This window comes from Agelaius tricolor, unplaced genomic scaffold, assembly GCF_023055355.1.
Source record: "Agelaius tricolor isolate 1412-34295 unplaced genomic scaffold, bAgeTri1.0.p SCAF_27, whole genome shotgun sequence".
Classification (NCBI taxonomy): domain Eukaryota; kingdom Metazoa; phylum Chordata; class Aves; order Passeriformes; family Icteridae; genus Agelaius; species Agelaius tricolor.
This window is the reverse complement of record NW_027269287.1, coordinates 9,747,706-9,812,799: the sequence shown is the minus strand read 5'-3', so window position 1 is coordinate 9,812,799 and position 65,094 is coordinate 9,747,706. Positions and strand designations below refer to the sequence as shown.

The window sequence follows — 65,094 nt, the reverse complement described above, 5'->3', positions numbered from 1 at the left end:
GCGTTGAAAACAAAGTACAGAGGAATTGCCTGATACCACCTTGGGGAAGCATACTGAAGACAAGCAATCTTCTCAGTCCAAGTCAATGCAAACCAGTGTCTGTTTTGTAATCATTACTGACTTTTCCAATATTCCCAGCAGAAAGGTCAGGGATAGGGAGATTAAACACACCTTTTTGAGATCTCTCCATTCTGGTCCTTAAGCCATTGACATGACCAGTCAATAGCACTGATGGACTCTTACAAGGAAACATATAAAGTCAGAAACCTCGCCTCTGATGCCAAAATCCAATTACATATTTGAAATATAAGTGTAAGTTTGACTAAAGAGGTTAATATAATTTGCCAGGTTTTGTGCTGGCATAAGTTCCTACATTTCTAGAGCATTTAAACCCAGCCTTTTGACTGAACTGCAGACTGCATTAGATAATCTGCTGGCAACAAAGATTTATTAGGCTAGGATGTTAATCGTAATGTTTGGTAATTCAAGTCTATGTCAGCATAGGGCACAAAGAAGGTCAGAAAGCATTCAAATATAAACTAGCCTGAAAATACCTATAAACAATCCATAGTTTTATCATAGTTTTATTTCACTATCAGTGTTTGCCTTTTGTTACTGCTTCAAATTGCTGCTTCTAGACATAAGAAAATGAATTACACAAACATTAAGTATAACTGTTGTTAAACAAATATAAAGAAATATTCTTTAAATACAAGCCTATGCTTATATTCTTACAGCTCTTACCTTCCCAAAACCTTTGTTATATGAATTTCCACAGGAAAGCACATGGGAAAACAGCAAAACAAAGGCTTTTTTGGGGCTTACCCTTTGCAAGAAAGCCCAGTATAATTTATTATTGAAGTTTTGAATGTCACACTAATTTCAAATGTGTTCTGTCAAACATATTTGAAAACCAAGAGTCAACATATATAAATCAAGTTATGCTTGAAAAAGTGGGTCTAATCTTCTCTGTGCAACTGAAAGCATGATTGCAGGTCTAATTAAAAGGATGTCCACAACTCAATTTCCTGATCCTACTTTGAGAAGAAACTTAGGAAAATATAAAAGACTAAATTGAATTCTTAATGTCTTTATCAAATAGCTGTAGGTCTACTTTGGCTGTAACTGGACTAGAATCTTCTAAAGTCATGGACACTGCTTTCAGTAAGTTGTGCTTTTGTTTTTGGAAACCATAATTTTTTTCATTGTAGCTGGTAAATGTAAGACAATACAACATAGAAAATTCAGGTGCCATCAGGCTGAATGACTATTTTTGTCAATGATTTTGACTGGTCCTAACCAGCTATTTCTAAATCCATTTCTGTGCAGTACTGTAAAACACTTATGAAGAGTTGAGGCAGCTCTGTGTCTTGTGATAAGGAGGCCACATCCTCACCTTCCTCACCAAGGCCATCAGAAATGTAAGCAATAGCTTTGGAGAGAGCTCATCACAAGGCTTTAGACATTGCATTAGTGTCTAGTCTAGTGCTCTCCAAATTATGTGTGTGGCAGGGAAATGTACAACCCAGGATGTATGCCAGACAATACAGTGCAATGAAGAAATATGGGTTCTAGCATTAATAAATAAAATAAAAAATAAAATAAAATAAAATAAAATAAAATAAAATAAAATAAAATGCAAATTTTCAAAATACTGTTTGTTTTTTTCATCTTTATCTCACATTATCTTAGTTCCTGTTTTGGTAAATGTTTTTAGATGTACATAATACATTAATGGAATAGTTCATGTGTACAATTTATAAATAAATATATATGCCTCTATTATGGGTACATGCTTAAAAAGGTCTTACTGATAGAGGTGCATGATCAAAAACTTTTGGAGGTCACTGGTCTAGCCCTAGCACAGTAACAGTATCAGTGCGTAAACACAGAGGAGATGCCATTGTTAGACATAAATTCTTTTATCACAATAAACTGATTTCCCAAGGACATATGACAAAACAAAGGAATTGGAAAATGGAAGTAATGTAGGGTGTTCCCCCTCCCCTTTTCCACTTCCTTTCATTTTTACATTTTCCTTCTTCCTCTCTATTTTTCATTATATTTGGCACTTCTCCATCTACTAATTGCTCCAGTCCCATTCAGATTAGTTACACTTTTCTTTCAAAAAAGTTTTATTTTGAAAAGACAAAAGCTTTAAGCTCCTTTTGCATTTTTCTTTTCATTTTTTCCTTTTCCTTATTTTGCCTAGTTCTGCCAAAATCTCTCACTTCTCCCAGCATCTCCCTTTTTCTGTCTCATTCTGCTGGTTCTGCTTTCCACTACCTAACCACAAACTCCTTGCATCTAATCTGCAGATCCTTCTTTAGGCCTTCACCAGGCCATAAATTTACCTTAAATCTTTTTCTTTTTCCCCAGTGGAACATCCTATTTTTCATATCCTCCCTTTCCTGTTATTTTCTTTTCCCACACCAAGATGGAAGAGAAATACTTAGGAGCAGATAAGAGGAGGAGGAGGTTTGTTTCCTCTGGCCTTTGGGCTACTTGGCAACCAATGTCTCCTTATGAAAGCAGGAATAGCTGAACATTTGTTGCAGCAAGTCCCTTCTTGTCTGTGCTTCTCTGTGCCACTGAAATGCAGAATGGATTTGTAGAGTCCTTGGAGCCTCATCCACTTCTGGCTGCTGCTTGGAAGCTTTCTGAGACGGGCTTGGGCCGCACTGAGATTAAGACAGGGGCAGCGAGACAAGAGGTGCAAGGGACAACAAAGAGCCTGCAGGAAGAAATGGAACTTTGTGTGAAGCTAAGGAACAATCTAAACTCAAGGGAAGACTGGCCAGATCAGCAGTGGCAGTTGCTGTGATTCGAGTATTGTCACAGCAGAAAACGTCACAATAAACAATCTGGCAACCTGTGACTTAATGATCAAGAGCCTTTGAAGTCTGACATTATTAATTTAGCTGCTTCTCTGCTGCTGCCCTATTCAAAAAAATCATTAACCTAGGTGTTTCAAGACACACAATGGCATAAGAAAGTATCAGTCGCAGTGAAGTGCAATCCAAAAAACGCACTGTAGATACTTATGTCACTTAATGGGTTTTTTCCTCTCTAGAAATTTACTAGAGTTAAAATAAAGGATTAGTACAGGAATCATCAATGTATATGCACTGTTTTTTTGTCAAAAATATCACATCAAAGTATTATCGTACATATCAAAAAACTTTTTTAACATATTGCAGATGACCTCTTAAATTAGTTCTCAAAGTATTTTCTAGTACTTAGTTTCACTGCTTTAACAATGCTAAAAAAATCTAAGCTTGGAGATATGGTTTCTTCTAATAATATGTTTTTTAAAATATTCTATGACAGAAACAGTATCTGCACCTACATCCTATAGATATCATATCCTATTCCACACTAATTCTCTCAAAACGTCAATAGAAATATCTATAGAAATACTGCTCCATAAAATACAGCAATGACTAGATTATATATTTATACACTGTCTTTTTCTATAGATAATACATGTAGTATCTCTTTTTATCAGATTATTTGAAAGCATGAGCACATATTGTCAATAATACTGTTTCTTAGTGTACCCTAAGTGTGTATTATATTTCAAACAAGGACAACTAAATGACTAATGAGAGGAAGCACTTCCTTTACCTTCACAAGAAAAACTGTGATATCTACTATAGTTGGGTAAGGTGGCAGCAGAACTGTTCACCAAACCCTGAAAAAACAAAAGGGAGGACATTTATTATGAGTGAAAATTTAATGAGATGGATTTGAAAACAGGGAAAAGGAAGTACTTCTTTTAGAGTGATGAAATTGTTGGATTTGTAGCCATGAAATAACAGTATCAAGAAATTCAAAAAGGCAATAAATACAATCATACACTAAAGATTTTAAAGGGCATAGGTTTGGATGTAGTCTTTTAACATTTCTAGTTCTCCAATAAGGATGTCAGCAGAGCATGAGAAGATCTGACAACAGAAAACACACAGTCGAAAAGCTCCTACTGAATCACACCTCTGACTAGCAATGCTGCAGACAGAGCAGTGGGACAGATGGACAACTTGACATATTACAGCACTTTTCAAGATAATTTGCTACAAGAACAGCATTTTCTGTGCATTAGTTGCTAATCTTTTTGCAGGTTCTAAGCCATGTGAAAATGTGATACAACTAAAGGAAAGCATAAGTAATCATGCGTTTATAGTGAGTCACATGGTTATTGCAGAAAAATTGGCATATAAGAAATTCATAAGTTTACCTAAATAGAAACTTTATTGCAGACCCTATCCATGCTCCACATGCACTCTACACAGTGCAGAAAGCTGCAACAATGTAAAACTTAGATGTGGAAACAGATGTCCCCATGTTTCCTAAGCTCAATGCAGTGGTCAGCTCCCACCAACATTGCCAAATTGGTTCTTTAATTCCTTTGTAACAGGAAAAAACTCATATGAACCATGAAGGGGATGCATGGAAAAGCACTGCAGCCAGCTGAATGATTCACTAATAAAAAGAATACACTTTTTGACTATCATAAATGATCACATGATTGACTACAATAAAACGATACAATTATTCAATAGCTGTATGTGTATCAGTGTCCTGGTTTAGGGCAAATTTGGTAGAGAATTTCCAAAGGAGGACCCCTCCAGTAAGCAAACCCACACGGCCCCTCCGCCCAACCGGTTCAAGAAGGATTCCTCAGAGAGAAGTGGAAAGAACCTGTTTATTTAATAGGCATAAACAGCACCCCCCAGCACACAAAATGAACAATACCGGATGGCACCACTCTGAAAAAGATGACAAATTCAGAAAGTCTCTCTTGGGGGGTGGTCACTCAGTTCTCAGTCCCTTCGGCGCTGGGCCAGCTGCTGCAGGCTGCAAGGTGCAAACTCTCGGTGTTCCCAGGTCCCAGTCTGGAGCAGGTTTGAAATGGGTGGAAAAAGGAAAGGAGAAACAGTCCAGAATGAAATTTGGACAGTTTAGCTAAACTAGCTAATGAGCAAAAGCAAGCAGAAGCGAAGCAAGCAAGAGCGAGAGAGAGCAAAGCGAAAAGCAAAAGCAGCAAAAGCAAAAGCTGCAGTCTCTGTGTCCAGGCTGATAAGAAAACCAAAACAAAACTTTCCCTCTTCAGAGCCAGTCTTAAAGGTACAGAACATAATATCCAACATTAACAGAACACATGAATGGGGATACAAGCATCATAACGTCACCCTAGGACAATCAGTCATGAGACATGGAAATGTGAATATTTCAAAACATTAATTCTTAAACAAACACACTGTACATCAGTTACTGGTATTCCTGGTTACTTAGAAAATCCAATTGTTTACTGAAGTCATACAGTACTAATTACAATTCAGAACAAGTGATAGAATAAATAAATAAAAGGACAAATTACCATTAAACATGCACATTCTTATGGCTCTGTCCTCACATATCACAGAGACAATTTGACTCAGAACAGCTGCTGAACACTGACAAAGCAATAATCAGAAGTAATAATGCTTTGTTCACATATGAACGCTATTGTTCACATATGATCGTTTTTTAAATAGCTACTCCCCATAGAATTCATCAAATTGTTAAAGATGCAAAAGACCTTTAAGATCAGCAAGTCCAATCACTAACACAGCACCACTAGGTTTCCTACTAACCCATGTCCCAAGTGCTATGTGTCTACTTGTCTTTTAAATACCCCCAGGAAGGTGACTCAACCACTTTCCTGAGCAGCCTCTTCCAATCCCTGTCAGTGTCTTGGTGACAATATTTTTGCTAATATCCAATCCATACCAACCCTGGTGTAATATGAGGCCATCTTCTCTTTTCCTATCACTTGCTGCCTGGAAGGAGAGACTGAACCATGTAAAAAAACCCGTTGTGCCAACTTCTGTGGAAAGCAAGCCTAAGTGTCACAAATCAGACACATATGGGAAAACACAATGTGATTTTATAAGGCATAAACAGTGCCTTACATAAAATCCATTTCCTTACATTAGAAAGAGGAAATATGGCAGGACAATAATGCATTGTACCAGCAGTCTGAAAGATTTAAATTTAATGTTTACCTTATTTGTATTAAAATTAATGGTTATCTTATCTGCATTTTTCTGGAGTTGCCTCCAGGACTGCATATTCAGATTTGCCAGTCCTTGTGGTTTTATCATGCCTTGTGATGTCATATGCCTCTGAAGAACTCTAGTTACTGACAAGTGAATCTCAACTTCTCCTTGAAACAGAACCCTCAAGATTTTGTGACTACAAAGAAACATATAAAATACAGCCTACATATCATCCTAACTTCTAGATTACACAAATTGTCATCTGTAACCCAAAATGTTGTCATATTCCAGATCTATTTGTGCCCAAAATTGTTCCTGTCTCTTTCTGACCTGCAGCCAGGAAGCTGTGGTGTGAGGTGCTATCGGGCACTTTTGAAGTCGGCTGTCACAAGCAACTCATCCCTTCTTGCCGTGGGGGTTTTGGCTCGCTCACTTCCTGGTCTTTGCCCAGGTAGAGCTGTTTCCTTTTGGGATTCTTGTTTGGTTTTTTCCCCTTGTGTTGGAGAGTCTCCAGTTGGCAGTTTTGAGCTCCATGGAAGAGAATTCCACACATGTCGCCTGTACTGCCGCATCGAGTAGGGTGGCTGCGCTCCAGCAATCTGGTCCAGATCCATCGGTCCCTGCTCCAGGAGAGAAGACTACAGAGTCATCCCAGTCCAGACACCTTGCCTTTACTGCTCCTGCCGAGAGAAAGGGGGAGTCCTTCCGCAAGTTTCCAGCCCTTGATCCGTGTAGCACCAGCCAAAGCTCCAGCTGGAGATGAGCAGAGCGCAGGGGGATGGTGGGGGAAGACTGGCACCACCTCTCCATTTGTCCCTTGAACTGTGCACTCGGCTGTGGAGCGTCATCCTGCGGGGCTGTCCCTGGCATTTTGGGTCTCTCTGTTCTATGGAGTCTGCGAGGTTTAGCAGTTTTGTATCTGATGGGTATTTGCTGTTATTTCCTGACTGTTGCTGCACTCGTTGTTGGTAAACTTACCTTTTCACTTCTACTTGTAGTCATCATTTATGGGTGGAAAGGGATTGGTTCAACCTATAAAGGGAGGCAGCTCATTCCAGAGTGTGCTCCTTCAAGTTGCTTTAAACCAAGACACAAATTCTTTTTGTTTTGGAACCCTAATTAACATAATGACAGGGTATCTATTACACACCTGCTACGATGGGCAAACTGGGACAGTGCTGGGCTCTACAAATACAGCAGAACAGGAACTCATATATTTTTTCAAGTGTGCATTTTTTGTCTATCTTCCTGTTCTGGCTCCAAGCATGTGGTTTGCGTTCCAGCACTTCAGAGGACACAAAATCTCTGACAGGAAGAAACTTACATTAAATCTTGTTGCCAACTAGAAATGATACTACAACACAAACAGAATTCTGGTAAGTAAGGTATACATCCCTTTGCTTTTATCTATGCAACGCACTATAGTACACTTGGCCAAATACATGAAAAAGAAGTAAAGTATATATTTAACTAGTACCATCTTGAGAAGCAGAGACATCAAAAAACTGAAATGCCTCATCAGCACTTAGATTTTATCAAAAATTTACCAAATCTTTTGTGAACATTTTTCTAATGGATTAAAATGTTGCCATGAATGTAACAAAACAGCACTATCCTGGGAGGTTGTTTTAAACCAGAGACCAGATATTTCTGTTCCTGTTTTGAAGAGTGTGCAGCATCTACCAAATGGACCTAGCAAACTTTTATTAGGAAATATTTGGGGCAAAATCAGAATGCATCATATGTGTCTCCAAATCAGTAATGCTCTCGCAAAGCTGCTGCTGATTTTTATACACACACTCCTTGCTCTCCTTAGAATGACTTACATAAATGCACATTTATGTTGAAAGTGTACTTATACCTTTAAAAGCAGACAAGTTGGCCAATCAAGTGCCTTTGCAATACTTCAGGTGCTGGATAAAGAGCTGCAGTGCCGTTATGTGCCCTTGAGCTACTAGATGATTTACTGATTAAATGACTTAAAATGCTGTTCTAGCTTACGACTTATTCGGATCTTTGGCACAGTTCAGTTTTAGAATTTTAGTCAATCTACCATTTACCTGACTCCAGAAAAACACATCTGGCAAAAACTTTTGTGGTTTTGGAAAATTAAAAATGTCCCAGTATGACAGCCTGATTATGTCCATATTACATTCACCCAAAGCTCTAGGAGAGAAGGCACAGTTACCTCTTGAGGTGCACACAGCTTCTAGCCTAATATGAAGCTATATTGACTGTCTCATCAACATCTCTCCCATGTCTTCTCTGCAGTGCCCAATGAAAGTTAGAAAACTATTTGCCCACTTTAAGCCAAAAATTTTGAAAATTAAACATTAAAATGACAACCATTTGTATGATGCCTCCTTGATGAAACCTCAAAACCTCTTCTAAGCAACAAGACCATTTCAAGGTTTCCTCATTATTTAGAAAGATGTTATTAGACTAAGACAACCTACTAATGCCCCTGGGAAAAAGTTAATGCTGAGATAATTTTTTATGGCTGGCCCTTCCTCACTGGAAGAGTAATCTATTGTTAAGATCATGTCTTTTACAAAGTTGTCTTTCTTGAAACATTTTCCTTGGCATTTTAGCAGAAGTTTGCAAAGATTTTACTCCCTTTCACAGAAAGAAGACCCCTTAACTGAGAAATAAATAAAAAAGGTAAGCAGATACAGGATAGAAATTATTATCATACAATAGAATTTATTGGGGAATCATTGTTTCTTTTTATGGCTATTTTAAAATTAATATGAAGTTCAATATGTCAAGAGCTCTAAGATAATGTCATGATGACATTTCAATCTGGTGGTACTCAAGCTGAATGGGTTTTCACACTAACATAACAATCAGAGTTATCTGAACTGTATCAGTGATGGTGAGCAAGTTACTAGCTCATGACAAACTTGTCCACAAACAATTTTTCATTTCATTAATCATTGGTGAAGTAAAACCAACTTTATTACCCAATTTTATTGAAACAACCCAAAACAACTGTATCTCATAACTTAATAGTAGCTTTGAATGCAACATTTCCATCTTTGACAGTGTTTAAGATATCTTTCAAGGACTTTTTTCAGGATAGCACACTTATGCTTCTCTTCTAGCTTTTCAACCTTCCATTTGTAGTACACTGTAGCAATCTGTGATCTTTGATGACACTGTCTGTGCTATAAAAGGTGGTATTAGTCTGACTCAGCAGTAGTGCATCAAACAATGATGGTCTCAGGACCAAGAGAAAAAGGGCTTTCTGTTACTTTAAAATAAAGCGTCAAAAGTAGGGAATACCAAATGAAGATAATTCTTTTAAATAAACACACTGCACTTCTGAGCTGGTGTACACACAATGAAAGATGCTGAAAGGAGCCCCTTGAGAACATCTACTTGTGTGCTCAGAGCAGGCTCAGCTGCAGCAGGTCACCTAAAGTTGTGTTCAGCTGAATTCTGACTATGTGTAAAGATGAGAACTACACAGTCAGTCCCAGTGTTCAATCTGCCTCACAAAAAAAAACCCAAAAAACCCCAAAAAAACCACAAACAAACAAACAAACAAAACCCCAACCAAACCAAACCAAAAAAAAAAAAAAAAAACACCTAAAAAACCCCAGTTTGCTTTCTAATTTCAGATTACATCTTCTGTTTTTTAGTGTGTCGTCATAGGCTCTTGCCCTCTCAGAAGGCGTTACAGGGAAATGTTCAGCTCTCTCCACTCCCTCCCTCAGATATTCACGCATAATAGTTAATATCCTGCCAATCTTCAAACTTTTTCTTCCCCAAGATGAACAGCCCCAGCTCTCTCAGCATCTCTTCCTATGCTGGATGCTCCAGTCTTTCAGTCATAGCTGTGGCCCTGCACTGGACTTCTTTCAGTACATCCCTACCCTATCTTCCTCATGCAAAAGCCCAGAGTTAGATTCAGCTTTTTGCACATATCTGCATTCACAGAGCAGAGAGGAGAGGTAGGATCACTTCCCATGATTTGCTGGCAAACCTCTGCCTATCAGGCCTGGAATGGTCTCGTTCACCTTTGGCATAAGGGTGCAATGCTGGTTCATGTGCAGCCTGTTGCAGCAGGGTCCCCAACTCCTTTTCTGCAAAGTTTTCAACCAATCAGCCTCCTACTTACATACTATTTTCCTTATTTGTGACTTTAAGATATTAACAATGCCTACAGAGTAGTGAGAAAAATTAGGACCTGTAGGACCTGGCATATTCCATATGTGCAGTACCTTGTTGTCCAATGTCACCCAATTAAAGGAGCCCAAAAATAAACATGCAATATTTTTCCCCAGAAAAAAAATCTTGAAAAGGAAAGTAAGTTTAGAATCAATCAATAAGAGTATCTAACTGAATATACACTAGAATTCTTTGGTGCCAGAAGTAGACAGTAAAGAGAGGGGAGTTTTATGGAGTTGTGAATGTAAAAGCAAAACATGTCCCAAATAGACCCCACCTTTAGAAGGTAATCACATATTTTACATATATGAAGTTGTTTTGAAAGCTGATTTGCCAAGGTTTCCAGAACTGAAAACGACAGCTTACTGTCAGATACATCTCTTAAAAAAAAAAAAAACAAACAGGAATGACACCATGAAGCTTACAAAATGCTCTTTTCTTTTTCCCTAAAATACAGGCATTGTCTTTTCAATGAATGCTGAATCAACTTTGTTTATCAGGAGACAATTGCATCTGTAATATTAAACAACAGCCCATTGTTAATTTGACCAAAATGATGGTATAAGGATAAGACAATCAGGATGTCAAATGTTTTCCTCATCGTTGCAACAGCTCAGAGTTGCTTTCTGTCACTAACAAGTTTGATGCCATAGTACGATCTGCACCACAGGCTAAGCTATTTAAATTCCTTCACATATACAACTCATCTGAAAAAATATAAGTATAAAACATAAATCAGCACAAAATGGCAATAATTAACCATGCATAAATGGTGCAAGAGACCAGAATCTCTACTCACCAGTGCACTCCAGCACAGCTGCACATACTGAAGTCAAAACACTGTTAGTCAGGTCCTTTGTTCTGCTTCAACAAAATACAGAAACAAAAGCAGCAAAACTACTGTGACACCTTTTCTGTCTTTTTCAATTACAGGGTGCCACAGTATCTCCTGGCACAATCAGATAGTTCTTGTGGTGACAGTTGATCATTTGCCTGCAAGGGGCAGGCAACCAAACTGCAGCCAATATATATCACTTAACATTGCACTACTACACTCTTTATTTCTGAATTCCTGAAGGTGAATCTCAAAACAGGCTCCATTCATCACAAAGAAAGTACTTAAACATTTAATGGCAAGGACTTCCATTGGAGATAGTGGCTAGTGGCTACCTCCTTACTAAGGTACTAAGAAAAGGAAATCAAACTATGTATTAAATACAATGTTAATAAAGCTGAGTTACACACCTGTATCCAAAAGCCTTGAACCAGGATGAAAATCCTTAAGTCTAATGTTGCTGTTTCTGAATATACTCTGAATTTCAGAACTCACTGAAACATCCTTGATCAAAAAGTCATGCAGAAACCTAGTTCCTTGTGAACAAATTTCTTTCTACTCAATTAACTCAACAAAGTGCACAAGACAATAATTAATTTTAATTTCAAAGAAGGAGATACTAGAATTCGTTACAGAAAAAGAAGTTTACAAGCAGCTTTACAGCAGAAAGCCTGTGTCCTGAATGGCAAATTGTAGTAGGGTGAGGCATGGGGATAGAAGGGTGATCCAGAACAGTAGCTGCTCATAAAGAAATGTGCTGACAATTCTGAACAATGAGTTATTGCTTTTGATGTCAGATTTCCTGAATAAATGGGGAGTTGCTAAGTATTTTGATACTGCAAGCAACTGCTGCTATTACTTTGAATAAAAAGAAAAACTGCAAGTTTGTGGAATATTGTTTACTGTTAATCAACACATCTTAACCAAAGTCTTCACAATACTCAAAGCTACATTTAAGTATACAATAGTCTCAATCACAAAAAAACGAGCACAACAATTAAACTATGTAAGGCCTTAAAAGCACAGTGTGTATTGTTGGAATATTATTTTGTTCACAATTAGGCTACATATAATTAAGTTTATTTTTCATAGTTTTATTCACATAAAATGCATTCAAGGGAAAGGCAACTTAAGTTTATTTTATGATGAGTTAATAGAAAAATGTCAATATTCTCTTCTTGTCACTCCTCCCACCCCACACAGGCCCAATTAGTAAAATTTCCATACAATACTCAAAAACAATAAGCTTTTACACTAAACACCCAAAATTAGCCTGATCAGACAACTGCTAAGTTGCAAATTCTTTATTACAATGTTGGATAAACTTCAAGGTTCTTCTAAATGACACATTGTGGCTCTAGAAAATCAGTGTTTAAAACTACATGGTTCAAGAAGTCTTCTAGATTTTAAGTCTGGTTTCAAAGAGGTATTTTGTGGCCTCAGTAGCAATCATGTGAATGATACTTGCATAACAACAACGATAATTTGTGGAATTATTCTGGCAAGATTAGGACTCCTGAGAACATGAGTGGATACATTTTATTATCCTGAAAGCTAAGAGACAATATGAGTACAAAATAACTAAAGGAAAACTAAACACAAAAGAAATAAAAAAATATGGGAAAAGATATCTATTTTCCCCCCCTCTCCCTGCAAGAGGGCATGAGTAATTTCCAGTGACTGTTTATTCTCATTACATACATTAGTATTTGTTCAAATTTCATGGCTATTACATTTTTACAGAACAACAGTTTAGAAGTCAGTTTTTTAATTACACCTGTGCAACAGAGTAAGTCACAGTACACTTTGAGATGTTTAAAAAATATTTATAAACTTGGTTTTGATATGCTAAAGCACTTGGCAACACTTTTACAGCATTGGGTTTTATATAATTAAATTTTCTTACAGTACTCCTTGTGATTTTTTTCTTTACATCTAAGAAGAAAAAACCTCACACAAAGAAATACGAACTGCCAGTCTGACTTCATGATCATGTAATTCCAGTTTATAATGCTGACATTAAAACCTTCATTAATTGTGTTGACAAATCATTACCTGTAGATTTAATGAAGGCAACCAAGATGATTTGAAAACAACATTCAGGTTTTAAGTTATATATTTATCAAAGTGTGCAGTTCTGCAGTGAAATGAAAAAAACATGTAAATACACAATGAAAGTTACAAGTTCACCAGTTCCTGTGACACAAAATGTTTTAATCTTTCAAGGTACTGTCCATAGAGTTCCACATCATTATGGCCTGCTCCTTCTACCCACAGTGGTTCTACAGGTCTCTGGCAACGCTCAAATAATGCCAGGCCATGTGAAAAGTCAATTACTTCATCTTCAGTTCCATGGATTATTAAGACAGGAGATGTTATTTTAGAAATTTTGTCAATGCTGTAAAGAAAAAGATTATATCTGTGAAAACAATGGCATAGTTCTGAAATACAACAGAAATTTTCTTCAGTTAAGATTTACTTAGTTTTTCAGTCTTACAGAAACATATTGCAAATGACTTTGTTCACAGTTACCCAGACTAACAATTCACTGGACAGAACTACTTGTTAAAACTAGGGATTTACATGTTATATACAGGAAAATGAATTACTTCTTTACAGATATCCACTAAAATGATTAGAGATGCAAGGTGCCTAAAAGGTTTACAAAGTTTTGTAAACATCTTCAAATCAAGTGCTCCTCTTCAATGTTATTCACTGATTTTTCTCCAATTCTTTTAATAAACTTTTGAAAAGAATTTCAGACAATATGCTAGACTACTTGTTTCTCTATTTGAGAACTTCTGTTACAGAGAAAATGCATGCTGAAGAAAAAAAATATCCTACAACTTACTTTGGGAATGCATCAAAGCAGTAAGTCTTCTTTGTATCAGGAAAAGCTACTCGCATTCCTGAGGTCAGTGGAGAATGAAGAATTACAGCAGCACTTTCATATCTAGCAGCAAGATCCACAGATGGTACCGTTCCTATACTCTGGCCATATATAATCACATTTTCAGGGCGAATTCCATACCTAGAAAATTAGAAATGTTTGAAAACTGGCATATAAAGTGAAACAGACGCAACCTACAGAGCAAGGCAAAAAAAGCATTTCTGAAGATGAAAATTTTCACAATGCTATCAACTATGAAACAGGAGCTGGTAGAAGAACAAGCAATTTTGTTCTATGACATTCCCGACTCAAACACACAATTATTTATTTACTCTCTATTTGCAGTAATTTTTTTCCCTATGCCTGAATTGGGAAATGATATTGGAATAATGATTTAAATTTTTTAATATGGATTTGTGAATGCAGTGTGGCTTGTTAAAGTCTTCACTTTAACTCCAGTGGACTTACAACAGACAACTGATTAGAGCCTTAATAGATCTTTGGTTATCATCACATGAAGCATAATCAAGCCTGCAAAAATTTGGTCAGCTTTACTCTTCTGCTATCTGATAAAACCTGCAAGCTGGTACATTGTTTATAAATTTAGTGAGACTTAAAGCTTGCCCATACTGACAATGAGCAGTATAATGATATTGATCATTCCACATAATAGCCAAGAAGCTTGTTCTTATCAAACTAATCCACAAGCAAGACAGCCCAGCAGGGAATACAGAATCGAAACCAAAGCCTTCCTCCTAGTAAGATGCAATTAACAGGGGCAAACAAAAGAAACATCTAGTTAACACTCATACAAGTAATTTTAAAATATTTTTCAGCATTAGTGTGAATGCAAAAAGCAACTTGCTACCCAAGTTACACGGGAAAAGCCTCTGAAGAGAACGATAATGTGGCCAAGAAGAGTGCCTGCAAAAAAAGTGAGCTGATCCACTGCCCTGTACCCCTAACCAGGGACTCTTAGCACAGGTCAGACTGCAGCAGTGTATCTAAACTTGGGAAAGGAAGTACCTTGAATAAGAAGGGATACCACACTGCACCCAAGAAAACCCCATACACAAAAAACCCCAAAACCAACAACTACACTTCCCAAAACCCCACAAAACACACCAAACAAACAAATTCCTCCCCATCATCTCTAAAAAAAGTCCAAAGCCCCCAAACTAAACCAAAAAACCCAAACCCAAATCACTGTTCTCATGCATTATTAAAAACTTGTTCAACTTTTTAAGTAAGAGCAGTCTATCAGGAAGTAGGTTTGACATTTGCCACTTTAAAAGGAATGAAAATCAAGTGTAGGAAAGTGCACCTGTTACCTTGTCTACAATAAAGGCATGCATATTTTCTGTCAGCATTATATAACAACACACATAGCCACAAAGAAGTTATCAAATTTCTATATTTTGCATATCTCCAGTAAAGTCAGGGGAGCAGAAGTATGAAAGAAATTCACAAGTATCTTATAAACACGGGTAAATAACTGTAGGGGTAACCAAACACTAAAATCAATAAAGTCTAAGAGACTAAAGATCAGGAACATTAGGAAAAAAAGTGTTTCATGTGTATCAAGACATTCAAATTACCAACCAACAAAACAGCTCCCTCCAAATCCACAAGTACTTCTTAATAAGCCAGAATAAGTATCTTCTACTTTGCATTCACATATAATCAACAGTTAATAAAAAAATATGTATCTAGGGAGATTTCAAGATTGTGGTATTACCTACATGTTACCAGCAGCAGAACTCATTAGACATGCCATTAACTTGCTAAATTTGGTATAAAACCCACTATTCACATCTAAAATTGTCAATTTAATATTTGTGTGTTTATTTAAATTGAGTTCTGATAAAGTGAAATGTAAAAGGTTTGAAAGTATTAGCACAGAGGCAGACTCTGCCTGACACAGGAATCTTGCTGCATCATGACTACTAAATCACTATCAGTGTTTCCTAGAAAGAGTTTCTAGTCATAATCAGATCATGATCAAATTAAGACTTCTAAAACTCTAAGTCTTCATCATCAGCCTGGAACTACTAAGAGGCCCTTCACAACAGTTCTCAAAGAAGAAACAATTTCAAGCATTAACAAGATTTTCTGAAAATTCCAACACACATAAATAAAATAAATGAAAGCTTTGAAACAAAAGACAAATCTAAGGTCGTCATTATTTCTGCATCTCTTCTGAAACACCTGAGAACATAGCACATATCCTTTTACAATTCATCTCTCAATTCACATCACATTTGTCCACTATGAAAGTACAGGACAGGCTTCCCTCCTTCCAACATAATCTGAACAAAACTTGCATTAATACATTGCATCACTAGTATGGCATGCAGTTTGCACAGCACATTATGATAAAACAGTTTTCGAATAATAAACCTTGCCAATTACCACACTTGCATTTCCTGTTGAGTTTTACAAGATACAGGCCATTACACAGGAAATCAAAGCACAACTTAAAAACTATATTGCAGAACATATATTCTCTTCTTTCTCATTATTTTTTCCCCTATTTTTTGATCAAATTCCTTCAGCCTGAAGACAGATAAATGAGGCTACAAAAAATAAGCCAAGAGAAGTATTTACAGTATCTGGATTAAAGTAATCCTTACTCCATCACAGTCAAATAGATTGCCTCACAGTGCCCACCAGAAAATACATGCTTTGCAATCAGTAAACTAAAGAAGTCAATAACCCAAAGTGGTAGTTCAAAGTACACTTCTGAATATTCTGGCTTGAATAGGATGGAAACCTAAACAATCAACCCCTCCCTCCCAAATAAAAAACTCCAAGCAGCTTGGAAAACAGATTACATCTGCTCATTCCAGTCTTCCCTTTTCTCTTGAAAAGGTTTAGTGGGCTGATCGTGGCTGGGTGCCAGGCACCCACCAAAGCAGCTCTCTCTCTCATTCCACTTCACAGCTGGACAGGGGAGAGAAAATTTGACAAAGGGATCATGGGCTGAGGTAAGGACTGGGAGAGATGGTGCATCAAATACCATCTCTAGATGTAGAGATATTAATTGAATTTATTACTAACAAAATCAGAGCAGGATTATGAGATGTAAAACACACCCTAAAAACACCTTTCCCCCACCCTCCCTCCTTCCCAGCTCCCCCAGCAGCGCAGGGACACAGGGAATGGGAGTTATGCTCAGTTCATCCCATGTTGTTTCTCTCCCTGTTCGGGGTGAGGAGTCCTTCCCCAGCTCACCATGGCATCCCCCTCATAGGAAGCCGTTCTCCATGAACTTCTCTGATGTCTGTCCCACAGGCAACAGTCCCCCTCACACTGCCGCAGGGTGTGTCGCTCTTCCATGGGGTGCAGTCCCCTCAAGGACAGGCTGCTCCAGCGTGCGCTCCTCTCTCCACAGGTCTCCCATGGGGTCACAACCTCCCTTCAGGCATCCCCCTGCTCTGGTGTGGGGCTCCTCTGGTGCCTGGAGCGCCTCCTGCCCGTCCTTCCCACTGACCCTGGTGTCTGCAGGGCTGTTCCCATCACATGTTCTCCTTTCACTCTTTTCTGGCTGAAATTACAACTGTGCAAGGATTTCTTTTTCCCCTCTTCTTCTTAAATATGCTATCCCAGAGGCACTACCGTAATTTCTAATCGGCCCAGCCTTGGCCAGCGGCACAGCCATCTTTGGAGCCAACAGAGATTGGCTCTGCCAGAAATGGAGGAAGCCTCTGGCAGCTTCCCAGAGAAGGCACCCCTGTAGGCCCCTGCTACCAAAGCTTGGACATGCAAACCCAATGTAATAGGCTTCTGAAATATTTAGAAAAAAGAAAGAGAAGAACTGTCCCTCTGTTGCTATTTCTCAAAAGTATCACTTTACAATCTACAACAGAAAAAATATGGAAAAGGTAACTGTTTCTAAGTTTCCTACTCATAAAATTTACTTCTTTTGACAGACTCATAGTCTGTTAAACTCCAAGAAGTTTTGTGTCAAATTATCAGATGACCATACCTGGTCTCCCAAAGAAGGAGTGTCAGATCAAGAGAAAAAGTCGCAGTAACACTGTTCTCCTCTCAAAATCAGTGCCTTGTAAGTACAGGCCATCCTGAGGAAGGGGAACATGACATTTACAGAGCCATATGCTTCAACTGGTTCCTCTGGTTACAAGAGGTCAAAGACATGCCGTAAAGACTGTTGCTATCTTTGAAAGCTCATTATGTTGATAATAGGACTAATGTAAACACTGTTGTCAACTCAAGTAATCTTAGAGAACCTGTGTCAGCATAGACAGACCTTCAGTGTGGGGGTGAAGGTAATGAAGGGTGTTTTTAGGTTTGGGAATTTTTTTTTTAAAGCCATAATCACCAAAAAGAACCTTGGAAGAAAACCTTAAAAGTAGCTATGCACAGATGTACCAGTGTGCTGGTTTTGCATAGAAAGTACTATTCTTCATGGACAAGGTATTCTGGGCAGAACCTGGTACAAAACTTGATATTTTCTGTAGTTTCAGGGCTGACTAAAACATCTTTCTCTTTCCCAGAGCAGCTGAAATTTCAATTCCTTTCAACACCCAATTCATCCTTTATGCTCACACACTTAAAGGTTACCTGCCTGGAAAGCAGATGGAATCTAAAGAATCTAAAATTCTTTTGACACAGAACCTGTGTTCATGTAAGCTTCCTGACATCCTTACAGAGTGTCTGAGCACTCACGAATTTCTGCCTCATCACCACACTAAAGGCACAGGTTAATGTCACTACAAAGCTAAGCTATAGCTGAACAGAAAGAACCACTTTCCTATTTGCAGCTTCAGCAATGCATTCCCCCTCATTAGGCTTTAACAGTTAATGAAAGGAGCTAAATAAACCTTGTCTGGGAGTAGTGGAGCAATTGCTTTAGCGCTCCTTTGTGCTGGCTGTGTTCAGGGACAGGCAGGAAACAGCATGCCACTGTTGGGTGAGGAAGGAGCAAGCCAATAAGGAGTTGTAACTTCGCCAGAATGTTCCAGTGCCTGGAACCAGGGCCCAAGATAACACTAATGAAGGCAGTATTCTTTTCTGTGGCCCTATATATGCTGACTAGATGTAGATGGTCTCCTGTAAAAGAGGCAATCCTGAACACTCTTGGCCTGATCTTTTCAGCTTCTGGTAGGAAAAGAACTGCTAAACAACAATGAAATATTCTTTTTTCCCCTTGGTGATGAACTTCATGTGATTTAGCAGAAACTCTTTTCACCATTTCTTTGATATTTCTGTCTTTGTAGCAAAACCTTTCCTGCACTTTACTAAATCTTACTTATCTTACTGGTGGGTCCATCTTTTCTCTGCCCCTCCATTCTCTTTTTCTCTTCATGGAATCACAGAGCAGTTTAGGTTGGAATGTAATATAGTCCATGCCCTTGCCATAAGGAGGTAATATTTCACTGAATCAAGTTGCTCAAAGTTCTGTCTGACCCCTAAACACTTTAATTGGATGTACATCACTTACATTGGATATTAACCTTATTTCATATTTTCACTGGATATTTACCATATTACCATGATACGCAATAAGAAAACTACAAAATGCATGTCTGGCTGTGACAATGTAGGTAGAGTTTTTTTGTTTCTTTGGTTTTTTTCCTTTGTTTTTGGTTTTTAACTTCAGTTACCTTTAAGAAACAAATACTAGCAGAAATTACCATGCTACAGTGTCAGGCTCTTAAAAAATACCTGCCATTGTGATCTGGATATACATAAGGGAGACAAAGTAATTTATATTTACTTCTGAACTATTGCTCTTAATCTAGAAGACTTGATTGCTTTACAATAATGAAATAAAATATTGATAAGATCAAGCTTAGAAGAGTACATTTTCCATAATACCTCTAGGCTTACACTAGATGCTCTACAGAAGCTGCAGTTTGCAAAGCTATTGCAACACATAGTTAGAAACCTGACACAGCACTTGGCGCACATGGAACAAGGGGGAACATTCCTGAGGGAATTTTCAATGTACATTCAGAATTTTTTGTCATCATGGACATAACGCATGAAATTACAGCTGCAAGTTGCAGAACATGAACGGCATGAACCTCATCCACGCCTGTAACTCTCAACATTTTAGGCCATGAATAAAATTCAGGAGCATACAGCTCTTCCTCGAATGATGTAGGCATCCCCCTTCTTGTGCATACAGTGTTTTTTTACAAAGGAAGAAGAAAAAAGGACCTATGTTTTATGAGAGGCAAATCCATTGTCCACATTATATCAACAAACTGCACTTTCTCTGCTCCTCTCACAGTTTGGCCTTTCTAAACTTTAAAATGCTACCAATACACCTGTTCTATTGTCAAGATTTCTCTTCCACAATAATTGAGCTACTTTTCCCTATCAATTTAAAGAAAACCTCAATTTCCCTCCAAAGGTACAAAGCTAGAGTACCTCAACTTCAGCTGAACTCCCCCCCTTCTACTTCTGAATGAAAAAAACCAAAAAAAGTAGTTTATGAATTGTGAAATGAACACTTTCGGTCAACATCTGAAGAGACAGTATTATTCCTATACCTGGCTGTTCAATTTATGAACATTCTGTCCACTTTGACACATTGTCTGATGGTGAGATTTACCCTTTAATTTTTCAATTATTATGCAGTTCATGATAAGCCATAATGAAGGGGCTGTTTCGCTTCTTACAGGTAAATCTGGTCACGAGGCAACTCTGGCACATCTTCAGAGGTTTCTGAATGAGTGCCACTTGCCCTGCATTTGCCTGGGGCTGGTTAAACCTTTCCACCCTTGCTAGGGTGTCATCAAAGGCCTTCAGAGACCAGAACAGCAGAAAATAGGCGTATCCCAAAATGACTCCTGGCATTTCAACACTTGGTAGTTATGACAGCTGGAAAAAGAATGTCCTTACTTGCAGCTTTTATACAGTCCCATACACATGAATATGCAACAATGTACAACTTTTCCAAAACTGATGAAGCCAGTGAATCACACCACCTTCTTTCATGGCCATCATCCACATAGGTAGTGACTGCTTCCTATTAACATCTTCAAAGGAGGTAAAGGATAGGGACACAACTCAGTATCTACATCTGTTGTTTACCTGTTCTGATAGGCTGCCAAACTAGTTTTATGTATTCACTTTCATGAATATTAATATTCACAGCAAAATCTCATCATCACCCTCAGTATAAGTTCCAGACTATTTCACCCCAGGTGTCCAGTCCGCACTGGACAGCTGCACTGATTTACAGGTGAGTACGTGGATTGTCTTCCCAAGACACAAAACTTAAGATTTGTATCTTAAGTTTTCTCACTAGTATCTTAACTAAAGACTAGCAAGTCTTTACCACAAGTGGTTTTGTTGACTGTAGAATTAAGTCTGCATCAGCATTTCAATTACGCCAGAAACACCTTTTAGTGTTTTTCATTTTTCAGCACAGGGAGTGCAGGGAGCTATGGCTGTGATCAATCTCTGAAGGTAACTTCTCCATTCTTTTCTTCATCACATCACAAACTGGGAGGCAGAGTTTAAAACTTTCTGATCCTTTCTTATCTCATTTCATCAACAAGAATTTCCAAGGAGTTACAGCTATACTCACATTTATCCTGCAAACAAACTATTGAATTACTTTGTTTTTGCAGAATTAGTTATAAACGTTAAAGATTGTACCAATGTGAAACTGACAGAAGAAGCTACACTATGAAAGTGAATCAAGGCTGCAGCAAATGCTCAAAGGCTCTGTTCTGGTCCAGATATACATTGAGTATTTTAACACAGCTGAGCACTGTCTCAGGGCTCAAGAGAATACCATAGCTGGATAACCAAACTGTGAGCTAGAATATCCAGAGTCAAGTGCTGAACTTCCCCCTGTTACATCCAGCATTCAGATACAAGGATGAGACCAGATCAGCCAATTGGAAGGCTGTTTTAAGTACTACAGGTGTAACTGGTAATACCAACCTCTTTTTCAGCAGTAGACCAAATTCAGTTCATGTGTGTGAAAGTCACAAGTTGAGCAGACCAATTGAAACTTCATACACTCTATAGAATTACCTAATTGCTACAGGAGGAGAAATAATAATAAAAAAAAGGCAGACAAAAAAAGGGACCAAGGTGAGGTCATTCTTGAACATAAGAATATCTTATAAGATATATTTAGAGGTCTCCCCAACAATGTCTGCTGACAAATGAGCACACTTGTATGGGACGTTACAATCACAGAATAGTTTGGGTAAGGGACCTTTAAATACCCTGTAATTCCACCTTCTCTGCCATGGGCAGGGATGCTTTCCACTAGATCAATCTGCTCAAAGTTCCATTCAACCTGGCCTTGAGCACTTCCTGGGATGGGGAAGTTGACAACAATTTCTCTGGACAACTGGTTCTTCTCATGGCAACTGCTCTGGCAACTTGTTCCTGTGCTTTATCACCCTCACAGAAAAGAATTTATTTCTTATATCTAATCTCAATCTACCCTCTTTCAGTTTAAAGCCATTAGCCTGTGTCCTATCAATCATGAACAATCTTATTTGTTTAGAGAAAATACACTTCATTGCTTAAGAATAGTGGTGAGAATTCAAATTGTAATCACATTTCCTTGCAGATTGTATATTCACACATTCATTACAAAGAAGAAGAAACAATAATTACAAATTAGTTTCTAAAACAGAGCCTGTAAACTGACATAAAGTATTATGTTTCACCACCTAGTTCTCTTCCATTTTCTGTTTAAATAGTTCAAACCTTCTTCCAAATTGTTCACAAACAAATGTTAATAATGTAAATGTAACCGGGTATTTCACTGAGTAGCTAATCACCAACCAGCTACAAACCATAGTCAACAGTGCACCTGTTGCAGCTTTTGGCCTGTGGAACAGCCATATCTCAACTTTCCATTGTAATAAAAATAAACACCAAAAGCTAATCTAACAACCTAGTATGCATGTTTTTGAATAGATGAAGCTGAAAACCTGTCTCCTGCGGTTGAATGAGGTTTATGATAATAAGCTTTTCCCCTATTTAATACAGGGATAACACATGCTTCTTTGAAAAGAAGTATCATACTATTGTAATGTAAAATGAGTGCAAGACTAAATGTATATTTAAAGCACTGAAAAGGGGTAATCTGCTCATTAATACTACATTGATGAAGTTCTAAACTCACTGTGACAATTACCAGGATCCAGGATTTAAAGCCCACATGCCCTTGCACTAAGTCAAATCCCTGATACTATAATTATTAAACAGGATGCTCAAGTTGCAATGACTGAGCCATAACAACACACTTCAGGTTTTTATACCTTTTTGATATAAAATACACAGTGTGCTGGGATTTTCTGGTGGGCAGTTATTCTTATGATAGAATACTATTTTAAAAGTAGTATTTATAGTCTGGGTATTTGTAACCATGAGAAGACTATTGAGCTAAATGGAAAAAATTATGGTGAAAATTGCTCTCAAATTAGAGAAGCTGCACATATTTGGTGCAGGATTCTGTAGGATTCTCACTTATATCAGTGAATGTATTCACAGTCTTTCATCTTGCTATTTTATGTCCCACAAAACCAGAGGCTTAGAACACAGAAATTGCTGAAATAACATCTTTCCATTTGTATTTTTTTTCTTGTCCATTTTTATTCTGCTTGAGTTAACACCACTGCTCGAAATTCCACTTTTTTTGTTCCCACCATAAGGTATTTAAACAGATCCGTTACAAACTCTCCCACACATTATGTTTTGTGAAGCTAGCTTTCTATATAAAGCAAAAAGATGTTTTCTCTCTTTGGAAATACTGTAGCTGCTAGTCAGAATTCTGAGACAAAGGTGATCCCAACACCATACAGAAATAAGAGTCTCACCAAGTTCTCTTGTACCAGCTTTACTCTGCCCCTCCCTACAAAAAAAGTAGGTGATGGAAATTATCTGAAGAAACAACCTGCATTTTCTCACATCCACATCACAACGTGGGTTAATCACTGGGGTATCAATCATTATGGATTTTTCCCAATTTTTTAAATTTTGCAGCTGAGAAGATTCCAAACAATGACAATAAGGAAGATAGTCTAATTGTTCAAGACTAAACCACAGCTTATTAAATTTAATTACATTTCAATTTTTCCAGTCGGTAAGTAATATATACTGATCCTGCTTAATACTGACAATGCCTTCAACATCAGGCACCACCAGTCAGCTTGGATTTGAATCCACTAATTCTACATCACAGCATTGCTGTTTCAACTACCAATGCATGTGAAATAAAACCATTTGACAAGAATGCTGTAAAAGAAAAATGGCAACTAATGTCTTACCTTGTTCTAAGAGCCACCCAAGCAGCATCAATGTCAGCATATAGATTCTTCTCCGTAGGCTTCCCAGAACTTGCACCATATCCAGAATAATCATAGGAGAATATGTTGCAATTAATCCGTGAACCCAGTCCAATATAGAAGCTGCTCATCTGACCCAGGTCAACAGCATTTCCATGTGAGAAGAGCAAAGTGTACTTGGCGTTAGGTGAGCAACGCACGAACATACAGGCAATCCTGTTGCCTTTACATGTTCTAGTCATGAAGCACTCAATGGCATCTTTTTCTCTGGAAGAATATTGCCAGTCTGCTCGCTCTGAGAGATGTAAAGTCCAGCGACTGCCACTCTCATCACACATCAGTGTGTATGTGGGATCAGGAGGTAAGAATGCCAGCTTAGAGGCAATTTTCCCTGGGCATGGTGGACAACAGAACAGGCAACACAGCTCACTAAAGGAAAGATTATTCATCTTCTAGTCTGAAATGGGAAGAGAGAATAGTATCAGTTTCCAGGTACAATCTGACATTAAAAAAATCCAACTTAAAAAAAGTGAACACAATATCTCTAGGAAATAACACGTAACTTCTGAACATTTAACAAAACAAAGACTTAAATCCATATATATATATATTTCCATATAATATTCAATTTTATATTATTAGTTATTTCACAATGGGTATATTAGTAAAGGGGAGTGATAACACTAAAGCCCTGCCAGATATCAAAAGTAAAGCATGATTATCCAGAGAAAGAAAAAGCATGAGTTTTAAACTTTCTTTGGAGGAAATGAAGTTCCTCATCTTAAGACATTAAGAAAAATGTTCTTCCCACTGAAAAATAAATACATGATAAAAGAACAATTAAAGTATGTTGCAGAGTTACAGCATACTAAGGTTATGCAGATTTCTGCAGCTAAAAGTCACTACAGCATCTCCTAAATACAAAGAAAGTATATTGCAATCACGGGGTATGGGCTCCTGCACTATCAGAAGTAGGAAGGGTGCATGAAGGTCAAAATGTAGAAGACAAAACAAAATGATGCTTCTGGATTAGCAAACACTCTAGAGCTTTGGTACACAAAAATGTAGCCATAAACTTATCTTCACTCCTCATACTTGCCGACATAAATATTTTGAAAACCTTCAAAGAAGTTCTTAGCTGTATTGCTATTGTATTGTATTGAATTGGGATTGTATAAATGACACAACTGGGTTTTTTTTCCATGTTTCAAGAAACATCTCTTTAACTAAATCCTCTATCACAAATATTTGTTAAAGCAACATAATCTATAGTACCAATTCAAAGCATTGGTTTTAAGAGTGGTGAGGGGGGAGAAAAATAAATAAACACACCTATACCTAAAGCAAGATAGGTAAAGATACAGCTGCCCTTAAAATAGACATCGTGTTCTCTTAATTTAGAGCAGTAAGAAGGGAGTGGGGGGAAATCTTTTGTTGCGGCAATAATTTTTCTCAGAGATAAGAAGAGCAATGACATTTGACAAGTACTGTGCTGGAAACCAGCACACCAAAGATAAGCATTTACTCTACTTTCCTTGAGTTCAGGCATCTGACATTTCATCTTAACTTAAACAACTTTTTCATACCAAATCTACCTACAAGTCTCAAGTTCCTCTCCCGACAGTCCCCTGTGAACATAAACACGTACAGTTTCACATACTGACTTTGACTCAAACTACAAAACAAGCAGATTTCAGTTGTCTACAGTACCATGCTGTTCCAGAAGTATTTGGGTCATCCAACACTAAAATCTTACTGCTACCTATGACACCTAACAATATTTAGCTATTTCAAATTTTGACCTTAAATTTGTACAGAAGCATAGTTTTCATGCGTAAATTTCTTTTTAAAGAAGCTTCAAGGACAGTGCTGCAAAAACACTTTAACATGTATCACAGAACAACTATCTGCATTTTTGGATGCATGAATGGTTCCTTCCTGGTGGTACAGTAGGAAAGCATACTGCAAACAACGCTACATGGAGCATACTCTTAGAGCAGCAAAACCAGGCACAGTGAGACAGTCTGACAAACACACAAGCATTCGTGGAATACCACAAAAAAGGAGGCTGCCACAGCTAAGGTTTTTCACCCAGGTCTCTAGTTTTCTTCAAAACAGAGGGAAACCACAGAGGTTTAGACATGGGAGATCAACACTTCCAACTTAGAGGACATGGTGGAAAGTACTGATCAGCTCCCTTAAGAAGGTAGATAGACTCTTAAAGAAGATCCTGGATAAAGGACCATATTCCTGACAGCTGAAGTAACAATAATATTGTGTTTCAGCACAATTAGTCACTCAAATATGGAATAACTCACCTCTGTCAGATGAGATTATGTGAACATTAAGTTTCAGCTATACCCGCAAGTCAGGATAAGTGGAAGGAGTCTATGGAGGAAGTCAAACTATTAGCAAAAGGTTTAGATTGTCTTATGCAAAGTAAAAATCCTATTGTTTTGGGGGGTGGTGGTGGTGGTGTGTATTTGTTCCTTCTTCACTTCTCTTGTAATTATGAGCACCAATGAAGCAACTTCGTTCACCTCTACTTAATGAGTTCATCTTTGCAGTCCAGCCTCAACATGCTTTTTTTCCAAGTACTTAAAACACGATACTCAAAATCACTTCTATTTCTATCAGAAACTATTAAATGGATCTATTCTGAGTGAGTTTTCCCACCTGCACAGAGACGCTGAAGGTGAAATTAGATATTATACTTTATTCTAAGGGGATGATTATAATTTTTTGTGAAAAATTTAAAAGAATTTGTAGCTCCAAAAGTGAGATATAAATAGTTTGTTTTGCCCAGGTACCAGCATGTAACGAGAACTACAGAATTTCTTATTTCTTCCAAATCCCCTTGTCAGAAAGAATTAGAACAGGAGTTTACATTATTTGAAAGTGTAAACAGCCCAGAAACACTACAAATATGATCTCACTCATAAAATATTTTCTATTTACCCAAGTAATTTCAGAAGACTGGAAACTGGCCTGCAGGATTCACACACAGGGCAGTACAGCAGTAAACCACAGTGAATTAGCTGATGTGGTGGTAATGTCCCCCAAGATAGCGTAAATGTGCTAAAAATGGGTTGTCACCAGATACGGAAGATGACATGCTGAAGACAGCAGATGAAGTATTATTCCTCCCCTGTGCTAGACTAATGCAGGCTTTGTGTATTGATCTTTTAATCCAATGGAAAATATGCCTGCTGAAATAAAAGATTCTGATTCATTCTCCAACTAAATCATAGCTAATAACAACTCTCTTCTTTAAAACAAACACATGCTACTTTTTTCACTCAGAAGACCCAAGACAACCAGCAGGTCACTAACTGAACCAATTTGATGCAAAACACCTACTGAACTTTCACAGGAGAACAGCTCCAACTAAATACAAACAATGTTTCTATTATACTGGAACTGGCTTGTCTTTCACTGTGATGGATTGTATTCACATGAGAGTGTGAATAAGCTGGATGCATGCTTTATCTGGATTCTTAGTGAAGCTGAGGCAAAAACAACTCTGACTAGATTACTTTAAGCATATGGTTCCACAAGTACAGATGAGTAACTTTAATGGGACTCGTTTGACTAAGATATGCTGTGAATACCTAAGGTATAGTCTAACACCTTCTGAGCATGTATGATGTAAATCTCTGTGCTCATTACAGCATAATCAGATTCTGAGAGCAACACATCCCAACAACACAACTATCTCACCTTCTACTTGACATTTCAGTAGTAATAAAAATGCCAGTGCTGTTCTGCAAACACAGTTCCTACAGCTGGTAAAATATACTAACAACAAAAAGAATGCGATAAAGAAATATAGACCCCCCTTTAAAATTATACTGCATTTTTCATAGTAAATAAGTATGAAAATCCTGTAGAAGAAACTGCAAAAAACTTTTCTATTGCAAGAAATAAAACAGACCCAAGCTATACGACTTATCCCTTCTAGGATAGCTTTTAAAAGGAAAGCAAGAGCATTTTATCAATCTTATCTCTTTAACTGTCTTATGAATAAAGACTTAACATATAAAATTACAAATGTAAAATTGCCCAGAGGCAGTGATTTCAATTCATTCTGTGGCAATTAGCCTTTTCACAAAGGCTGACAGAAGTGGGAAAATGTCTATTTAATTTTAAATGCCTCAAGTATTTATCTTGTGCTTCCTAGGATAACACAAATGTAATTTTTCACATGAGTAATTATTCCTGTCCTCCTATCTCTCTGTACATAATAACAAGACAGTGGAACCTATTATTCACATCTTTGAATGCTTCACTATGTATTAGTCTCAAAACCAGCCCAACCTTGCAAACACTTATCTAGAAATCTTATATTTACATTAAATATAAATTATTCTAATTGTTTATTTAAATTAAATTGCCTATTTCATGGGAACTATTCACAAGAACAAAGTCAAACTCATATATATAGCTGCTGGTTTGGAACTTTAAGTGTTGTTCAAACCATAACGGGCAAGATATTAAAATTGTTGGGGTTTTTTTTGTTTGTTTGTTTTGTTTCGTTTTTTTTTTTGTTTGGTGGTTTGTTTTGTTTGGGTTTTTTTGTGTGTGTGTATTTTGGTCGTGGGTTTGTTATTTGATTAGAGTCTTTTTTCATCTTTATTGTTCATTATCTACTGCTGAAACAAGAAATTCTAAAGCATTTTTCCTCACACTTTCATTGAGAACAATACAATAAGAACTTGAGTTCAAGCCACTACTGAAATACTGATATTTATTTCAACACCTGTGTAATGTTAAAAATTGAACAGTACGATATGAACATCCTTTAACTAGTCCAACAGTTAAAGCAACAAAATGTTCAGAGAAAAAGAAATCATTAGTGTCTGATTCAGTACCATATAAAAGGATTAAGACAATATTAAGAAAGAATACACAGTAAGTCCAGAAAACAACACAAAGGAAGTATATTGAATTATGAAAAAGCTATATTAAGAAATACTGTGAAGTAAGTGTTTAAGATAGTTTTCAAAGGACAAAGTAGGCTACATGAAAACAGAGAAGCCTGATCAAATCAAAACTATACATTGTTAATTTGATTCTAAACAAATAAACACTCCTTCTAGTCTTTCAAATTCTATCTATTTTAACACGTATAATTTAATTATCCTCTGCTGGTTACTTTGTGTATATCAAAACCTAAGGGCACAGTTGAAAAAAGAAAGGGAATCCAGGAAACATTAACTGAAAAATCCAGACATTCTTTATCAACCGAAGAACAAACGAAACCTCTAAAGGCTCCAGATAGACAACTGGGATTAAGCCGATTACATAATGCCTTGCATGCTCTAAGCAAGCCTCTGCCCCCGGAGCTGCCCTGCTGAAGGCACCCGCCGGCTGCTGGCGCTGAAGCCCCGGCCCGGTGTCCCGGCGCAGGCTGGCCGGCCACCAGCACCGAGCTCCGCCCTCAACGCTGCTCTGCGCCCAGGTACTTCTTTCTGCTCTGATTTCCGCAGCCATGAACTTTCCGAGTTAATTACTGACCAAATACTTTAAATTTTTATATTAATAACACCTGAGAGCAATGTTGAGGCCAGCGTTACTCCCACCCTCTACAGTAGAAGCTGAAGGAATAAATTTAACCAGGCTGGCGGGAACTAAATTAACTCCTCAGGTGTCCGAATCTGAAAAGGGCTCCGCCGAAGTCCTCAGCAGTGACTCGAAGGCACTGTTCGGAGCCCGAAAAGCCAGACTTAAACACGCGTGTCACAAGTCAGTGCGCCCGTTTCCAACAAAGGAGTCCAGGGCAAGACCACGGAGACGGGAGCACCGGACAGATCTCCCACAGCACCCGGGCATTCCGAGGCAGGCGACACGCCAAGAGACCCCCGAGCCCAGCGACACTGGGACGCGGGCAGGAGGCAGGCGGAGTCGGCAGCTCCCCGCCCGGTTCGTGCCGCAGACCGAAGCCGCGCCGCCCGCCTCTCTGAGGAAACGCCGGTGGCTGCCGCGGGCCCTTCCGCTCGCCCCAGGGGCCGCCACACGCCTGCGCCAGGCGGCGCGGACGGGCCGCGGGTCCGAGCGGAGCAAGAGACCCGGACGGAGCCGCGAGGGGGAAACAACTCGCCCTCACGCCGCGGCCGCGGGTCACCCGCACACCGTCCATCCCCGCAACGCCGAGGGACGACAGCCCCTACCTGCACCTGGCGCTCCGCTCGGCGGCCCCGCGCTCTCCCGACTGCCGGGTCGGCGGGCCGTGGGGACGCCGGCTGTGCTGAGTAACGGCGCGGCGGGAGGCGGCCGTCAGCGCCCCGGCTCCGGCCGGAGAACGCGCGGCCCTGACAGTACTGAGCCCGCCCCGCGCAGCCTCCGGAGCGGCGCCAGCCTCGCCCCGCCTGCAGACTACACCGGCGCGGGGGCGGCCGGGGCGGGGCCCCGCGGGCCGCCGCGCCAATGGGGGCGCAGCCGCCGCGGCGCCGCCCAGCGCGGGTGGGCCGGGGAGCAGTTCCGGGGCACGCGGCGCCGGCCCGCGATGAGCTCGGAGCGGGGGAACGTGTCCCGCACGCGGCCCCAGCGCCACCAGAACGCGCGCGCCTTCAAGAACGACAAGTACGACACCAGCGCCCGGTGCAAGGTAGGCGGGGGTGCAAGGTAGGCGGGGGCGGGCCCGGGGCAAAGGAGGCGGGGGCGGGCCCGGGCGGGGACACGCGGGCCTGACCCGGCCTCAGAAGCCGCCCCTCTGCAGGCGCTGCAACGCTTGAGGCCGGAGCGCTGGGAACGACTTCTTACCGAAAGCGTGGGCAGGTCCCCCCACGGCCTCTGAAGCCATGCCTTATACCTGTGAGGTCTGGTGCCAGGTCCTGATAGGCTTCGGGATCGCAAAGGAAGTCACGCGGCGCTGGATGCCGAGGGACCGTTTCAGGGATGGAGATACCGCTGGCCCGGGTCCGCCCGCACCAGGCACAGTGCTGCTAAGAGAGAATCCTAACAAGACATTTCAGACAGTTGTCACTGTAGGCAAATGTGTAGTGTGAGACTTGAATCATACTCATGACATGAGAGGGCCTTGTTAAGCCAAAGAATTAGAAGACTGAAATAAAGCGCATACATTTGTGCAGTGAGTGCAGCAATTGAATGTTCAATGACTTGTTATCCATATGAGTTCTTGAAAGGCGTTATCCATATGACTTCTTTTCTTTGGTCTTCTCAAAGTGTGTGACTATGTGGTCATAACTGAGAAATCTTAATGTTTTGAGAGCTGCGTTTGAACAACTTTCCCCCATCCCACATAAATACCCAGCTTCAGTTGGCATACGTTTGAGATAACTTTCATGGGTGCTTTAATTTCTTTTTTAGAAAAGGGAGCTCTTTTGATTAGTTAGATAGAAAGGTGTGTTCAGCTTGTCTTGTCAGCACTTTTGCTACAACAGTTATCATCTTCACTCTGTTGTTCCAAAAGACTGTTTTGTCTTTTTTGGTACTAAGTAGGGAAGGGGAAACGGTCTACAATATATTCTTGAAATACGCTCTGTGCTTTTTAGTTTTGGTAACATAATATGTGGAAGGGGCTGAAGAACACGCGGTGTGTCTGAGCAGTAACACCACCAAAGTGGGATGTTTCATCTTGCAGGCTAAACCGAGAAAGTGATTAAATGGAGAATGAACAATCTAGGAGAGTTTATCTGGTGCTATTGCTGTCATATCAATATCCCTTTAACTGAACCTGCCTGGGTTGTCAAAAAGAGCTGGGAGGAGGGGAACAAAGTAGTAAGTTAAAACCTTGATGTCAAAGAGGGAGGTTTGGGTTTTTTGTGAGTTTGTTTTGGTTGGTTTTTGCAATGTTTTTTTTTAGGACCGGTTCTGCAAGTTGAACTTGCAGGCTGCTTTCCTGGGATTCTAAGCAGTGACAGTATTATTTATTATGTGAGTCACTGCATGACCTCTGATAGGAGAGTATTTTCTGTCTGGTACAAACACACACACACAAAAATGTTGTAGAGAGCTGGTCTATCAAAAAAGTTTTCAAAGAGAAACTGAATTCTGGTATCTGTTTTGTAACTGAAGTAATCACTTTAATATGCACATGACTGTTTTTCTGTTTTTCTTCCCTTTGAAAATAATTAATATCCTATAGAACTCGCTACACAATGTCATGCACTCAAGAAAATATTTTTTTTAATGTGGCCAAGGTTAGCTGTGGACATCAACTTGTCTTTTTTTTCTTTCCACGTAAAGCAAATTATTTCTTTTCTCTCTGTTCTTGCTGGTTCATGGAGAGGCCTGAGTGTGTGGAAGTAGCATCCTGAAGAATGTGCATTGTATTCTGGGGTTAGGTAATGTTTGGTAAGGGGAAAGGATACGTTCCTTTTTCTTAGGGCATCCTGTCATGTACAAATTCAAGTCCTAAGGTACTGCCGTGTTTTAGGAATTATATTCCCCAGTGTAGTGTTGTAACTGAAACACTAAACCATGCACCACTCACTCACCCCTCCTCCTACCTCTCTCCCTGCATAGCCCTGGAGAAGAGAATTGGAGGCACAAAAGGCAAGGATCACAGGTTCAGATAAGGATTCGCACACCGGCATTCACTGTGTGGGACCCCTGGCAGTACCAGACCACACCATGCTATGTGACCTGGAAGGGACCCTTCCCCCTACTCCTGCAAAATAATGTCAGGTGCTTTGGAATAACCTTAGTGTCCTAGCCTGGAAAAATTAACCCTGGCTTGGCCAGAACCAGGCCAGGGATACACAGGGGTCAGTATAATGATGCTAGCCCCATTTTGCTGTTTTAAAGAAGTTAGACTAGCAAAGATTAAGTGGTGATTAATGTCATAGTTTAGATATGGACTATGCTGAATGATGACGGTTTTGCATCTCTGTCTTTTGCAGTCCTGGATGATCAGATATGTCATGGATGTTCAAGGTGTGATGAGGAAAAGGAAGAAATCATAGAAAGTCTGTCATGGGGACTGATAAAGGAGTGGAGCATGCTCCTTTCTATCTCTCATTAGCTCAGTAGATCAAAAGAATGCTTAAAGCTTCTCAAAGAAAATGGATCTCCTGAAAATCGCTGTTAAACATAATGGGGGGGTTTGTGTTTGGCCTGTCTTCTGTTGTACACTGTCCAATGCAATGCTATCTTGAAAGGCTACAAAATGCTTGTCAGCTTAAAATGTGGATCCTGCTGCAATTGTACACTGCATTAGCAATGTTGAGTATTTACTAGAGTAGCTTCAGGTTGTACAGTGGGTGGAGTTGAGGTAGTTAATTATGGTGTTATTGCTATTTCTTTCAGTGAAGCAGTATCTGTAGAGGAAATTGATCTAATAGGATTTTGACTTTTCTCTCCTGGCAGTCATTATCCAGTTGTTTTTTTTTGGTTTTTTGAAATGTTTCGTGCTTTTTGTCCGACACTGACTGTGTCTGTCATCCATTTTCTAATCTTAGAGGCCACAGATCTGATTACTTGAGAACATGCTAGAAGATCCACCTGTCTTTCCTCTAATGATCAGTCTTTACTACAGCATTACTACAGAATTGCTCTTGAGGCTTGTTGAGGTGAAACATCCTTGCAACAAAGTACACTGCCTCTCTACTGTATTTGGGAAACAGCTACAACAGTGCTGGAAAAGTGTGCATCTTAGGATGACCTGAAGAAGGAAGCCAGGACAGGGTAAGACACTGTCTTGTTAGTTACTGAATCTTGGAATTTGTTTATTGGTGTTTGCATTACATGGTATATTCCAGAATAGCTCTTTGCAGCACCAAGCTGAGGAATATACATTATGTTATATGAATATACATTTTATGCAAAGTATATTACATAAGTCATCATGAAAACTGCAGTAGTTCTAGAAATGAAAGCAAATATCATTTAATGAGAACATTTAGAATTCTGTTGTAGTAAGATGGTAAACCACAAAGTGATTCGTATTTACACTCAAAGGACTGATTTGTTTCTCATTTCATTCCTTTCATTAAGATGATAATTCATATTTCCCTAAATTTCAGGGCTTATTACCTTTGAACTTCAGCTTTACCATAGTGTTAATGTCAGTTACTTTTTCAGCCAGGTGCATGGATAAATCCCTTGTTTTAGTTGAAACACTGGTTTAGACTGTGGGAAAGCACTAGGTAGAGAGCAGCTGAATGTAGAGCTTAAATGCTGAGTCAGTAATCATATTTTGAAATGCAGAAAGGAGATAGAGATAAACCAGTGGCCAACTGGAATTGTTAGATAACCATATTGCAGTTTTTTAGATAACGTTCTTGCTGCAGCGTAGAGTAGCTTGGTAGGCTGAAGTCTACTCTAGCCACTCCTGTTACTCTGGGTTCAGAAGTACATTCAGTCTTGGGTTGTAGCCTTTCATGTAGGGAGAATAGGAACAAATATAATATCTGCTCTGGACTCTAACCCAAGTCTGGAGGTGGGGCAGAGAGTGAGAAAAAGAATGTGTGGGTAGGTGCTGGAGGTGTGTCTGGTGTGTGTGTATGTGTCTTTGTGTATTTTCCATTCTTTGTGGGGGAGATAAGAGTCCTTCCAGTGCTCTCTTAAATGCTATATGTATATGTTATTTAAGTTTTGAAATACACTTGATGAGAAAACATCTCTAGAAAAAGGATTTTCAAGTAATGCTGATACAATATGGGAGTAAGTGAAGCTCTGTGGGGGACAATTTTAGCCTGTGTAATGTGTACTGGAACCCTGAAATCTGGCATCTGGTGGCTCAGTTTCACATTTGTCAGTCTGCAGTGACCTACTTTAACTGCTTAGTAGTCATGTGCTGGAGGTCCTGTGGAGTTTCATTTTTTTTGATAAGTTCATTTGTTCAGAAATCCTGCATTCACCCTTGTGCTGCATTCAGCCTTGCTGGTTGAAGCAGTGCCACCTGTGTTTCTGACAAGGAAGTTTATGAGTAGCATTAACATTACACTCAGTTACAGCAGAATGGACCACTGATATGTGCTTAGTAGAAGGAATCTGCTTTCAGTAGAGGAAATCAAAATACCCATAGTTTCATACATAATTAGAAGCTTACAAACAGATGGTGAAGCTTCTTTGAAGCCCTGTCATTACATCCTACCTGTGAGAGCTTTAATGCTAGTTTTAGCTAGGGATTATTTTGTGTGCCAAGTTAGTAGGTGTAGGTGCATTCATTTACTTTAATACATTCTAAACTGCTTTTGGCAGGTTGTTAGGTGATTTAATATTAGGTTATGTGATCAGAGGATGTTGATTCGTTAATGTACAACTGAATGTGCATATAGTGTGCACATGGAGCATTTTGTGGCATCATACCTTAAGGCTGCTTAGGGATGTCTGTATTGCATAACTCTAATTTCCCTGGAGAATGTGTAGATGTACCACAAGCACTGGATGAGTTGCACTTTTCCTTGGAGCAAAGTATGCTAAAGAAAAGAGAGAGCTATTGACTAAAACAGGGAAATGAGCATAAAGAAAACCCCAGAGAAACTGCTGCAACATAAACATAATCTAACATGTTGGAGTAGTTTTCACACCAAGAAATTAATTTTACACCAAGAAATTAATTTCAAACACTACCTCCTATTTATGTGTGAGGCCCTGACTACCTGCATAAAAGCTGGGTAGAAAAGTTGGAAAAGAATAATGAAATTTACTAGCTTTTTTCAGGGTTTTGTATGGGCTGTTGGGTTTTTTAATACCCTCAAGGAAAAGCAAGCTATTAAATGGGCAAAAGGAAAAAAATATGAGTTTGTGAAAGTTGAAACAATATACAAAATATATTAAAAAGTAAATATTAATAGGAAAAGTAAGCACCAGAGGAGTTTATTTGACTTCCCCATTCTGACCGGGAACTGAGAAACAAGAAAATTTGTCTTCAGGTTTATTATGAGAACTTCTCTCACATGCTTTTTTAGCATTTTCAAAAATCTGAAAAAATGGACTATTCAAATTTTTAATTAGGGACATCTTTCTTTACTTCTTCAAGTCTCCATTGCTTTTGAAAGTGGTGTGTTATGGGTTATTTTGGTCAGGGGAGATGCTGAATGAAGTGTAAAAAAACACAGTAAATTAACAATTTATTTTAGCAATGGTAGCATATAAATACCATGCCTTTTTTTCTGAGCAAAATAAATCTAAAAGATAAACACAAGTTAAACTTTCTAACTGCTTTCTTTACATCAATCCATCATTCTCTATTGACTTTCTAAACCAACTGCCTGGTAGGGTTGTAAAGTCTTAGTGGCTCTTGTATTCAGATGTGCTGAGCCAATGATAAATTACAACTTAATTTTGATGCCCCATACTTGAGGCATCAAAATTCAGTAAAAAATACAGGAAATTGCTGAAAAAGGGGAAGATGCTCTGTGTGTGCCCCTTAGAAGGAGGAAGTTAGAACTTAAAGCTGTTGTCTTTCTTCCAGTTTGTGACCTTCTGAGCAGATGCAATTTTAATAGCTGCATAAGATTTGTGCTATTACCATGTTGAAACTTCCAGGCATCTTTATGCCTGGATCAGGATACTTAAAGTGATTTTTGATGCACATAAATGTGATGACAGAATCATATAATGTTTGGGTTGAAAGGCACCTTAAAGATCATCTAGTTGCAAACCCCCCGTCGTGAGCAGAGACACCTCCTTCTAGACCAGGTTGCTCAGAGCCCATCCAGCCTGGCCTTGAACACTGCCAAGGGTGGGACATCCACAGCTTCAGTGGGGAAACTGTTCCAGTGCCTCACCACCCACATAGTAAAGAATTTTTTCCTAAGATCTAAACCTAAAATCTTTCATTTTGAAGCCATTCCCCCTTGGCCTGTGACTACATCCTTTTGTAAAAGTCCCTCTCCAGCTATCTCGTAGCCCCCTTCTAGTACTGGGAGGTGATCTAAGGTCTTCCCAGAGCCTTCTCCAGGCTAAACAGTCCCAACTCTCAGCTTGCCTTCATAGGAAAGGTGCTCTAGTCCTTCTGCTAGGAAGGGTGGTCTACTTAGTGGCCCTCCTTTGGACTTGGTCTGATAAATCCATGTTTTTCTTATGTTGTCTCATCATCCAGATCTGAATGCTTATGTGGTGTCTCACAAGAGCAGTGTGAAGGGGCAGGATCCCCTCCCTTGCACTGCTGGCCAGATTTATGGGCTGCAAGCTGCCAATTCATGTTGAGCTTCTCATCCACCAACAGCCACAAAGTCCTTTCTCCACCCAGCTTGTATTTGTGCTTGGGATTGCCACAATCCATGTGCAAGACCTTGCACTTGGCCTTGTTGAACATCATGAGATTTGTACAGGTTCACCTCTCAGACCTGTCTAGGTCCCTCTGTATGGCATCCCTTCCCTCCAGTGTGTTGATCACATCATACAGGTTGGTGTCATTGGCAAACTTGCTGAGGGTACACTCAATTCCACTGTGCAAATGCCTTCTACATGTCCAGGGAAAACAGGTTTTCTGCCTCCTGAATCCCCCCTGAGAGGACCCACATTTTCCCAAGTCTATCTTTGATTACTGACATACCTAAAGAACCTTTTTTTTCTTACCCTTGACATCCTTTGCTAGATTTATTTCTGCCCATACTTTAGCTTTCCTAACTATCTCCTTGCCTCGATTTCTGTGTATTCCTTCCAGACTACTTTCCCCTGCTTACACCCTCTGTAAGCTAGCTGTTTAAGTTTCTCTAAGAGCTCTTTGTCCACCCATGCAGGCATCTCAGTTTTCTGTCTTGATTTCCTATTTGTAGGGATGCATTGCAATTGAACCTGAAGGAGACAACTCTTCAGTATCATCCAGCTCTTTTGGGCCACTCTTCCCTCCACAGTTCTATCCCATGGCATTCTACTAAGGAGATCCTTGAAGATGCCAAAGTCTGTTCTCTTCTGGTCCAGGGCAGTGATCTTCTTCCCGAGTTCCTCGCTGCCCCAAGGTCCTTAAAATCCACTGCTTCATGGTCACTGCAGCCCAGGCTGCCCTCGAGCTTCACCTTCACCAGCTCCTCCTGGTTGGTGAGAAGAGGGTCCAGCACAGCACCTCTGCTTGTTGGCTCCTCTCTCACTTGGAGAAGGCAGTTGTCATCAGTGTATGTGAGGAACCTCTTGGATTGCCTGTGCCCTGCTGTACTGTCCCTTCATCTTTGGCATCTTCAGCTTTTGGGATGGTCAGTGTTTCGGTTTGATTGGAAAAAGAAGAAAAAAGAAACTCATCCCTGTGTGATTGTTGTGTATTTTGGAGCCAGATGATGAGAGTGTTGGGGTGGGGAAGAGCTTTATAAAGCTCCATGAACAATAACTATGTATATTTCCTTGTTCCATAGCAAATATTAAGCAGAATTTTTAATATGCTGCCTGTTTGATGAACTTTGGATTTGCTTCAGGTGAGAGGTTTCTGAAGTATTTTCTGATCATTCTTCAGGGTGTGCAGTCCTGAACACAGGCTCTTGCATTCCAGGAGCTTTAGGCTTTGCTGAGCCTGCCCCTGGATCACTCTATGGCACAGCTCCCAGCCCCAGCTGTGATGTCAGGATGTCTTAAGGGAAAATACATCATTTTCATCCAGGAAGCTAACTGCTTCTTTGGAAGAACAGCCATCTCCCTTCAGCTTAAGCTTCTGCAGTCTTTTGACTTTCACTGGATTCTGCCTTAGCAAAACTAAAACCAGCTGGTAACAATAAATGTATCCCTACCCGGAAAAACAAATTACAGTGTATCTTACTGGCCTCCTGCATTACCAGTCACTGCAGGTCAGGGGAGTGAGAGGGAGCGCTGGGAAGTTCATGCTAGTTTGCACGTTGTGGGGAGGTTGTGGACTATAGTTCTTGGAGCCTTGCTTCGTGCTGGTCAGGTGCTGAAAACAAGGCTTGTCTTTGAACTGCATGAATTTTGAAAGACTGAACACAGGCACTGCTCACAGCAGTTTGAATTGCAAGATATTGAATTGTGAGATATTAAATTGCCTTTAACAGATTTCTACTGGGAACTTACTGATGATTTTTTTTCTCTCAAAAATTTTGCACGTTAAGCAATTGTTGGTATTTTTTGGAAAATATATCCATAATGCATCAGAACCACAGCTTTCTGTATTCAAAATTCAAGCAGTATGCAAAACCTTGTTTGGTTGGCTTCTTAATATGCCAAGTCTATATTTGATCATTTAGAAAATAATTTTCTTTTAACTGAAGCAGCCAGAAAGCACCACACATTCAGTTAACCACACCACAGGAAAACTCATATTGAATGAGCAAGTTTAATAAAAAAGGAGACAATGGAACATAAGTCGCAGAGTATAGTTTCACTTGAAAATAGCATCTCCTCTGCCATATAAATTTTTTTTGAATAGAATAAGATACTGAGTTTTTAAAGCTTGCCTTGTTTTTTTGGTCTTATGTATTGAAGTAGAGCTTTGTGGAGTAGTAAGAAACTCTTGTGAGTCATAAAAGCAGGAAATTACTTCAGAAGATGCTGTATTCATAGAATATTTTTTTTTTCAGTTTATTTGTGAAAGAGTAACATCAATTGAAGTCCAGATTAATGCAGAATCACTCCTTTTAGGTATGCTAAGAAGTAGATGTGGTTTAAACAATTTTAATTGTTTAACAATGTTGATGTGGTAGCCATTTTTAAACTATCTTTAAAAATACATTTTTTATTATATGAGGTTTTTAACCCTGAAATTTCTAGTTTTAAATTTCTCAATTAATATGAACACCCATATGATAGACAACATTAGTGCTGGCATTCTTAAACAGAGAAGAAATAAAATTGGATTGAGCTTACAACAACATAGCTTGTTATTTAAGGTAAAAGTGTGATTTGGTACCATTTCCCATCTCAGAATAACTTCTCTTGTGCAAATACTACTAGCAAATACTACTAGTGCAAATACTACTACTTTATATTTCTAAGAAAGCTAAACACAAAATGTTGTAGGAGATATTAAGGTAAATTTTTCATTGTCTCGAAAATATACCATGGTTTAAATTACCATTTAAAATAAAATTATCTTAGATGCAGAGAGCAAAAATGTTTTTCATAAAGGAAGGCTAGGATTAGAGAGAGATTGAATAATTTGACTGCAAGTAGTGTGTGGATTCTACTTTGTTGTTATCTGAGGAAAAATCCTGAGACTACTTAAACTATGTAGTATAGTGATAGCTTGAACAATAAGTTAAATGCTATGTCTTGTAAGTTGTCTTCTTTGGACAAAAGCTGTGTATTTCAGGGCTTATTTCTTCTTTTATCCATTTTGTAAAATTTCTAGAGATGAAAAGAATTAAATACCTACAGTATTAAATTCACAGCAATATAATAATAGAAAGAAGTATGATTATTAAGATAATTAAAATAATAATAATAATCATCATCATCATCTATTCTTTAATTTCAATGTATCCTTTCCGTTGAAGAAAATCTGTAGGCAAATGTATATGAAAAGCTTGATATTAATACCAAGCAAACATGTTTATAGTACTGTATTAATTGTAAGATGGGTAAAATGCTTTCTAAGCAAGATTTTACTTTTTACTGCAGGAAGTCATCAATGTATTTTTTTTACTTATTTAGAAAATAAATGCTAAGCTTCATGATGGAGTGTGTCAGCATTGCAAAGGCATCTTGGAGTGGCGAGTAAAATTCAGAAAGTACAAGCTACTGACAAAACCTAAAAAATGGTGAGTAAATATATTTTTTGTTAATCGTTGGTATGTAGTTTGTGAGCTTTTGGAAAATATTCTGGCTTTGGAAACTCAGAAGAAGAAGCTGCTATTATGCAATATTTTTAAAATGTCTAGTCTGAAATGACAACATATAGGCATTGTTAATTTTCCAATTCTTAAGTCTTTTGTTGTAAACTTCTGAAAAGAAGACACAGAGGAAGAGCAACTGCTTCCCTCTTTGCTGTTAAATCTGGTTGAACTGTGGACCTGTAGGTTTCTGTAGGTTTCCAAGACTGTCAGTGTCCTCCTGAACAAAAAGTCCTACCTAACCATGTTGTAACACAATTTTCTAAGGTCTTGTTTCACATCTGTATTAGAGGGATCTTCACATCTCTTGACTTCTGTACTTTGCCAATGTTTGCAATACATGCATTTCATTACCTCTTAGCATGTTTTCTCTTTTTCTGTAAGAAACTATAATCCTAAGTAGCAAACGTTGGCATTGTTTGCATAGAATTCTGTATTGCTTGTTTTTGTGTACCTCTGTGACAAAGATGATAAATACTCTAACCTATCACAAACATGTAATTATTTTAGTTTTCTGAAGGAGATGCTCTCTGCTTCCTTCTTATTTGCTCTGTTGCAGAGGTCCTTACCTCCTGTGGTAGCAGACACAGCCAGTGTCTGAAACATTTTCATTGCTGAAACATAGAACTCAGAGAAACCACAGCTGGGCTGTGAGCACAGTACAGCCAGGTTTGTCACAGTAGCTTGTATTTTGGTATTAGTAACCAGTTTCACCCTTTCGTGTAAAGAATAAATGATTAGGTAGAAGGCTTGCTGAATAAAAAATAAGAATTCTATGTTCTCTGCACCACAGATGAAGTTGGGTTTTCCACTTTTTCTCAAATAACTATGTTATTTGTACATCCTGTTTTGGTTTTTTTTTTTCCCAAAGGGAAGAGAGCAGGCAAAAACCCCATGTAAATCAGGGAAGCATTGGACAGCTTCTTAATTGTTCTAAGCAACTGTTTAAAGAACTGTTTAAACAACTGCTTTAAAGAACTGTTCTAAATGTTCTAAAGTGACATTTTAGAACAGCAGCTTATAAAAGAGTATGTGATGTTCTCTCTCATATTTTTGAATGAAGAAGTTGTTCCTCAGAGCATTCTAGCTTCACTGATGATGATTTCTATGCCACCAGTACAATGGCTGGGTGAGCCATTGTTCTGCAAGGACAAGACAAGGAAAATTTTCAACATATGAAGCTTCTGGGTGAAGTAAAAGCGTAATAGACATTAAAAATGTCATAATTTTTAAAAAAAGGAATCTTTATATTGCAAAAGATGGGAATGGAGGACTTCCCTGTACCTCAATTAATACTTCAATTATTTTTAGTTTTGTAACATCTTTAAAATTATGAGTCTTAGTACAACCACAAGTGTTCCCTACTTTACTTCTGAGTGTTTAATTATTAGAAGTCAAACTAATTTTTAAAAAATATATAGATTTGCCTTGCATTGGTATTGCCTCTATTTAGTATGACATGTCTGGGAAGAGCTTTTGAGGCATTAAAAATTACTGTCAAGAGATCAGCATTACATGGGGTATATTGTTCCAGTTACGTTCTCCAGACATACAAGGCTATAGAAATGTCAGCTGAATGTTAAGCCATAGAATTTTGGAAATTACAAAATCCACAGAATATTATCACATTTTGAAAAAGAATAGCCCAAGCCCTCTACCTTATTAGGTTGGGTTTGCTGAGAATACTATTCCATGCAGGCTTGTGTTCATAGAAAACAAAGTCTAGCACTGACTCAGTTTATACTCTGAGAAGTTCAAGAGGAAGTCATTTCAGTGTTTCAGCTGAAAGCTTTTTATTTGTAAAGTCGATGTACTTTTTTATGCCATATGCTGCTTTTATCATTAAAATGGAAGTTGTGCAATTTTAAAGTAAAAACTGCCTACTGAAATGAACGGAAATGTTTATTCTGTCAACTTAAATATAAAATTCTTTATTTAATGTTTCTTTTTCAATACTTGTTTTATTAATTCTTCCTGAGGAAAGTAAGGGAGAGGGGTGAATGGCAATGATTTTGATTATGCTACTTGATAAAACATTGAGTGTTTAATTTGAAATCAGCTGAAGATGTGTTGTTCCTCTTTTGTGAGTGTTTGTTCCTCTTTTCTACATTGTATTTGAATGCAGAATGTTTAGTAAGTGTCCACAATATTTTTGAATCATATTTTCTTTCTCTTCACAGTGTGAAATGCCTCCAGAAGACTGTAAAAGATCCTTATCATATTATTTGTCGACCATGTGCTGGTAAACTAGAAATTTGTGCTAAGTGTGGGAAACAAGAAGAAATAGTGATTCCGTAAGTAGCTAATAGAGTACGTAGTTTCAGTCCTGTACTGGTAATTCCCCTTGTAATAAGCCTCGTTTGGAAACTGCCAAGAAGCTGTCATAATTTATGCCATATTCTCAATTATCCCAACATGAATCAGTAGGAGTCATTTTCCTCACTTTCTTCAGAAGCAACTGGGGGTAAAATGCTTATTGATGTTAGTGAGGCTGAGACAACAAAAGTCCTACTTGGATAAGACATTTTAGCACCAATGGGTAAATTGTATTTCTTCTTAACAAAGCACTTCAAAATGGGTTTTGATGTAGAGCATCATAAAATATGCACAAGCCACTTTACTGTTTGCATTTTGTCTGCCACTTGATGATTCAGTTACTAGTGAACAGAAGAACTAAACAAGGACTGATATTAAGCACAGTTACCATAGTACATTTAGCAGGCTTTTGGCTTTTTTTACCGGTGCTCTCTATTGAGCATGATATGTAAAACATTAATTTTCTAGTTTGTGACAACAATCCAGCAGTTGCCTACTTGGTCAAGCTGTTCAAATATTTACTTTTCTTTCTTTGCAGTCTCTTCTGTACTAAATACTGTTTTATGCATACTTTACTGTGTTTTATATCCTTCTTATTTAGTGTGAAGTAACTTTAGGGACTTTTATTGCCCCTCTCCTCCTTCTTCCCACCTCCTGCCATCTTCCATCCTACATTGGGATGGAATGCCAGGAGGATATTCTCTCCTCCATCCCATTCTTGTTGAGATTCCAGAAGTGGGTGCTGACAATATCCTTCTTGCTTTCTACAGGATTGGTAAAGGACAAGACCAAACTGACAGTGAGACTTCTAAAAATGGCCAAGAGAGCAGTAAATTGAAGGATGAGCTGGATTTTGATACAAATTTCAGTAGTGCAGACAGTGATGAAGATTCTGATGTGCTTGAAGAACAATTTAAAAGTATGAATTTTGAAAAAACAGAGATCTAAAAGGCTGTGTTTATGCAAGAGTTTATATGCCATCAAATATGGTAAAACAGTGCTTGCCCTTAAACTGCTCCAAACCCTGATTAGACATCTAAGGTCCTTGTATGTTAATTTTGGCATTGTGTATGATGATGCGTGTGGGGATTTGTATTAATACACATTTTTATGTATTAGGAACAGAATTTTTTTGAAAATATTCAGAATTTATTCAATATTCTATCTGTAAGCATAGTTATTTATTTCATACATATAACAACTTCCTGTTTTTATGGAATAAAGTCTCTTTGTGTAATTGTTCAAAATTCAGTATTATGTGACCGTCGGAAGTGTTATTGCTACCTGGAAACCTGCCTGAAAATCTAGAGTAAACACAGATAGGAAGTGCTAAAGCAGCTATAGTGGTTTTCTGAAGGAAGAACTTGCAGCATGCTGTCAATGAGTTTCCAAATGGGGTCTTACCCTAGGCCAAAGGTTTTGTTCATTTTTTTTTCCCCACAAAAAAGAAACAAGTGTATAAATGCCATCACCAGTACAGTTCATGAACAGTTAAAGCTTATTTACCATGTATAAGTGTGCATTACAGATTTGTGACCTTGTTGCTACCAATATTTGGTAAAGAAGAAACCTGCAGACTTTAGAATTTCTCATCACACTTTCGTTTCATTTCAGAATTCAGAGATTCATCTGTTTCTGATGTAGTTTTCTCTGATATGAAAAGACTTGCATAGTGGAGTGATGCATATAAAGTTACTCCCTTCCCAGTTTCTATTCCAGTGTTGATTAAGCTGTACAAAGAACTTAACTGAAGTTGCAATAACTGTCTTTACAGGATTTAGGATGATTTGATTTCTTTTGTCTACTCTTTACATGTAACTAACAGTATATATATACATTAACCTATGACAATATGCTCTGCCACATCTGCTTTGGTGCTTTGCCTGATTTGCAATAGTGAGCATAGAAAAACTTGATTCTCAAACTACATTTTTCAAATGCTCTGTGAGGAAGTTCAGCTCTGAGGTTGTTGCCCATCCCTGCCTTGGAATGAAGGAAATACTGAAACTTGATTCTTTGGGTACAGATAAAACACCCGATGTCTGTCCTGTCAAGCTGGAAAACACCAAGAAGTGTTCAGTGGCAGAAAAGGAGTTGTCAGGTGTGTTCAGAAGTGTTGAATCTGAAGGTTATCTGGAGGTTTCACTGACAGACAAGTCCTCCCAACAGGACAGCAGTGACATCTGACTTAGTGTCACATCTGTTGTCCTGCCCATTGACGTCAACAACGGCAGAGTAAACAAGGAATATCCCATGCACATACTGCAGATGACCAGGTAGGAGGGTGCATGGAAGGAAGTTAATAAGTAATCTGGATTTAGCTTCAGAAAGGGTCTCTCTGGAGGGAGAACCAAAAGTGAATTTGGCTTTTGAAAGTGCCATACGTATGGGAAATGTTCATCCAGTTGGAAAAAATTATAATGGCCTTGTTCTTTGTTTAAAGGTGAGAGGAAATCCTGGAATGGTAGGAAAGCATGTGATGGAACTGGCAGAAGCTGTATAATGAGAAAATAAGGGGAAGAATTCTCTTCTCATAGTGGTGACACAACCTGTCAGTACCAGGAGTGAGCAGAGTGACAGAGATAAACAATGTATTGCAACAGTGCAAAAATGTTTGTACAATGGGAAAGTCCTGTGAAATCTTCATGTCACACTCCTGATGCTCTGTTCAGAGCTGGTACTATAGCTGATGAAACAGTGCTGTGCGTGAGCACAGCTGCAGTGGTGGCTGGCTGGTGTTAGTCCAGCCTGTCTGCAGACAGTTTTGGTTCTGGCAAGCCTTCTGTCTTTGGTTGTAGCTGTGGCTGAAGGATATACTGCTGGAAATCATTTCTGCAACACCATTTAACATGGTGGTTGTGAGTCAGCTTATGAAATGGCAGCTTTGCAAGGGAAAAGGAGTTTGCATTTTAGTGAAGATTAGGATATATTTGGAACTGCATTAAGCTATTATAACTCATGCTATAAGAGTTCTGGGTATCAGGGGTTTGGTTTTGTCTCTTTTTGAGGAACTTATTGAACAGAGGATAATGCAGGAGTAGGACTCCTTTAAATGCTGATCTTCAGTATAATCATATAGAAATGAGAATTTTTTTTAAAAGGTGATCAAAAGTCATCAAATATTTTTGAGATCTTCAGGGTAGTCATCTAGATGGAATGATTTTTAGTTTTTAATTGAGATTTTGAAACCTTTTTGCCTATTCTTTCACAAATAATAATGAATTTGTGTCTATAAACATAAGAGGAAATGAAAAATACCACAGTGCCTGCAGGATACTGAGATGCAGTTTAAACAGTGTGACTGATCGGAGGTTCCAGGATTTGTCTGGACCTTGCAGTGCCTCACCAAGTACCATTACTGAAGAAGAAAATGATAGGTGTTAATTAGTCATCTGAAGAATACTTGATGCATCACTAATGATGCAGTGATGTCGCTGACAGCTGAGTTCCTGTTACCAGGTTGCTCTTAGGAGTGTCATTTGCCATGACTCAACACTGAAGTAATCAATTAGTTAGTGGACTGCCAGTATGTGTGAGGCAGGCATGCCAGATGATTCTTACTCCACAAGGGGAAATGCTCATCATAGCTGGAGCTGTCAGAATTCAACGTGCTTGACTTGCACACATTTCTGGGAACTAAATTCCTATGGATAAGGATTTCTTGAGACAACCTGGATTCATTGCACAATGATGAGAGCCTGAGGTGGACATAGTGCTACATTCTAGAATAATTCCTTAACAATCGTCTCTGTCAAAGTTCACAGGCATCTCTGAGACATCCTATCATCAAATGTTTTGCAGGATAAAGTAATGCAAAAAACATTGCCCCGTGATTTTACTTCCAGTTTTGCATGGGCTGAGCTCTTCTATTCTTGTCTTGGATACTGGTTAATCTGTACTCCTCCAAAATACTGTAATAATACCAGCCTCTGAAGGTTTATAGAACTACCAGTTAATTAAGAAAAGCACAGCTTGCTTTCTCCCTGTAATGGGCATGTACTTGAATGTTGAGATGTAAATCACAGCATTAGCAAGGAAAATAGAAGAAAATACAGCAGGTCATCAAATGTGAGCCACCTTGTAAACCTCTAGCCCTATAATTATGTACGTTTTCTTTGTTTAGGAGTTCTCATAAGTAAATGTATGCTGGTAGAAAATGCAAAACTAAGTGATTATTGGAAGCATCAGCCTGACTTACAGAGTTAATGAGGAAAGCTTTGCAAGTGACAAGGAGAGATGCTTTTCTTTATCAGATGTTTAGGGAGCTGCTCACGCAAACTGCCAGCATTAATTTCCTGCCTACATTTCATCTGAAAGCTAATACAATTCAAAACTCTTGGTGAAAAACAAGCCATGAACTCTGTATACGCTCTCATCACATACAGTGAGTTTGTAAAGTAGGATTCTTAAACTTTGAAACTTGAAGTAAGATCTTTCTGTGGCTTGATAACACATTTGCAGACAAATTACCTGTAACAGACTAGAAATAAAATATTTGGCTTATTTCAAATAGCAGACTTTCCTGCTGGAGCCCCTAAAAATAGTTAAGATGAAGTCACATTAAAATTATCTCTTTTTTTCTGAAGCCAATAAGAAAACATCTATTTGTAATAATAGGGGTAATACTCATAATTCAGTCATCAATAATAATTTGAGGACATGAAAACAAGAGCCAAAGGCTCCTGCAGGGAGAGATTTTATCTGAAGAATCTCTCCTTGCATTTGCCTCTGACATAACTTCAGAAACCCAAATTGAAGGGATCAGATGTATTCTTATAAGTGCTTTGAAAACAGCACTTAATAGTTTAATAATTTGCTTTTAAACTGCAACGGAGAATACTATGTTTTTATACAAAAAAACAAAAAAGGTTTATGCCTGTTACTGAATGGCAGCACTCACTTGAAATCTCTCTTTTAAGGACACCTTGCATTTTTGGGCCTCAAGATAGTACTATCTCTTCTTCGTCTTGCACTTGACTTGCAGTTTCCCTAATCTTATGTGAGCAAATATGACACAGTGTGTCAAACCTATCTATGAAAAGTATCCATTATTTAATTATTACTAAATGTATCAGCAGTGAAGCTTGTAACATTTGTTGAATAATATGTAGTTATAAAGCTACATGGGTAACAGCTAGATTTTTTTTTTTTCCTCCTGACTATTATGTTCCTTTTAGGGTTATTTAGTATTCTTTTCCCAGAGCCACTGCACTGTGGAAGTTTCTAGCTGCATCAGAGCTGTACAGCCTCTGACTGTCAGCAGCAATGGATTACTCCGGGTTATTCCCAGTAGAAGGAACAGAATTGATACCAGAACCGTAAAACAAACTGCTCTACCTTGTGGGTCCACCTTGGAGATGGACTATGTGAGTTTCATCAGACACAGGGTAAGATGGTAGATCAGCTTCTCAGAAAGAGCAACCCTGTAGCACCCACACTACCCAAACCTTGCCATGCAAACCCAATACAAAATACACTTATGAGGTGAATGTGAAGTGAAAGCCATGGGTCTTGGGGGGAAACGATTAAAAGGTGCTGCAATATTTTTATAGTATTAGAGAAATGCAGAATAATCCCAGAGCTTCCATATCCAAGGAAAAATAAGACCCATAAAACCTGACAACTTCTATTCTTTTAAGCAACAGCAGATTTACTATTACCTACATGACAAAGATTTTAAAAGTCTCTCTGGAAATGGCTAATATCTCATTCTCCACAGAAAATAAGTCTTCAGTAGCAGCTTGGTCTTTCTGACAATAAGTTAGTGATGGAACCTTCCAGAATGAAGCAAGGCTGTAACTGCATTACTCAGAGAAAAGTCATAATGCAATCTTTATGTTATAAGACTGATCTTATGCTTTTAAAAGATCACAAGGAATTTTCCTAGAAAATACCTAGAAAGACTGAAGCTGTATTGCTATAATCTTTTCATTTTAGGAAATTGTTGCCTTAAGGTTTAAGCCATCCCAAAACTATGTAGGGACCGCAACCTCCGAGCTATGGTTTTCACTGTGTTTCGGCAGGAAGTTTTTCTTTATTTCCAGTTCTTGAGGTGCATTTGGGTATTAGTAATTCTGGCATTATGAACTCTCCCTTCAAGAAAGAATTGCATTTTGGATCACCACACCCAACTAGTTGCTTCTTTCTCATCCTCATCTCATGACTGCACCTAAGGTCTACGGCCACCAAGTACAGGTCCTGGCTATGTTACTTCAGAAAATCACATTAGCAGCTGACTGGTTGTGAACATCCCTACCCTCCTACCCACCCCCCCCCCCCCCCCCCCCCACAAAAAAAACAAAACAAAGCAAAAAAAACCCACCAAAGAGTCCTCCCGCAAATGAGATGAAACACAAAAATAAAACAAAAAAATCAAAACAAAAATGAACAAAACAATAGCAACAATATCCCCTGTCCTGTGCTGGAGCACTTACCCAGGACACTCAGAATGAGTCCTGTTGGGCATTCTTGTCCCTTGCCACTAAAGTGTGCCATTAATGAGAACAGAGTGTGTGGTTCTAAAGGAAGGGTAATGCATATGCTTTAGTCTTTAAATGGAGAGAAGGGCCTCTGTCAAATATCTGACAGTGCCAAGCAGGGTTGTTCAGCCAAGTTTGTCCAAAATGCTGTTTAGAGGCAGAGGGTAGGGGGGAGGTGGTAAGAAGGGGAAGAGGGTGTGGCAGGAAACAACTTGTGAGTATGGAAGTACAGAAGTTCACACGGCCTGTACTTGCCTTTAAAAGACTGATTTGGATTAAGAATCCCACTCATAGAACTGAACACTAGACCTTCAAAGTGACAAAACACAGTTATCACTACTTTACCTTTGTAATCTGATACACTTTTTAGTGAGCTTTTGTTTGGGTTTTTTGTTTGGGTTTTTTTGAGGGGTTCAGGTGTTGTTTTGATTTTCTTAACATTAAAGCATTTTACCATTAGTGACTCTGTTGAGTGTAGATCTTTTCTTCACAGAGCTACTTCTTAAGTAGCTCTGAGTTTTGTTAGTCTGCAACTGGGGAATGTGTTGTGGCTCAACCTGAGCCAGCAGTCAAGCCCCAGGTAGTGCTTACTCACTGCCCCACCTGCAGGACTGGGGAGAGAATCGGAAAGGGAAAGGCTAGAGAACTCTCTCATGGGCTGAGATACAGGCAGTTTGATACGAATGCAAAACTCACACACACAAGCAAAGCCAAGCAAGGAATTAATCGACTGCTTCTCACAGGCAGGCAGGTGTTCAGCCATCTCCAGGAGACCAGGGCCCCATGACACATGATGGTGACTTGGGAAGAAGAACACCATCACTCAAATGTCCCCCATTTCTCCTTCTTCCCTCCACTTTATATACTGAGGATGATGATCTGGAATATCCCTTTGGTCAGTTTGAGTCACCTGTTCTGGCTCTGTTTCTTCCCAGTCTCCATCATCCCTACCCTACCACTGTGGCAGCATAAAGAGCAGAAAAGGCCTTGGCTTTATGTAACCTGTGCTCAGAAATAACAACCATCTCTGTATAATGAACCCTCTGTTCAGCACAAGACCAAAACAGCCCCATGACAGCCACCGTAAAGAAAATTAACTCTACCCCAGGTAGAGGGTAACTCTACCTGGTTACCCCATCCTGCCTAACCAGGACAGAATGTTGTGCTTGTGCTCCTTCTGGAAGGTAAATGATGTTAGAAGGGAGCTTGATTTATTGACCTTGAGTAAACTATACTGGTAGTTAAATATGTCTTCCCCAATTGATTTGAAATCAAGATTGCCCTGTGGGCTTCATGTTTGACATACTTCAATGAAAAATTTGGTTCGAGTTTTTTAATTTATATTTAGAAAACTGCTTTGCTGTGTCATTGTTCTCAAAGAGAAGGTTCCCAAAACTGTGTGACAACAACTGAGTTGCTCCAGAGTATAATGCATACATAAATCATCTGAAGTAGATGCATGAAGTCACAGAGACTCCTTTTTTATTTTTTTCCCCACTTAGTAAATGTGGAAGGAAGAAAGCGGAGCTGAAAAAACCCTGTGTCCCTGTGTTTGCAAATTGGAACATTTGTTTGTCAGTGCCAAAGTACAAGCTTTGTGTTGCTGCTTTTATGGATGTCCTCACGTTTCTCTCTCGAAAAAGCTACCTTGCAACACCAGGTGTCACTGTAGCAAAGTGAAAAAGTTTGCTCGCAAGTTAGCTTCGCGCTGCTCGGTGGTACACCAAGCTGGGCATCTCTGGGGGGCTTTGTTTTCATTCCTCCGAGCTGGCTGGCCAGCTGTTATCTCACAGGGATGCGGGCCCCCCCCGGTCTGCGCGACCCAGACCATCTACACTTCTAGCCAGCTTCTGAGGGGAGGAGCACGGGATCAAGGGCAGACACCTGAGCCAGAAATCCTGCTTTTAATGTTTTAAGTTTGTTTGTAAGGAAAGCTTAAAAGGCTATACTTCCCAGCCTGGTAGCCTGGCTAACCCACCTGCAGCTGCTAGCACAAGTAGGCAAGTGCTGATTTTCTAAAAGTCAGAGCTACCAACCTCATACTGTATGTTGGCTTCTTATAATGTGAATATTTAATTAATTAGAACATACACATGCAAATAAAAATAAAATCCACACCAACCAACCAACCAACCAACCAACCAACCAAGTGAACACTGCACAAACACATTAAATTACACTAATCAAAGGATTACACATAGTTAGATTAAGCTCAGCTCATTAATTTCCCCAGAAATCTCAGAGAACCTGGTGTAGAGTTGTCGAGAGAGAAAGAAATCTAAAAATGAAAACGTACTGCCAGCACATCACATTTAACCAAGAACTCTCATTTTCCACAGCAACTTTTCAGGAGTAACCCTGAGTTGCTAGTTGAGAGGACATGGACGTGTGTGTCAGGACAACACAATTTTTAATTTTCTCTTTAGTTAGGGGAAAAAAAAAAGTGTAGGTAGAAAAGGAAAAGAGTTAGTCTGCCTTCCTGTTATGAATTCCTTCTCAAAAATCACCTGCTCATTCACCATGGTGGGCTAGCCACTACTGAGAGCCAAATGCTCACACAGCTGCTTCCTAGTTTTGTTCTCTGCAACATGGGAAAAGGTAGAAGAAATCTAAGGAGACTTGTGAGATAATTACAGCTTGAGACCCAACCTTAATCCCAATCCTAACCCTGAAAGTAAAATATAAAGTAAACAATGGGTGTTGGGGGTCTACAAATCAAAAGGAGAAATACACTTTCCACTTGCAGGAGCTGTTTAGTTGCTACCAGAAGAGCAGGGCTTTCCCATGAGTAACATTTGTGGGCTGCTGTAGAGAGTCAGCTCCATGTCAGCCAGACCCAATACATTAATGTACTGCATGTGCTTTCTGAATTGTTTCAGTGTCACAGCAAACTCAGCTGTGAGCACAAAAATGATAAATTATTGTAAAACATTCAGTACAGACCTTTGCTGACACACACTGAACAAATTTGTAAGAAGCTAGATCAGCATACACCTGGTGATCCATATATACCAAATGTTTGCCTCTCACTAAAATGTCACAGTGTTCACTGTGGGGTACATTGCATGATAAGCAGTTCTTTCCTTGAATGAAAGATCTGAATCTGTACTTTAAAAAGAATTAATGTCTTCTTCACCAGTCAGCAACTGGAAGACTGTCAACAAAATATACAAAAAATAGTAACATGCTAAATATTTAGGATATGGTTATTTGGAATCATTTGAGTTCGAGAGCAGCAGCAGCATTTGAATTTGTGGTTTGACTTTTTCTCTTTTGAAGGTTCCTCAATCCCTTCACTTCTTGAATGTGTGTGTGTGTGTGTGTGTGTGTGTGTGTGTGTCCTGGAGAACATTGAGTTTGAGTGGTCATGAGAGGGACAAAGTACAATCATAACTGCTTGGGCATAGAGACCTGAAAACTATTTATGGGCCACTCCTCCTCAGAGGTTTTCAGAGCTCCTTCTTATTTCTTCCACAATTAATTTCAGACTTTGATTGGTGATCTCTAGCAGAGAATTATGTGCATGAGAGCATTCAAATCCATGCCAGCATGTTGTTTTATTTAGTATTAAGGTCTGTATTACAATAGAGCAGCTTTACAGAACAGCACTGCACCAGGTATCTTTCTGAAGTACTAGAGGGCTTTCTGAGACATAGCAAGTTGTTCATTTATCTCAGGTGTCCTGGTTTTTTGGCTGGATTAATGTTAGTTTTCTTCCTAGTAGTTGGTACAGTGCAGTGGTTTGGATTTATGTTTTTGTAATAAAGAAGAAGAGTTTAAAGGGTTTAACACCAGTAACTACGCTCCAAACAACCACTGGCTCGTTCTGCTCTTCCCACTTCTCCTCTTTCCTCCTCACTTTCTGGTGGGATAAGGGAGAAAATCAGAGTAAAAAAGAAAAAGCGTGGGTAGAGATAAACACAGTGTAAAATGTACAGCAAAAAGGTAAAGAGAAAGGTAAAGCAAAAGACACACAAGCAAAAAAACCCAAGGAATTAGTTTACTGCTTCCCATGGGCAGGCAGGTGTTTATTCCTCTCCAGCAGACCAAGACCCCATTACAGGTGATGGTGACTTGGAAGACAAGTGCCATCACTCCAAAGGTCCACCACTTCCTCTTTCTGCCTCCACTTCATATACCTAGCATGATGTCCAGTGGTGTGGAATATCCCTTTGGCCAGTGGGGCTCAGATCTCCTGGCGGTGTCCTTTCCCCAGCCCCTCTCTGGCTGCATGGGGTGAGAAGCAGAAAAGAGCCTGGTCCTGTGTAAGCACTGCATAAAATCCAGACTGTATAAAAATCAGTGGGAATCTCAGTACTAAATCTAATGATGTCTGGATCAGGCATTTTCCAGTCTCTATTGTGCTAAAGGTGACTTTGAATATGAAGCCTTCTGCATTGCAGGCACGCAGATCAGATCTTGCTCCTGCTGAGAAGACCTTGTGGTTCACATGGAATCTCACTATAATGAGATGATTCACAAGCATATCCACAAATGCTTGTTTATCCAAATTGGTCACACAGAAGCTGTTTTGAAAAGCTGTTATAGCAGTGTTTATTTCTGATGTGAATTTCTCTTGCTGGAAAGGCCATTGAACCTAAGGAGGTCTTAAGTCTCAGATAAGGTAGATTTGGGGGTAAAATTTTTTTCAGCCCAACAAATAGGTGTAATTTCTGTTTATCCCAAAAGTGAATTTTCTGACCCAAATCTTGGGAGCAGAAGGATTCATCTTCCAATGGTCTAAGACAGGTGGACACAGAGGAGTTGGATAAGACAGCTACCATCAATTCTTCTGTTTTTCTAGACTTTTCTCAGGTAGAACTAAAGATTTCAAACATCCCTTCTCAGCTAACTTGACTGTTTTTTTGACTCTCAGGGTATTTTGTGCATTGAAAACAAAATAGATGAAATTTAACAGCATCTGTTGAATCTTCCCTAAATTCCCCCATAATTTTTGTTGCAAACTTAAATGATTTCTATGGTAACAGCAGAAGAGTGTTTCTAAATTTATAACATCACATTGTGGGTGGGCATCAGTGCTCTTCTCTGCTGAAAGATATTTGCAATTGAACCATTATAGGCAAAGTCTAAGATTTGCTTAAAACAAATTATGTATTTTTATTGTTTTAATTTTTAGGGCTGGTACAATAGGCAAAAAGTTCATTTTTGTTCACAATTCAGCTATGAATCACTTGCCTTGGCTGCAATAAATGTGGTGACTGGATTAACTGCACCAGCAGTGTTCAGGTGTCAAGAACTCTTCCTTTACATAATGTTAATCATAAAAGTGTCAAAATCAAATGTCTGGTCACAGACATATGTCTGGTCATAACTGATGGCTTAACCATGGTTTACAGTGTGAGCATTTATAATTAAAGACCAAATCAACAGCATGAAATGAAAACACAATTGAAAGCTACAGCTTTCACAATACTGTTCTCATTTAGTAACAGTACTAATATTGAATTAAATTAGGTAAAATTAGTATTTGTTATCACAGAAAAAATCTAGAGGTTCTTGACACCTAATCTAAGTAGGCATATCCCTAGTGCTTTTTGAAATGGATAAGGTAGTGACTAGGTCTCTATTAAAAGCTGAAAGTAGCTTTTTTCTGAGGAATATCTTAATTTGATCTACAGTGTTTCCTGAATTGCAAAAGGCACTGCAGTAAAAGGCACAGGCCATCATGTAAGTAAATTGTATATGGAACAAAGTAAAGTGCATGGATATGGAACAAAATATGTTTTATAAAGAGATGTAATATAATGTTTTAGGAGTTGGAGGTTACATTGGAAAAATCTTTCTGAAAGCTCTTTCTGGTGTACATGAAGTAACATCAAAACATAAAATTGTTTAGGTTGGAAAGACCTTAAAAATCATCTAGTTACAGCTCCCCTAGCATGGGCAGGGGCACCTTCCTCTCCCAGAGCTACCAGCTCTTTTCCCTCCTAATTAGAAGTGAGTGGATGAGAGTTTGACCAAATGGACAAGAAGAGAGAAATCTTGTCCTTTTTTTAGCCAGTAGATAGAAATTAATAAACAGAAATAGTTTTCAACGTTTTCCTAATCATATTTTTCAGACACTGCCTTCCTTACTAGCAATTTATTTCCTGATGCAAAAACAGCCACAAGGTCAAAAACATCAATGCAGAAGGTCTAGAAAATATTCCATGTACCGTAAAGCACTTTCTTTAAGAGCTTAAATAGTCCTTGTGGCCTTGTGCTGACAAACAACTGGAGTCTTAATTCACCTGCTGAAAAATATCAAATCTATTTTTGTGCGATCTTAAAAAAAAACCCAACAAAGCCACTTTGACTCTGACTTGGTCAGTTCATTTTTTACAATTGCTGTTTGCAGAGTGCAGGAATTAATCACTCTGATTAATGTCTATGGTATTTCACATCAAATGCAGGCCTGTTTCTTTGAACAGTTTTTATTGAAGTGGGTCCAACTCAGAACACAATGTAGTTTCAATAAGGCAGGTCAGTTTAAAGATATAAATTATATATTCCCTCCCTGTTTCTGGCTTAGAAGCAAGTAACCATGGTGACTGGAAAAGCTTAACTTCTGCACATATTCTGAGATTGTCACCTTTCACAGCTTTATTCCCTTCTTAAACCCCCCAAAAGAATTACCTTGCCAAAATAACTTCATTACTTCATAAAGTGATGCCAATAGAAAAGCTTCTTGCCATTCAGCCTAACTCCAAACTGCTGTTCTTGTACCACACACCAGGTTATCTCTAATCTCATATGTGCACAGCAGATCTGATGACAAACTGGAAAAAAAAAAAAAAAAGCTGACCAAACAAGTCCAAAGGACATTCTCCATATGAAAGATAAGACTTTCAAAAACACCCCTGTGCCCAGGGAGCCTGGTCTGTACTGACTTCTTGACACAGGAAATTTATTGTTGTGCCCTGTGCAGCTCACACAGCTGCTGCAGGGTCAGCCAGAACTCGGCAGGTTTGTACCCCACCTGAGAAGCGTCTCCAGGATCACCACTGTGCTGGGAAGTCCAGCTTGGAAAGTCCAGGAGGGAGTCAATGCCCAGGGGGAGAGAATGGGGGCTGCTGGTGGTGAAGGGAGTCCCTTGCCTCACCCTATCCAGCTGTAACACTGCCATCACCAAGCACCCAAGCAGGCCCTGCCCAGCAAGGGGCACCACCTCCCTTCATCTGGGGCTGCACAGGGGGGTTCTTGACCAGTGAGCTATCGTCCTCACACTAACAACTAATCCCCCAAAAGTTGTTCTTCTGTAGGCCTGATATTTACATCATGTTCATCAACCTGGATTGTGCATGGTCACATCACAAAAAAATAATGGACTTATTTCCACATCTTTTGCCCCATTATAAATGCATAAAGCCAGGTATATCTCATCAGTATTACCTTAAAATGCATATGTCCTGAAATGATTCTTACCATAAAGGGATGTCTGCAGGTGAGGGACTCTGCCTACAGGAAGTGCACTCAGGGGTATCACTTCACGGGGCTCTGTTTGACAAAACTGGAGCAGCAACAGTTCCACCTCATCCGCTGGCCTAGGATCATTGTGATGGCTGAGACCAGCTTTCGAGAAAGTATCTTCCTTTATTTTTTCCTTGCTTCTATGTATTGTGTACTTTTTGGAAGAGTAAAGAAGGCACTTTGGCATGTGTTTATACTCAGCACTATACATTCTTTTAGGTCTTCAGTTTCACTTGGTTAATCTGAAAATATGTCTTATCTTATAAAACCTTGTCAAAAAGAAGAAGTTCAAGTATCAAGATAGACAGGGCACTATTTTCCAAAATCACTTTGCAAAGAAGCCTCTGATCTTTAACTACTTTTGGTATACAATCATTCTGAAAAAAATAGAAAAACTTGAAGCAAGGTTGTAACAAAGATCCCATAGTAATTCTGTTTTGTATTTATATAATGCATTTCTTTGAACTGTTTCAGTACAACTCTTTTTAGAAAGAACAAAAGTTCACTCAACTATACTTCATGGAACAAAGTCTCAGCTGAGGAGAAAACTTGCATTTTAAGTGTCTGCTGGACCATGACTGCAAAATGGAAATTGAGGCTGCTGATTCCTGTAATCCAAATCAAGTTTTAAAGCTGAAAGTGCTCATGTTTTCAGGGCTTTGGCTGTATTAACACCAGAGCTGGACATAGTGCCAGATCAGTGCATTTTGATAGAGAGTGAGAAACAGAAGAATGCTGCTGCTGGCTACAAAGTCTTTTCCTGAAGGCGCAGTAAATCACACCCACAGTATTACAGGGATTCTTTGGACTGTTGATAAAAATTGTATTTTGTTGTTCTAGTAATAGGAACATATTAAATTTTCCTTCCTTCGTTGCTGGCAAATATGAACTGAATTTTGTAGCTGAAAGAAGTAGTAGTAGAAGTAAGAAAAGGTGATGGGGAGCTCAATGTGATTTTGAGGGATCCAAGGAGGCTTTTGGGGTCCAGCCCAGATAAAGAAGATTTTCTTCCTATCATGTGTTGTGAGTAGAGTGCTGGTTTGAGCAGACAGGCAGATAACCACCTCTCTTTGTCTACACCCAAAACTGGTGTAGAGTAAAACTGGGGATGCATGAGCATTCCTTGTGAAAATAAGGGATATAAACTGAAGTATCATTCTTTTTGGAGTATGTCAAACCCTTCCAGCCCCAAGCTAGGATTGTCTCTGGAAATACTTGCTGGTGCCTGGTGGCTCACTTGACTTTGGCTTAGCTGTTCCCTGACACAGTTATCACTGATCTTTCTCAGAAGTTAAATTACCAGGTGAGACAGCCCTCCATCTGAAAATCCAATTTTTTTTTTTTGTTTGTTTATAGTGCAAGCTTCTTTGGAGATTATAGTGTTGTTTTAATACTTGCAGCTCACAAATGCAATGCAGTACATGACATACATACCCTTTAGCATTTCTGTGGTGTGATATCTGACTCAAACAATACTGGGAATTAAAAAAAGCCAACTAGAAGTACTCATAATTTAAAACCCTCTAGCCTATAGGTGTTCCAGGTATTTTGTGTGGAAACTAAAGACTGATATCTTCCTCTTCCACTTAAAAAAATCTGGAGTAAATTTTGAGATGTAAAATAAGACCTTTTTCTAAGAAGTAGAAGCCTTAGAAACCTTTTTTTCCTATACTCTCTGATCTACAATTAAAAAACCTGCACCCCAAAAATTTTGAATAATTATGTTGGTCTTTGAATTAATTATGTTGTGTCTTTACCAAAAGTGCATGGATTAATTTGATTAATGAAGAGGGATTTAAGAGGATGAGTTAACAAAATATATGAACTCAGAAAACCTGTGCTAGATTCTGAGGACATGTTTCACATTCCTGTTCTACCCAAGGTTTCACCAAACTCTTCTGAAATTGGGGTGTGAGGGATTGTCAGGGGAGGTATTTGGTGAAAGAGGTAATTTCTGCTCTTTCTCTCTCTTTCTTTCTTTCCATCAAGAGATGGAATCTCTTGATCATCAAATCAGACAGAGCTGTATCTTTTCTGAGATTTGATCTGGACTAGCTTGAAATTCTTTTAAGCCACGACATTGCTGAGCCAAAATCTGTGCATTGCTTAACGTGCTTTATTAAATAAAATTAAAATTATTGCCTCTCTTACCTCTTACCTTCTCTTACCTACCTCAGGCATCAGCCCTGTTAGTGACTTTGTTCTGCATGTGTAGCAGCCACACATCTCAAAAGACTGACTGATGTTAGAAGCTACAGATTTTGTAAGGTTTGTTTGGTACCATTGCATTAAAAACAGTACAACTAAGACAGTGATATCCAGTGTGCAACTGTTAGAAGGAATCAGATAGCAGTCACCTAACAGGTAACATCCTTCTGTAAAATCAGTAACACATGTCTGGAAGGACCACAATAAACTGGTTTTGATCTACAAAAGGAGGAAATAATCGTTTGGGCCAAACCTACCAAATTTTTTTCTCTTTTCTTTTATCACAGCAGTCCTGAGCCTGGCCATCCTGACCTCAGAGACCTAAAGCCAGTCAACCCTGTGAATCAAGAGCCGGAAAGGTGTATCAGACCTGTGGTATGATATACATAAGGCCTGACTAATGATGATTAAGTTTTAGTTGCCAAGCATTTGCCTAGTCTGTGAACAGAAGTAAATACAGTTAAAATGGAAGTTTTGAGGTTAGCCCGCTCCCATCACAGCAATCCACAGATGCCTAACAAAAACAGCTGCAACACCAACAAAATGCACTGCTGTTTATGTCTTCACAATGGTCTTTATGCTTTAATACACTAGGGGCACAAGACAGACACTACTCAGGGGACACCTGAGACACAAATTTTTCTCACAAACAATGTCTTTTACAAGCACATTTAGCTGCCCTGATAAATCTATTTTACAATGTTATGCATGCTAATATTCAAATCCTTCACAGACCTCAGAGAATGTAAATGCTATTGTGAGAACAATGGTTACATTATCACAATTTAGCCTTGCAGATGGCTTCCAAAAACTCTAGTTTCAAAAACTGGTTTTAGCAGAACAGATAAGCTGTTCATGAAGTCTAATTGTACCATTTTCAGATTAATTAGACTGTATCTATATCTCAGCCTTGTATGGTAAACTACCTGATTTAGTAGGACAAGCTTTTTCTGACTGTGCTTTCAAGGACTAGAAAAGATCAAAATTTACTTCATGACTGACAGAGGCTGCTGCTGTCTGGTGATTTTTCCCTCTCACCACTGTCAGTCACCTTGGCATGGACCACACCACCATCATCACAGCACAGCCTTCATCAAAGACTCTGGGCCCTGCTGCGGCCCTGCTGCAGACAGCATCCTGTCTCTCTGGTGTGGCTTCATTCCTATGACCTGGCAGCTCTTGCAGCATTATACCCAAAATCCTGCTTATGGGATGGAGGGATCATAGCTTACGTACAAGTAAAGTTATAAGTGTATTGTTAGGATGATGGAAATCCTAAAAGACTAACTCATGAATCTTTAATCATCTGTTGGATATGAGGGATGGTAACCTGGCTGTGGGATCTGATATGCCACTGATTGCACAGGTTGATCTGACTGATCTGTCTAGCTTAGGCAGGTGTTCCCTCTCTTCCTAACATTCCATATATGTTCCTCTTAATGATGTGTGCTTGGTTAACGAGTAGAGCCTCCCCAACAGACCATTGTTCATTAGTCAAAGGGGTATGGTAGCTGTGCTCCACTGCTGGAAGCTCTAAGTAAGCTCAAAGTCCATTTGTAGATAAGTGTAGGGTAATCAAGTGCCCAATACTGAAGACACATCCAAATGAGAAGCTGCATGCATCAGTCTGCTAGTGGCTTTTTTAAAAAATAAAAATTTCTTAGGGCAATGAAGCTGGGGAAGGGTCTAGAGAGTAAGTCATATGAGGAGTGGCTGAGGGAGCTGAGGCTGTTTAGTCTGGAGAAAAGGCTGTTCAGAGGGACCTTATCACTCTCTACAGCCACATGAAATGAGGTTGTAGTCTGGTGGGGTTGGTCTCTTCTCCCAGGCATTGAACAACAAAACAAGAGGAAATAGCCTCAAATTGAGCCAGGGGAGGCTCAGGCTGGACAACAGGAAGAAGTTTTTTACTAAAAGGGGTTGTCAAGCTGTGAACAGGCTGCTCAGTGAAAATGTTTGAGAAATGACTGGACATGGCACTTACTGCTGTGGTCTAATTGACATGGTGGTGTTCAGTCAAGGTTGGGCTCAGTGATCTTGGAGGTCTTTTCTAATCTTAATAATTATATGATTCTGTGATCTACATCTAATTATTACAGAATATGAGCTAATAAAATTTCAGTCAAATCCCTTCTATATGGAAAAGTCCTGGTAATAACAAAATTAAAATTAAAACACCCCCATCCTGTAGTTTTTATCCCCCCTTTCCTAGAGCTCATCTTCCCACTGCTCCCCTGCATCTTGAAGTCAACAGATTTGGGCCCCTAGAAAGGGCAGTGTCAGAAGCTGTCAGCCTCATGAATCAGTCAGGAGGAGAAAGATACTGATATCACTGGTTTCTTCTTTCTCCCTCCAGCACCCATTTGAGGCCACTTGTACACATTTTTTTTACATCTTCCTTTTTCTTCAGTGGTATGTAGCATCCTACTACACCCAAATTTACTATGTATGGGGCTCTCTATGTATGGCATATTTATTTGTTCTCTTTGTTATCTTTTAAACCAGTTCTGGCCAGCTCTGGGTCTGCATTTCTTTAACTGATCACAGAAGAGTTGTTTATAGATGCAGAGTCTCTCTTCAGTGCCAATCTTGTTCCCCACTTTCTGTCACCCTGTGCCTGTACTCCTCTGCATCATACTGTGCATCTCTGCTTTTCAAGGCCTCTGCTATTGCACCAGACCTGGGTTTCTCTCTTATGCCATTGTGTCAGAGGTGTAACTATCCCATTCTTCATAGAATGGCTGTTTGTTATTGTTATCTGTAAAAAAAAGAGTGGTTTGTTCTATACACAGATTCATCATCAGCTCTTGCTCAATTAAAGGAGTTGCTTTCACTGCTGAGACAATAAAAAGAAAGCTATAGGTCAACAAAAATTCAGCCAGAACAAGGCTGACAAGCTTCAGACCCAAGGTCTTGCAAATTCAATAAAAAGAGTAAGTGTGACAGATCTGAGCCACTGTTTGCTGCTATGAGGCACTGTGGAAATGGGAAAAGATGCCATAACTGCCATTTTTACCCTGAAAAAGCCAACTATGAAGTGCTTTAGGAGCATGCTTATTCCTGAAACTCTTGACAGTAAGGAGGGAGGGAGTTGTCACTCCTCAAAGGTATTTCATGGAATAAGAATTTATAAAAAAGAGATAAGAAACTGTTAGAGAGGGTCCAAAGGAGGACCACGAAGATGGTGAAGGGCCTTGAGGGGAAGCCTTGTGAGGAGTGGCTGAGATACTTTGGTCTATTCAGCTTCAAGAGGAGGAGACTGAGGGGAGACTTCATCACTGCCTTCACCATCTTCATGAGGGGAAGCGGAGGGGCAGACACTGATCTCTTCTCTGCAGTGACCAGTGACCCAAGAGACTGGGTTGAAGTTGTGTCAGGAAAGGTTTAGGCTGGATGTTAGGAAAAGTTTCTTCACCCAGAGGGTGGCTGGGCACTGGAACAGGCTCTCCAGGGAAGGGGTCACAGCACCAAGCCTGACAGAGCTGAAGAAGCATTTGGCCAGTACTCTGCGGCCCCTGGTGTGGCTTTTTGGAATGATTCTGTGCAGGGCCAAGAACTGGTCTCAATGATCCTTATGTGTGCTTTCCAACTCAGCATAGTTTGTGATTCTGTCACCTAGATGAAGTCACCTGTCACCTAATGCACCCTCAGCAAGTTTGCTGATGATCCCACACTTGGGGGAGTGGCTGCTCCATCTGAGGGCTGTGCTGACCTTCAGCAGGACCTTCACAGGCTGCAGATTTGGGTGGAGGGAACCCCAATGAGGTTAAACAAGGGCAAGTGTAGGGTGCTGCACCTGGTGAGGAATAACCCCAAGCACCAGCGCAGGTCAGGGGGTGACCTGCTGGAGAGCAGCTCTGCAGAGGAGACCAGGGAGTCTTTGTGGATGACAAACCTATTATTGAACATGAAGATAATACTTTTTCCATACATGGGAAGGTGATCACAGAATGTTAAGGGGTTGCTCTATCTCTATCCAGTGCTGTAGCCTCATCCTAGATAGATCACCAAATTCATCAGGCATGATTTCCCCTTTGTAAAGGCATATTTCCTGTTACCAATCTCCTCTTTCTTTTCCATGTGCCTTAGCAAAGTTTCCAGCAGAATTCCTTTAATGGTCTTGTCTGACACTAAAGTGAGACTGACTGATCTTTAGTTCTCTAGGTCTTTTTTACCATTTTAAAAAATACATGTTATATTTCCCTTTTTCCAGTCATCAGGGACTTCACCTGACTGCCATGATTTTTCAAAAATTAGGGACAGTGGCTTAGCCACTTCATCTGCCAGCTCCCTCAGGACCTATGGAGGAGTCTCACTGGGTTCCATGGACTTGTACACATTCAGGTTCCTTAGGGGGTCTTGAAATGGATCCTCTCCTATGGTGGACCTAGGGATTTTATTCTCCCGATTCCTAAATTTTCTGTTCTGGACTTGGGAGATGTGGCTGGAGAGCATTAGAGAACAGACCTAGGACTTCAAGCACAAAAACTTTGCCTTTTTCAGAGAACTTATAGGTGGGATCTCATAGGAGGTGTCTCTGAAATTGAAAGAATTCCAGCAAAGCTTGTTGGCCTTCAGGAACAGAGTTCTCCATGGGCAAGAATGGTCCATCCTCATGGAAACAAGGAGACATATCAGGAGGCCAGCTTGATGAACCAAGCAAGTTGTGACACATCTTCAACAAAAAGATGCAAATACAGGTTGGGGACAGGGGCAGGATGCAGAGAAGGAATAAATAAAGACTGCCAAGGCATGTAGAGGCAGAATAAGGGAAGCCAAAATTCTACTGGCTTGCAAGAAGTGTCAGGGTCAGTGGATGTTTTTACTACTACGTTAGTCACAGGAGGCTGACCATTGTAGTATGGGGTAGGTGATTCAGTGACAGCAGGCATGGATAAGGCAGGTCTTCACCACCCTGCTTGTTGTCACCAACAAAGTCTGCCAGGCCTCTGCACTCAGTGAAGGAGAAGAGGAGCTACCAGCCGAGTTTAATGGTCAGGTCAGGGGTCATGCAGGAGCACTTAACACCCACACACGTCCTGGGACCTCTCCTGCTGCACACCAGGGTGCTGAGGGACGTAGCTGATGTCCTTGTACAACCAGTTTCCATCAGCTCTCCCAGGCTGTAGATACCAGGGGGAACCCCAACAAATGGAGAAAGTGAAGTGTCAGAGCTGCCTTCAAAAATGGGCAAAAGCCACCTTGATATGCCTGCTGGCTGGCCATAATTCTGGGGTAAAATCAAGGAGGGAGACATTCTGGAGCCTGCATGTGGGCATCTGAGAGAGAAGATAGGGATGGGGAGCAGTCAACAAGAATTTTCCAAGGGTATTTGTTGCTGCTGGAGAAAGATTCTCTCCAGTAAAACTCTTATTCCAAAGAATTTACATTTGCAGAAATAAACGAGCATGAATAAACATTCATCTGAAGTAAACACAAATTGAGCTACATGATGTTTACTTCAGCTGTGAAATGCTTGCTTTTTTAGAGGTTGGTTGGTTGGAAAGTGGGAGCCAGTGCCAAATTCTTGTTACTCCCAAGACTAGATGGAAGATCACCTGACGTTGTATTTATTCAACAGGAAAATGATTATACTTTTGCTGCATTTTATCCTTTTGTGTGGTGGCTGTATTGTGTGGGATGTTGAAATATGTACATAATGAAGAAATTCTTAGGGATATAATCTGCAGAATGTCTCTTCTGCT

At 39.3% G+C, this 65,094-nt stretch overlaps 2 protein-coding genes across 7 annotated transcripts; one reads left to right on the top strand and one right to left on the bottom strand.

Moving 5' to 3' along the window:
• Positions 1-11,933: 11,933 nt before the first annotated feature.
• On the bottom strand, positions 11,934-30,608 carry ABHD17B (abhydrolase domain containing 17B, depalmitoylase). 4 transcript variants are annotated; one of them, XM_071448662.1, is made up of 6 exons: positions 30,402-30,608; positions 29,780-29,932; positions 26,550-26,619; positions 24,214-24,688; positions 13,901-14,080; positions 11,934-13,447 (listed from the first exon to the last, which is right to left on the bottom strand). In XM_071448662.1, the coding sequence occupies exons 4-6, from the start codon at positions 24,678-24,680 to the stop codon at positions 13,228-13,230; spliced, it is 867 nt and encodes a 288-aa protein (XP_071304763.1). In that variant the 5' UTR covers positions 24,681-24,688; positions 26,550-26,619; positions 29,780-29,932; positions 30,402-30,608; the 3' UTR covers positions 11,934-13,227. The 4 variants fall into 4 exon arrangements, with proteins under 4 accessions (XP_071304763.1, XP_071304762.1, XP_071304761.1 ...); XM_071448661.1 differs by lacking the exon at positions 29,780-29,932; XM_071448660.1 differs by lacking the exons at positions 26,550-26,619; positions 29,780-29,932 and having other exon boundaries at positions 30,402-30,607.
• Positions 30,609-30,657: 49 nt separating this feature from the next.
• CUNH9orf85 (chromosome unknown C9orf85 homolog) lies at positions 30,658-44,483 on the top strand. 3 transcript variants are annotated; one of them, XR_011682561.1, is made up of 4 exons: positions 30,658-30,838; positions 40,738-40,844; positions 41,476-41,585; positions 43,097-43,211. XR_011682561.1 is itself a non-coding variant. In XM_071448658.1 (4 exons), exons 1-4 carry the CDS (start codon positions 30,737-30,739, stop codon positions 44,178-44,180), a joined length of 501 nt encoding a protein of 166 aa, XP_071304759.1. In that variant the 5' UTR covers positions 30,682-30,736; the 3' UTR covers positions 44,181-44,483. The 3 variants fall into 3 exon arrangements, 2 of the variants coding, with proteins under 2 accessions (XP_071304759.1, XP_071304760.1); XM_071448658.1 differs by lacking the exon at positions 41,476-41,585 and adding an exon at positions 44,003-44,483 and having other exon boundaries at positions 30,682-30,838; positions 43,097-43,210; XM_071448659.1 differs by lacking the exons at positions 30,658-30,838; positions 41,476-41,585 and adding exons at positions 38,002-38,336; positions 44,003-44,483 and having other exon boundaries at positions 43,097-43,210.
• The last annotated feature ends 20,611 nt before the right edge of the window (positions 44,484-65,094 follow it).

Coding starts and splice junctions, on each gene's coding strand:
- ABHD17B (XM_071448662.1), bottom strand. CDS start 24,680: ATGAATAATCTTTCCTTTAGTGAGCTGTGTTGCCTGTTCTGTTGTCCA. Junction 14,081..24,213: donor TGGGTGGCTCTTAGAACAAG/GTAAGACATTAG, acceptor CTAATTTTCTAG/GTATGGAATTCGCCCTGAAA. Junction 13,448..13,900: donor TGCTTTGATGCATTCCCAAA/GTAAGTTGTAGG, acceptor TTTTCTTTACAG/CATTGACAAAATTTCTAAAA.
- CUNH9orf85 (XM_071448659.1), top strand. CDS start 38,127: ATGGTCACTGCAGCCCAGGCTGCCCTCGAGCTTCACCTTCACCAGCTC. Junction 40,845..43,096: donor CTGACAAAACCTAAAAAATG/GTGAGTAAATAT, acceptor TTCTCTTCACAG/TGTGAAATGCCTCCAGAAGA. Junction 43,211..44,002: donor CAAGAAGAAATAGTGATTCC/GTAAGTAGCTAA, acceptor TGCTTTCTACAG/GATTGGTAAAGGACAAGACC.